General features: G+C 39.2%; 2 protein-coding genes and 1 pseudogene across 2 annotated transcripts; all 3 read left to right on the top strand.

Annotated features, from left to right (window-relative positions):
* The first annotated feature begins 35,153 nt into the window (after positions 1-35,153).
* On the top strand, positions 35,154-38,053 carry LOC122042884 (annotated as a pseudogene).
* An 11,306-nt stretch (positions 38,054-49,359) lies between these two features.
* Positions 49,360-55,727, top strand: LOC122051436 (ankyrin repeat-containing protein ITN1-like). Its single transcript, XM_042612584.1, has 4 exons — positions 49,360-49,561; positions 49,647-50,264; positions 52,898-53,307; positions 54,695-55,727. The coding sequence occupies exons 1-4, from the start codon at positions 49,540-49,542 to the stop codon at positions 55,526-55,528; spliced, it is 1,884 nt and encodes a 627-aa protein (XP_042468518.1). The 5' UTR covers positions 49,360-49,539; the 3' UTR covers positions 55,529-55,727.
* A 1,139-nt stretch (positions 55,728-56,866) lies between these two features.
* On the top strand, positions 56,867-60,584 carry LOC122051428 (L-ascorbate peroxidase, cytosolic-like). Its single transcript, XM_042612572.1, has 9 exons — positions 56,867-57,061; positions 57,155-57,329; positions 57,416-57,481; positions 58,459-58,507; positions 58,867-58,949; positions 59,053-59,132; positions 60,024-60,126; positions 60,221-60,279; positions 60,357-60,584. Exons 1-9 carry the CDS (start codon positions 56,943-56,945, stop codon positions 60,370-60,372), a joined length of 750 nt encoding a protein of 249 aa, XP_042468506.1. The 5' UTR covers positions 56,867-56,942; the 3' UTR covers positions 60,373-60,584.
* The last annotated feature ends 11,505 nt before the right edge of the window (positions 60,585-72,089 follow it).

Genomic DNA, 72,089 nt, shown 5'->3' with positions numbered 1-72,089 from the left:
TAAAAGTCTCGAGGAGGGTATAGTTTTAGTTTGCAGGCAATTCACTCCCCTCTTGCCGGCCTCGCTGCACCAACAAAAACTTGCCCTAAACTTCTATCATTGTACCAATAATGACTTGAAAATTCTAAACCTTTAGGAAACTAAAAAGTTAGGTTATGAGGTTTAACATTCAATTTGAAACTACCTTGAAAATGGCTCCAAGTGTCAATTTCACTAAGATTGGGTTAACTACCTATCCAATTAGAGTCGACACTCTCTAAACCCATCTTGGGTGTGGAGAACACACTCTTTAGAGCCCAAAATTGATTGGTGTTCCTTGGGTGTGCTAGGTATTCACTAGGGATAACTTCCCTTGATACCTTCCTAGGCTTCTTAGAAACCTTGGCCATGCTAGACTCCCCTAGGTCAACTCTAGGGATAACCTCCCTTGTGATTTTCTTAGTGACTTTCTTAGGCTTCTTAGAAGCATTAGTCATGTTGGTCTTCTCAAGGTTAACTCTAGGAATGGCCTCTCTTGTAAGCTTGGTTTGACCCCTAGACCTAGGATTGGTTCCATAACTATATGGAACTCTATGGTATGACACTACATCCTTCTTGGCTTTAGATTTGTATCTCAAACCTCTATGGCCATTGGATGACCCTTATCTTACTAAACCTAGATTATGCTCATTTGCCCCTTAAGGATATTTTCCACCATTTTTAAGGTCTTTTCTAATTTATCAAGCCTTGACTTCAAGGCTTGGTTTTTCATCCTTAAATCCTTAGATTTTGATTATTTTTTTTTTCATTAGTTTCTTGAGCATTTCTATTTCTAGACTTATATCTAAAATCCATAGAATTTTTGCCTAGATTGTTATCTACCATCCTAACCTTAGGTGAGGTGGTCTTAGCATGATATGCTACATATTTTTCTTTAACCCTATCATACTTCTTATTTTCATGATAAATAGTATTAAAATGATATAAATTAGAACTAGCATGATTTTTATCATTACCGAAAGGAATTGGTTCAATAAATGATACATTAGATTTTCTCTTAGGAGCTCTCTCTTGACTTGAGCTTCCTCCTTTACTCTTGGCCGAATTCTTCTCCTTCGGAGATTAGCTCTGATAATATCCATTTTGATTGCAAGAAAAGCACACAATGTGATCCTTACTTTTTCGTATCACAGGACCAACTTTCTTAGGCTTCTCCTTGCCCTTTGGTGCCAGTTGGCCTTTTTTTCTTGGTCAATTTGGGATACTTACTCTTATAGTAAGCTTTTTCCCTACACTCAAAACAAATGATATGATATTTATTATTAACAATTGAAATTTTTATACCTTTACTTGTAGGGGTGACACTTTCTCCATTTGATCAGGATGAAGAGATTTCTTCTTGATCCTGCATTGATATTCCACGCTCCCCTTCAATCCTTGAGGTGGAGGCCTCATCATCTTCATCCTCATGCACATGAAATAAGGAATATATTCCTTTGCCTTTGTCTTCGTGCTCTCTAGAGGATGACCCTTCTTCTTCTTCTTTCGATGTTGAGCATCTCTCAACTTTGGACTCCTCCTCTTCTTGATCTAATGAGTTACCCTCTTTGGATTCTTCCTGATTTTGTATAGTGGAGGGATCTTTATGGATTCTTGCTAATTTGCTCCAAAGCTCCTTGAGATCTTTGAATTATCTTATCTTACTCAAGATGTTACTAGGAAATAGATTAACCAAAAGCTTGGTCACTTTATCATTAGCCTCACATCTTTGGATTTGCTTCTTACTCCATTTATTTTGCTTGATAAGCTTGCCTTTGTTATTTGTTGGAGCTTCAAAGCTTTTTATTAGAGCAAACCATTGCTCTATGTCAATCATAAAAAAATTTTCAATCTTTGATTTTCAAAGATCGAAACTTGTTGATGTGAATGGTGGAGACATCCTGTTGGTGCGGAAGCATCCGACAATCGAACTCGTGTTTTGATAATGGCAAAGAATTCAAAGTTAAGGTGTTTTGTTGTCTAACAAGTCTACTTGAGGATGTCAGGAAAGTCCTAGTTACGATTAGGCAAAGGGAAAAACCCTAGGGGGTGGTAACTCTAGGTCATAGGGGGTGGTAACCCTATGCGGAAAGTCTTGGCAGGTCGATGTCTTCAGGCAAAAGTCCTAGGGGGTGGTAACCCTAGGTGGAAAGTCATGGTGTCGCGAACCAGGTGAAAGTTTGGACTAGCCGGGAAGCGGATGTCCAGCAGAAAGTCCAGAAGTATCGAGTGCTGAGCAAAAGTCCAGTCGATCTGGAGGATCGCACTGGCAATAGGTAAATCTCCTGAGTGGAGTAGGTGAGGATGCGTTCCCCGTAGAGGGAACAGTAGGCGTCGGGTCGACCTAGGGTTTCCGGTTGGAAACCCGAAGTCAGACTCGGACAGTCCGGAGACTGTCTATACTTCATTTATCATATTTATTGTGCTAACTTTATGTTACAGGATAGTGTTTGGGACTAACGTATCTTGCAGGTACAAAGGAGCAACCTAAAGCCTCGGATGAACAGTGTCCGAGGCGCCTCCATGGAGCTTGGAGGCGCCTCGGGTGCACAAGCTGAGCTGGCTGCGAAGCACCATTGGAGGCGCCTTGAAGAAGGCAGAAGGCGCCTTGGAAGGCACCTTGAGTGAGGTTTAAGGCGCCTTAAGCAGATGAACTTCGACCAGTTCAAGCTTGATCCACGCGGAGGATTCGATAGCATGGAGGCGCCTTGAACAGCCTTCAAGGCGCCTTGAACAGCCTTCAAGGCGCCTTGAACACCCTTTATAAGGGGGTTTCGACCAGCACTTCAGAATAACGAATACCAAGTGATCTCTCATCAACGTGCTGTTCCAAAAGACGTTCCGAAGTGCTGCTACAAGTGCCCGACGACCCGAAGCTTCAGATTTAGCATTTCTTGTTGTCAGTATAATACTTATAGCTTTTTGTACTCATAATTCTAATCTTTTAACGAGCTTATAGTTGTTGCCCACGGAAAGCGATCAAGGATCGCGGGCCTTCGAGTAGGAGTCGCCTTAGGCTCCGAACGAAGTAAAATCTCTCGTGTCTCTCTCTGTGTGTTTGTTCTTTATTCCGCTGCTTGTTTTAACTCGATAGTTTTACGATTCTGAAAAATGAAATAGCCGCAAGCGCTATTCACCCCCCCCCCCCCCCTCTAGCACTTCTCGATCCAACAATTGGTATCAGAGCGGGGTTGTTTTGAACTGGTGCAACCACCATTCAAAACATTTTTTTTCGTGGTATTTTGTTTCGGAGTCATTAGAAATTAGCTAATTAGCTAATGTTCTAATTTTTTTTTATCAGTGTTTCTCAAAGTTGGTCAATACTACTTGAGATCGTTATTTTTTTTCTTTCCGCACTACTAATCCAAGACACAGTCTTGGAATAGATCTTTTTGTTTTTGCTTATCTAGGTCTAAAATGACTCAACAAGAAGGATATAGCACTGTTCGTCCCCCACTATTTTCCGGAGAAGACTTCGGATACTGGAAGGGGCGAATGGAGATATATCTGAAGATCCAGTTCGACACCTGGATGATAGTCAAGACAGGACTTCAACTACCAACTCATACAAACGGTAAGCCTACATCCTATGAGAACTGGGAACCAGCCTTCATCAAAAAGGTGGAAGCCGACGCCAAAGCTACCTGCACCATCCAGTGCGGTCTTACCAAGGAGGAGCTCAACAGAGTCGGTCCCTTTTTAACCGCAAAGGAACTCTGGGAAAAGCTGATCGAACTCCACGAGGGCACAACGGACACAAAAGTAAGTAAAAGAGATTTATTATTTAATAAATTATATAATTTAAAAATGCAGGAAGGTGAGACGGCGAGCCAGCTTCACGCACGCATCCAGGACATTCTTAACTCTCTCCATGCAATTGGACAGAGAGTCGAAAATCGGGACGTCATAAGGTACGCATTAAATTCGTTTCCAAGGAGTACATTGTGGGCATCAATGGTAGATGCCTACAAGGTCTCCAAAGACTTATCTTCTTTAAAGTTGGACGAGTTATTTTCTGAATTTGAACTTCATGAACAAACTCATGCACAGCCTTCCGAGAAGGGTATTGCTTTGGTTGCAGGTACGAGTCGAACATGGGAATCAAGAGTACGGCGAAAAACTGAATCGGAATCAGAAGACGAATCCGACTCAGACGATTCAGAGGATGAACTGACCAGCGAACTCGTGAACCTTGTGAAGAAGCTCTACAGGAAGAAGAAGGGCTTGAACAAGAAAGATCTGAAGAAGGCAGTTCAGTCTAGGGAGGCCCAACCGAACTCAAAGGTAAAATTCGAAGTCACGTGTTACGGGTGCAACCAGAAGGGGCATATCAAAGCCAACTGTCCCAACCAAAAGAAGGTCAAAAAGCAAAGAAGAAAGAAGGCCCTGAAAGCAACCTGGGACGAATTTTCTTCAGAGGACGACAACGATGAACTTGATCAAACAAGTCTACTCGCACTGATGGCCCGAGACCAGATCATCGAGAGCGAGTCAAAAGCCGAGTCTGAGCAAAGCCACGGATCCGAATCCGTTTCAGAAGGGCCAGACTCCAATGTAAGTATTCCAAGGCTTAATAATTTAGTTAATTACTTACTTCGCAAACTAGCTAAATCAAATCTTAGGATTAAATCACTTCTAATAGAAGTGGTCATCCTTAAAGAAGTGACAAACACTAATTCTTTACCTGATCAAGTTCAAACTGAAAATTCTACTCAAGTTCAAAAACTTGAGGAAGAAAACTCTAGCTTGAAAAATCAGGTAAAAGACTTAAAAAATATGTTAGAACGATTTTCTCTGGGATCCAAGAATTTGGACCTAATTCTTGGAACACAAAGAGCCGTCTACAACAGAACTGGACTGGGATTTAAAAGTAAAAAGAAATATAGATCTTATTTATCCTTAATAAACAAACAAGGTAGTAAATTAGTTCAAGCATGGCTCCCCAAGTCTAAATTAATCAATCAAGTTGGACTTGGCCAATACAGGGTTCCGAAGGATCAAATACACTATCTCGATGGACCAGATCGAGGCTATAATCCAGGGAAAGCTAAAAGGAAATCGATATTAAAAATTCGAAATTAAATTTTAAATTCAAAATCAAAATTAAAAAATTCGAAATTAAATTCAAAATCAAAATTAAAAAATTCAAAATTAAATTCAAAATTCAAAACCGATATTAAAAATTTAATTTTAAATTCAAAATCAAAATTAAAAAATTCAAAATTCAAAATCAAAATTAAATTCAAAATTCAAAATTAAAATAAAAAAATTCAAAATTAAATTCAAAATTCAAAATCGATATTAAAAATTCAAAATTAAATTTTAAATTCAAAATCAAAATTAAAAAATTCGAAATTAAATTCAAAATTCAAAATCAAAATTAAATTCAAAATTCAAAATCGAAATTAAAAACTCCAAATCCAAAATTCAAAAATAGATGGTGGATCCAAACTAACTGGCACCTCCAACTGAACTACCCGACAGGGTAACTGGACCTAATTTACCTGAAATGGGTAAAACAAGAATAGATTACCCGGCAGGGTAATTAAGGCTAGTTTAAAAAGGGCTAGTTTTAACTTGAACCACAGTACTGGTGAAGTTTTTGGATGATAGTATGTTAGGGAAGCTTGGGCATCGCATGTCTAGGAAGATATGGCTTCGACCTGGTGCATTTGGCCAAGTAGAACTGACCGAAGCTACCCTTAAATAGATCCTAACTAGTTAGACCAAGGTTTAGTATTAAGTTCAATGGGTAGGACTATTTGGAAAACCTCGAAGACATGGTTACTTTAATGAGCTCCGAGTGACTCACCATATCCCAGAAGTTTATCCAAAGAATGCTTACTTGTTGAACCCAAAGCTAAACCTGAATCTAACACAAAGTTAAACCAGACCCTTAAATTCAACAATAATTCATCTCACAACAATTATAGGATTCCCTGATTGACAATCTAGATCAAGTGAGATGACTAAGAAATTAAAATTAAATTAATTACCTTTATTTCAAAATTATTTTAAAAAAAACTTAAAATTCAAAATTATCTTAAAAACTTAAATTTCAAAATTATTTTAAAAACTTAAATTTCAAAATTATTTTAAAAACTTAAATTTTAAAATTATTTTAAAAACTTAAATTTCAAAATTATTTTAAAACTTAAAATTTAAAATTATTTTAAAACTTAAAATTCAAAATTATTTTAAAAACTTAAATTTCAAAATTATTTTAAAAACTTAAATTTCAAAATTATTTTAAAAACTTAAATTTCAAAATTATTTTAAAAAACTTAAATTTCAAAAAAAATTTAAAACTTAAATTTCAAAATTATTTTAAAAACTTAAATTTCAAAATTATTTTAAAAACTTAAATTTCAAAATTATTTTAAAAAACTTAAATTTCAAAATTTTTTTAAAACTTAAATTTCAAAATTATTTTAAAAACTTAAATTTCAAAATTATTTTAAAAACTTAAATTTCAAAATTATTTTAAAAAACTTAAATTTCAAAATTTTTTAAAAACTTAAATTTAAAAATTATTTTAAAAACTTAAATTTCAAAATTATTTTAAAAAATTAAATTTCAAAATTATTTTAAAACTTAAAATTCAAAATTATTTTAAAACTTAAATTTCAAAATTATTTTAAAAATTTTAATTGCAAAATTATTTTAAAAACTGAAATTACAAAATTATTTTAAAAACTTAAATTGCAAAATTATTTTAAAACTTAAATTTTAAAATTATTTTAAAACTTAAATTTCAAAATCATTCCAAAACGTTCAAAATAGGCTTAAGTATTTGCTGAACTACTTCGAGGAGTCTACTTCAAATAAGCTATCTTTAAATCCATTAAAAACCAATTCAAACTACTTCATGTGTAGGAGTTGGATCAATGGATGTTGGATAGCGGATACTCTAGACATATGACTGGAGATAAGTTGAAGTTTACTAAACTCAAGTACAAAAAGTTAGGATCAGTTGCATTCGGCAACGACGGTAAACTTAAAGTAATCGGAAAAGGTAATATTGAACTTAGTTCCGATTTCATTATTCGAAATGTCTTATTGGTTGAAAATTTTAACTTTAATTTATTAAGTATAAGTCAATTATGTGACAGTGGATATCTAGTCAATTTTGACAAATCTGTATGTCTGGTTAAAAACATAGAAACCCCTGAAATTAGACTTAAGGGACTTAGGAAGAATAACATCTACATAATTGACTTGTCAATATCCTCAATAAAGTGTCTCTTGACACAACAAGAGGAAACCCAACTGTGGCACAGAAGGCTGGGTCACACTCACACTAGACTCATTTCAAAAATGAGTCACAATGGTCTAGTTAGAGGTTTGCTCAAACTAAAATTCATTGAAAACTCAATCAGTGATGCATGTCAAAAAGGGAAACAAACCAAGTCAATCCACAAATCAACCAATCTAGAAAGAACCAACACCATACTCGAGCTCCTTCATATTGACCTATTTGACTCACATGGAGCCAAGTCACTAAGCAAGAACCAATATTGCTTAGTAATAATTGATGACTACTCTAGGTACACATGGGTAAAATTCCTAAAAACAAAAGATGAAACCTATGAAATATTTAGTAACTTTTGCAAATTAACGGAAAATGAAAAAGATACTAAAATTAAAAGAATAAGAAGTGATCACGGGGGAGAATTTGCAAATCATAGGTTTACCGAATTTTGTAAAATAAATGGATACCAACATGAATTTTCATGTCCTAGAACCCCTCAACAAAATGGACTAGTAGAACGTAAAAATAGAACATTACAAGAAGCAGCTAGGACTATGTTAAATGAATATCACTTAAATCATCAATTTTGGGCTGAAGCGATAAATACTGCAAATTACATTCAAAACAGAATTTTAATTAATAAATTTCACAATAAAACACCATATGAACTCTACTATAATAAAATTCCCAATCTAAACTATCTAAAAGTATTTGGGTGTAAAGTTCACATTTTAAATGCCAAAGATTACTTAGGAAAATTTACACCCAAATCTAACCAAGGAATATTCTTAGAATACTCCTCTAACAATAGAGCCTTTAGAGTATATAATCAAAATACCTCGAAAGTTGAAGAAACAACTAATATAATATTTGATGAAGAAAACAACTTACCTAATATAAATGAAAATATTGACATTAATCCAAGAGCTATAGACGATGATGAAATCCAACCTAATCTTAATGAGTCAGAAGAACCAGTTTCTGACTCACAGATAAGACCAACTAGAGTAAGCACCTCTCACCCACCTGACCAAATTTTGGGTCACCCAACCTAGGAGTCAGAACTAGATCATCCTATAGAAACCTTAGTCAGATTGCTCTAATTTCTAAAATTGAACCTAAAACTATAGAAGAAGCCCTGCCTGATCCAGACTGGATCATTGCAATCCAGGAAGAATTAGCCCAATTTGAGAGAAACCAAGTCTGGGACCTTGTACCTAAACCCATAGATAAATCAATAATAGACACCAAATGGGTTTTTAGGAACAAGTTGGATGATCACGGTGATATAATAAGAAACAAAGCAAGGTTAGTAGCCAAAGGGTTTAGTCAAGTCGAAGGCTTAGACTATGATGAAACCTATGCTCCAGTAGCCAGACTCGAGTCCATTAGGATGTTATTAGCCTATGCAGCAAATAAAGGATTCAAATTGTACCAAATGGACGTTAAGTCAGCCTTTTTAAATGATTTTATCGAAGAGGTCTACGTAAGCCAACCTCCAGGGTTTGAAGACATAGACTACCCTAATCACGTATTTAAATTAAAAAAGGCACTATATGGACTAAAACAAGCCCCTAGAGCATGGTATGAAAGATTATCTAATTACTTAATATCCAAAGAATTTAACCAAGGACAAATCGATCCTACTTTGTTCGTGAAAACTATAGGAAAAGACATCTTTATAGCCCAAATCTATATTGACGACATAATCTTTGGCTCAACTAATTCAAAATTCTTAAAAGAATTTGTCAAATTAATGGAAAGTGAATTTGAAATGAGTATGGTTGGAGAACTTAATTTCTTCTTAGGCTTACAAATTAAACAAACTAAAGATGGAATCTACATTTATCAAACTAAATATGCTAAAGAGTTAATTAAAAAATTCTGTATGGAAAATTCAAAAATTATAAATACTCCAATGGCAACCAACATAAACATTGACTCTGACCCTAAAGGAAAACCAGTCGACCCAAAATACTATAGAAGTGCCATAGGTAGCTTACTCTACCTAACTACAAGTCGACCCGACATATTGTTTGCAGTAGGTATGTGCGCAAGATACCAATCCTGTGTAAAAGAGTCACACCTATCATACGTTAAAAGAATACTTAGGTATATTAAAGGAACTCTAAATGTAGGACTTTGGTATCCAAGAACTTGCACCTTTGACCTTTACGACTATTCTGACTCAGACTATGCCGGGTGCAAGCTAGACAGAAAAAGTACAAGTGGCAGCTGCCAGATTCTAGGTCAGTGCCTAGTAAGTTGGTCAAGCAGAAAGCAACATTGTGTTGCTCTATCCACCACAGAAGCTGAATACATAGCTCTAGGAGAATGTGCATCTCAACTACTGTGGATGATGCATACGTTAAAAGACTATCAACTAGAGTATAAAAATACACAAATCTTTATTGACGCGTTTGAGCGGCAATATTTCCCAGCGACCTTCTGTCTAGCTCGACGCCAGGAATTTCTGAATCTCAAGCAGGGCGACCGGTCAGTGATGGAGTACAATGCCGAATTCTGTAGGTTGGCAGAGTTTTGTCCTCACTTAGTGGCACAAGATTATGATCGTATGCAGCAGTTCACTCAGGGTCTTGCAGCATACATTCGGATTCGGATGTCAGGATTTCCAGGTAGTTCCTATCGGGAGGTTCTAGATCGAGCACTATTTATTGAGATGACTCAGCAGCAAGTGAATCAGGAGAAAAGTAAGGACAAGCAGCTGTCGCAGAAGAGAGGGAATAAGGGTCAAGACTTGCAAGTTACTTCCGAAGGATCTTCTCGGCCACAGGAATCAGGGCGCACCACGGATGGGTCTACTAGTTCCCCTAAGAGAAATCGGAAGAATGATAATAGTGAAACCAGGTGTTACCAGTGCGGCTCGAAAAGTCACCTCAAACCCGATTGTCCGTTGGATCACTCTATATGTTTCTATTGTAAGCTTTCGGGCCATGAGAGTTGGGAATGTACCCTGAAGGCTCGGTTGGAGACTACTAAAGTTACCTGTCAGGGAGATCGACCCACCCAGCCATGGCAGCAGAGAGGATCTCAAACGAATCAGGGTGCTCCACATCAGCAGAGACCTCAGCCTTCTCAGGGACAGATATATTATGTGCAGGGTCAGGAACCAGCGACTACACAGTATTCTGCCGCAGTATCTTCTCATCAGACATTTCCTGTACAGCAGGTTTTTCATCCACCTCAGCCCTACTCAGCGTTCCAGGAGCAGCTTCAGTCTCAGTATCAGCAGCCGATTCCTGCACCTTCGAATCCAGCACAGACCACCCCAGGCATGCCTCAGCTGAGCTCAGAGGAGGGTCGCGCTTATGCTATTACACGAGAGGAGGCACAGGGAGCTGAGAGATCGGTCTTCCGAGGTATTATTCTACTTTATACGTTTATTATAGGACTATTAATAGATGCTAGTGGAACCCATTTGTTTATCTCTCAAGTATCTTTTCGGAGGGTGTTACCTATACGCTAGACACGTGACATAGCGGTATCTTTACCGTCTGTAGAGGTTCTTGTTGTACATCAAGAAGTCGGTGGTTGCTATGTGGATTTCGATGGTCCGATTTTTGGGTTATAAATTTGGGGACCAAATTTTTATTAGAGGGGGAGAATGTGAGATACGGCAAAATAAAATAACCTATAATGATTACTGGGAATTTTTGGACATTTTTCTGGATTTATTTGGATGTCGTATGATAATGTTTAAGGGGATAAATTGTTAAGCTTAAGGTGGTAAAGAAAATTATCATTAAAAGAGGGTTAGTTAAGGAGTTGTGAGAACTTAACCTAACCCAAACCCTCCCCTTATAAGCTACAGTCCTAAGCCCTAAATCGCCGCCTACCCTTATTTCTTCGTGCCTACTGCCTCCGCCGATCTCTCCTCACTTGTCCTCTATTCTCGCCGACGGGCTCAGCACCGACGTACGCTCGCAACCGATTGCCGGTGCCGGGGTGCGAGACGAGTCGCCGGTCCTCCCCACGCCTGGTCGGAGGTTTCGTTGGTGACATCCTCCTTCGCAATGCCTCGGTCGGGTGAGCTGTTCTGACCTCGGTGAACGCCGAAGCTTGAATCGCCGTACTAGAGATTGAAGTGGGACGTTGATCTGCATCGCAAGAAACTATCTCGTCTTTCCGGGGCTAGAGTTGAGTGGATCTGATCGGGTTTCCTCCGTCGATCGTGGAGGTATTCGGCAGCAAGGTAGGTGGAGGTATAGGTTATCTTGATTTGGGTTCTTTAGTTAAGGAAATTCGTGGTTTGGTGCTGGAATGCGAGATTTTATTGATTGAGTTTCGGTTCTGGCAGTGGTTCATTGTGAGGAGCTCGGCCAAGCTTCTCCAGCAGCAATCCAACACTGGCGGACATCCCCAGCAGATGATTTTCGGCCGTGAGTCATTGGGTAAGCCATTTTCAGCTTTGGATGTAGACCTACAGTTCTGGTTGTTAGGTTTAGGTTGGGATTATGTGTTGATTGGGTGTGATTGTGTTGTTGGTAGCCCTGTTGGTAGCCCTGTGAGAGCTCGAATCTGTGAATTTGTAGCATTGGACAGCATCGGTGTGCTAGCGCCGGCGATCTCACCTTCCGGCGGAGAGTCAACAGTGGGGAGCTCACCGTGAGGTAATGTTTTAGGTTTTCTGATATCTAGTTTAATTGAACAGATATTTTGTACATTAGTGTATTGGGGACAAATGCATGATTTGGGGGAATCCTAATTTTATGATCTGAAGGCATACGGTTAGGGCTGTGGATTGGGTATTAGTAGATCAGAATGGTTTCGTTGGGATAGTGAATGAAACTTGGATTTAATTCACCTGTCATATACACTAGTATGGTTATTCAGTTTCATATGTACTTAGTTAAATTGATACATTGACACAGGACTCTGATCGAGGAAGGTGTCGTGACGAGGGGGACGTCGGATTCAGCCTACATTTAGAGGCGGGTATTTCTTGCTTTATCTCTTTAGTATTTTGATCCTAGTGCATGAGCTTTATGTTCAGATAGTTGCTGTATCTATCTTGACTCCACTCCTATTCTTCCTGCGTTTGATACTTCCACTCGATCTTTGAGCTACTCGTTTTTGTATCTATACAGTCTCTCGTTGCTATTCATGATATTTAGCAGATACTATAGTACTAGGTATTGGATACCAGATACCAGACATTAGATAGTAGGTATTGGATATATGGACACCTGATACCATGTTTACCTGCTTTGATTACTGTTTATTTATGCTTAGTATTGAGCATGCGGATTCATGTAGCATACCTGATTTCCCGTTATATATATATGATGACTGTTGCATTATTCGCATCATGTCATTGCATGCATAGCCGACGACTTTGGCTCCCTTGTGGTTGAGACGGTCGTTGGCACTCGACCACTTATGGGTAGTGGTAGCTTGGAGCGTGCCGCATGTCCTGTCTTGCCCCACTCGCACACTCATGGGTAGTGATTCGGAGTCGCGCAGGACCCCGTCATGACGTAGCTATTCACTACTATGCAACTGTCCTCGGCCACTCGAGTAGTGGTAGGGAGTGTGTACAATTTGTCATTGTCCCGGCCTCTCGTCCATAGAGAGGTGGGGGGGAGTGACCATCCGTGCATACGCTACTTTTTGATATATGATTATGCTTTATGCTTACTTATGCGCTCATATCACATACATTATATATGCTTGGACACCGATTACTATTGCGATACCTTATATGTGATTCGGTAGTTATGAAGCAGATCTTGTAGCTTTACTTTATCTCGGACCTTACATCGTTAGCCTAGGATATGGTTTCGGTATGGATATGTATATACTTTGTTTACCCCGTAGTATCTGCTATTTATCTTTCCGAGACTGTATCCTTTTGTATTCCTCGTTCTTTATGATACTCATGCACTATCCTATTACCCGCTGAGTTTTATACTCACCACCCGCATTGGTAATTTCACCAGGTAGCTGATAGCGATGCTAGTACGCTTGGAGGAGGATCCCGACTGCCGGTCCCATGTCACTTCCGAGGATGGTTTTACGGTTTTGGTTTTCATTTTATTGTGAGTTAAACCTTTGAATTTAGCATTGTAATAATTGAGCTGTGGACTTGTTATTTGTATTTGGTTGTTTTGCCGATGAGTCAAGCCGGGCCGGCCCGCGGTGATTTTTTGTTATTTTATCTTTGTTATTCTTGTTTTCCGCTGTGTTTGACTTTACAGCCGTGTGGGCTGTATATTATCTGCGTGGTTGTGATATATTTGTATATATATTATCTGTGGTGTTGTATACCAGTTCTATTTGTCACTACAGGGGAGGTGCTGTCCGATTTTCGTCGGACAACCTTACCCTCGGGGCGTGACACTATCAACTAGAGTATAAAAATACACAAATCTTTATTGATAATATCAGCTCAATTAATCTCACCAAGAATCCTATTCACCACTCCAGGACTAAACACATAGAGGTAAAACACCACTTTGTAAGGGACCATGTAGCTAAAGGTGAAATTGCACTCAACCACGTTGAGTCCAAATCAAACCTAACTGACATCTTTACAAAACCCTTACCTGAACTTGAGTTCAGTGCACTTAGAAGGCAAATAGGAATGTGTTGGGTAGAGTAGGGGTCTTATTTTGTTGTCTTATTCTTTTAATTCTAGGAAAAATTTTCAAAATTTCCAATTTCCTAGATTTTTCAAACTTCTGGATTTACTTATCATTTTTCAAATTCTAGGAAAAGTAATTTTTAAAATTCCCAATTTTCTAGATTGTTCAAAATATTGAAATAGCCTAGGCTTTCCCCCTAGAAATCATGTTCCCCTAGAATTAAGCCAGAGCATCTCACAAGCACCTAGGTATAACTTGATTGTGATTGAAAAATATAGAACGGCGTGAGATGCATAGGGTATAGCCTGGACTCAAGAATGCTTATATCTGTGCATCAATATGAGTCTGGGCATTAAATACGCAATATACATTAATCAAGTTAAGTCCTCCAGCTCTAGTCAAATCTAGCTGGACCAAAGTAACTTAACTTGACTAACCAAGTGAAAGCTATTGTCCTGTAGACAATCAGCAAGTAACTTAAGGTTAGACAGTTGGCAGAGGCTACTCAATTTTCTAGTTAAAAATATTTTGTTCTTTAGGGCTCTGATACCTAGTAAATCAATCTAATGAACATGACTCATGCTTGGACTTAAGGACCAACTGAACTTGAATGAATAACCTTGTCCTAACACTTGACATTAACTTTTAAACCCTGTTGAACTTAAGCTAACCTATTGATTTGAGTAATTTCCTGTACATTTTTTTTTCAAAGACGAACAAACAATTTCCTGTACATTATTAAAGTGTCTATTATTGCCCATTTTTTGATATATGGCAAAGGGGGAGAGTAGCAAACTGTAAAATTCAAATTAATAGTTAAAGGGGAGCAAAAGTTAAGGGGGAGCATATAGGTTACGTTATCAAATTTGGTCATTTTGTAAGAAGCAAATTGTAAAATTCAAATTAATAGCTAAGGGGGAGCAAAAGTTAAGGGGGAGCATATAGGTCACTTTAGCGAATTTGCTTTGGTCAGTTTTGTTCATCTATACTTAGCAGATTTGCCTGTGCTAAAAATGTTTATCTATTCGTTTGTTTACTTAACTTTGAATTTGAGTTGCCATAATCAAAAAGGAGGAGATTGTTGGTGCGGGAAGCATCCGACGATCGAACTCGTGTTTTGATAATGGCAAAGAATTCAAAGTTAAGGTGTTTTGTTGTCTAACAAGTCTACTTGAGAATGTTAGGAAAGTCCTAGCTGTGGTTAGACAAAGGGAAAAACCCTAGGGGGTGATAACTCTAGGTCATAGGGGGTGGTAACCCTATGCGGAAAGTCTTGGCAGGTTGATGTCTTCAGGCAAAAGTCCTAGGGGGTGGTAACCCTAGGTGGAAAGTCCTGGTGTCGCGAACCAGGTGAAAGTCTGGACTAGCCGGGAAGTGGATGTCCAGCAGAAAGTCCAGAAGTATCGAGTGCTGAGCAAAAGTCCAGTCGATCTGGAGGATCGCACTGGCAACAAGTAAATCTCCTGAGTGGAGTAGGTGAGGACGCGTTCCCCGTAGAGGGAACAGTAGGCGTCGGGTCTACCTAGGGTTTCCGGTTGGAAACCCGAAGTCAGACTCGGACAGTTCGGAGACTGTCTATACTTCATTTATCATATTTATTGTGCTAACTTTGTGTTGCAGGATAGTGTTTGGGACTAACGTATCTTGCAAGTGCAAAGGAGCAACCTAAAGCCTCGGATGAACAGTGTCCGAGGCGCCTCCATGGAGCTTGGAGGCGCCTCGGGTGCACAAGCTGAGCTGGCTGCGAAGCACCATTGGAGGCTCCTTGAAGAAGGCAGAAGGCGCCTTGGAAGGCGCCTTGAGTGAGGTTTAAGGCGCCTTAAGCAAATGAACTTCGACCAGTTCAAGCTTGATCCACGCGGAGGATTCGGCAGCATGGAGGCGCCTTGAACACCCTTTATAAGGGGGTTTCGACCAGCACTTCAAAATAATGAATACCAAGTGATCTCTCATCAACGTGCTGCTCCAAAAGACGTTCCGAAGTGCTGCTACAAGTGCCCGACGACCCGAAGCTTCAGATTTAGCATTTCTTGTTGTCGGTATAATACTTATAGCTTTTTGTACTCATAATTCTAAACTTTTAATGAGCCTATAGTTGTTGCCCATGGAAAGCGATCAAGGATCACGGGCCTTCGAGTAGGAGTCGCCTTAGGCTTCGAACGAAGTAAAATCTCTCGTGTCTCTCTCTGTGTGTTTGTTCTTTATTCCGCTGCTTGTTTTAACTCGATAGTTTTATGATTCCGAAAAATGAAATAGCCGTGAGCGCTATTCACCCCGCCTCTAGCGCTTCTCGATCCAACACATCCTTGTGTCATATCTGAGTCCATCTTGAACTTGGGCTTTTGAAATTTTTGACTTGATGAAATTGTTGCTTCAACTTCTTCTTCCTCTAACTTGTTGCCCTTCCGGCGAAGAGTAACTTGGCTCTGATACCACTTGTTGGGACACTTTGGAGCTAGAGGGGGGTGAATAGCTTCTCGCATTTCGTCGATGATGATATTGCAGTAGATAAAACTTGATACAAAAGCACCCCAAGGCTAACAAGAGAATTTACTTAGTATCTACCTCAAGAAGAAGTCACTAATCCAAGGATCTTATTCTCACTCACACATCCACTAAAAATACACTCCTTTTCGGAAACACTTTTGGAGGTGGAGAAATCTCGTACAAGACTCTAAATACAACAAGAGGAAGAAAGAAGCAAATACAAAGAAAATATTACAAGATTTACACAAACAAAACTGTAACTAGCTTCTTTTTCTTGTTTGGGAATGCCTCTTGACCTTGGAAGTGCAGTAACACTTGTCTCCAAGAAGCTTCAAGAACTGGCGAATTCGGTGAAGAGAGTGGAGAAGCAAAGTTGTAAGCGATGTGTCAGAACAGTGTACCCAAAAACCTTTTATCGGGCACAACAACTAATTTTCCAATCGTAATTGATTACTCCAATCGATTGTGCATGCATGATCGACTAGCCTAATCGATTAGGCATGCTTCTATTCACACGATTATTGCTTGTAAGCGATTAAGCTTCCTTGCTTAATTGCTTACCAAACTCTCTGTGCATTCGTGAAATCCGGGCTTAATAGATTGTCGTAATCGATTAAGCATTCATAATTAATTGACATAATCAATTATGAACCTCTCTGTACACTTTGCAAAACCTACTTAATCAATTACCTTAATCAATTCAGCTTTGGTAATCGACTAACCTAGTCAATTACCAAGCCCTAACTTCTAAATCTAAGTCTAGGGATCCTTTACCCAGCTTCTGGTCAACTGTAACCTGTTGGGACTTCTCATTGCCTAGCATCGGTCAACCTTGACCTGCTGGGACTTTTTTATCAAGTGTTCGATCATACCGTTGACCTACTTGGACTTCCAATCACCAGTGTCCAGTCAACCTTAACTCACCTAGATTTCTACTGCTTGATTTCACTCACCAGGACTTCCTCACTGCCTAGTTTCACTCACTAGGGCTTTTCACTTAGCTTCATTCACCAAGATTTTCCTTTTGCCTTGCTTCAATCACTAGGGCTTTCCACTTGGCCTCAGTAACCAGGATTTTCCTTCTGTCTAGCTTTACTCATTAGAGCTTTCCACACCAGGTGTCCAGTCAACACTGACCCACTTGGATTTTCTTCTTCTACCAACCTTTCCACACCAAGTTGTTGGTTGCTACTCGGAATATCGTACTGGTTCCCCTGTACAAAATTTTTGTACAAGTCCTAAACCTTTCCTAACAACCTATTGTGTTCCTTAGAAATTAAACTTGGAATCGCAAACAGAACTTAACATTATTGATTCCAATTTAACTTATTTATTCTTAGAGGTTTAGACTTGGATTGCAAACGATGCTTAAAATTATTAATCCAAATCCACCTATGTTACAAAGTTGATTAAATATTTATTTCAAAAATCGGCTTCTAGGTTAAACATGGCAAGGCACTAGGCCTTCTTGGGTATGAGATCATCCACCACTTCCTAGACAAAGTCTTTCAACGAAATTCAATATTTAATCTCTTTATAGTAACCCTAGGTTTAACCACTAAGAACAATCAAATCACAAGATTGAAAAAAAAGAAACACAAAATTGAAACATAAATTTGATTGCCTAGAATCATTAACCTCTTGTGTTTGGTATTTCAAAATCCATACGAAGAAAACTAGTATGATGCGGAATAAAATTACTAGTTATACTTTTCTTTGTAAGCAACAACCTCTTAATCTTCTATTGTATTCCTCTCCTTCTCTTGGACATCGTGTGGGCGACGATCTACAAAGAAGAAATCCACCAAAGCCTTCCTTGCTTCCAAGTTTCGGCCACCACCACAATGCTCCAAGGGATGCTAGAAAGCAATGTCTCCTTTCTCTACTTCTTCACCTCCAAGCAACCAGCCACTAAGAGCTCCACAAGAGATGATGTCGCCGGCCACAAAGAAGAAGAGAAAGAGAAGAGGAAGGGTCGGCCACCAAGGATGGAAGAGAGGAACAATAGAATAGGTTATGTCTCATGAAGGCACCCCCTCCCTCTCTTTTATAATCCTTGGTGAATCCAAAAAAGGAAAGTTTTATAACAAAAAATAAAACTTCCTTTTATTCCTCTCTATGGCCGGCCACACCATGTTTAAACAAACAAGGAAAGATTTTAAACAAAAATTAAAATCTCTCTTTTAAAATTCTTTTGTGGTTGGCTATAAAAAGAATATTTTATAAATTAAAATCTCTCTTTTAAATCCTTTTATGGATATCTATAAAAGATAAGATCTTTAAAAAAACTCCTTTTATATCATGGTTACAAAAAAGGAAAATTTTATCAAAAAATTAAAATCTTTCTTTCACATTATAGATAACTATAAATAAGGAAAGATTTCTAATCTTTCTTTTAATCCTTTGTAGAAAATCTATAAAAGGAAAGATTTTAAAATTTAAAACTCTCTTTTAAAACCATGTGGATAAAATCATAAAGGGAAAGATTTTATTAAAAATTTATTTTTAATAAAGTTCCTCTTCCCTTTCACACTTGGTCGGCCCCTTGCTTGGGCACCAAGCAAGGCTTGGCCAGCCCTAGCCTTAGTTCCAAGCTTGGCTTGGCCGGCCCCTTGCTTGGGCTCCAAGCAAGGATAGGGGCCGGCCCCTAGCATGGGCTAAGAGGCTAGGCTTTGGGTGGATATAAGGCTTTATATAAGAGGCTACAATAGGGACCGAGATAAGGAATTGGTTATGGTCTCCCGATGAACTTGAGCTTCCCGTGTTCGCTCCAAACACTCAACTCAAGTTCATCAATAATAACTCATACCACTAAAGAGCTATCATTGAACTACCGCACCAATCCCAAATTATATTTTGGGCTCCTTCTTATTATGAGTGTGTTAGTCTCCTTGTGTTTAAGATATCGAATGTCTATTAATTAAATGAGTTACTGACACTCACATAATTAACGTCTAGCTCCAAGAGTAGTACCACTCAACCTTATTGTCATGTCGGACTAAGTCCACCTGTAGGGTTTACATGACAATCCTTATGAGCTCCTCTTGGGGACATCATCAACCTAGATTGCTAGGACACAGTTTCCTTCTATAATCAACAACACACACTATAAATAATATTATTTCCCAACTCATCGGGCATATTGATTTATCAAAATAAATCTCACCCATTGATACATTAAAGAAATAAATACTAAATATATGTGCTTGTTATTATATCGGGATTAAGAGCACACACTTCCATAATAACAGAGGTCTTGTTCTTTTATGCAGTCAGTATAAAAAGAAACTACCTCAAATGGTCCTGCTCAATACACTCAGAGTGTACTAGTGTAATTTTATAGTCAAGATAAACTAATATCAAATTACACTACGACTGTTTCAATGGTTTGTTCTTATCCATCTTAGTCGTGAGCTACTATTTATAACTTATAAGGAACTGATAACATGATCTTCTGTGTGTGACACCATACACCATGTTATCTACAATATAAATTAATTGAACAACTACACTTAGCATATAAATGTAGACATTTGACCAATGTGATTCTTTATTTCAAAATAAATGTTTACAAAAAGCTAGGCTTTTAGTATACACTCTAATACTTTTTTACCAAGTGTCCGATCATACCTTTGACCTACTTGGACTTTCAATCACCAGTGTCCGATCAACCTTAACACACCTAGATTTCTATTGCTTGATTTCATTCACCATGACTTCCTCACTGCCTAGCTTCACTCACTAGGGCTTTTCACTTAGTTTCATTCACCAGGATTTTCCTTCTGCCTTGCTTCAGTCACTAGTGCTTTCCACCTGGCTTCAGTAACCAGGATTTTCCTTCTGCCTAGCTTTACTCACTAGGGCTTTCCACACCAGGTGTACGGTCAACACTGACCCACCTGGATTTTCTTCTTCTACCAACCTTCTCGTTGGACTTGCCCTTGCGTAATTTCCAGTTAGGACTTCCCAATCAAGTATCTAGTCAACCTTGACCTACTTGACTCTTCTTCTTATCAAACTGGTCAATCCTAGACCATTGGGAGATTATACCAACAATCTTCCTAATCGAACAATTCTAATTGCAATCTCAATATATTGTCAAACATCAAGACTCAACCTTCAACCAACTCAAACATAGTCAAACTGGTCAACCTTGACCTAGAAAATTACACCAACACTTTATCTCCTTGAGGACACCTCCAACGAGTCCAAGGCTCCTTCAAGCCTGCTCCGAGGTGCCTCCAGACAGCTCTAAGACACCTCAGACATTATTCATCCGAAGTTGATTTTTGCTCCTTTAGTCCTACAAAATACGTTAGTCCAAAAACAAAGTGTACCCAAAAAAATAAGGTTACCATAATATAGAAAATCATTATTAATTAGATCCTATTTGTCTATACCAGAATCTAGTCATGGTCTGCATACCCAATTAGATTTCGGTCGACTGTTAGGTCCCGGGGACTCAATCGGACTTTCTACCAGATATTGGGTCACTTCTTGACGTATCTGAACTTCCCATCAGCTATCAGGTCCAACAGACCTAGCTAAATTTTAGCTTAATGTCAGGTCCTCCCGACCAGTTAAGTTTTGTACACGTGGTAACAAAGTTAGGTCACACCACTGTTAGAATGTATACTAAAAGCCTAGCTTTTGGTATAAACATTTATCTAGAAATAAGAATCACATTGGTCAAATGTCTACATTTATGATAAATGTAGCTGTTCAATTAATTTATATTGTAGATAACATGGTGTGTGGTGTCACACACAGAGGATCATGTTATCAGTACCTTATAAATTATAAACAGTAACTCATGACCAATATGAAAAGGAACAAACCATTGGAAGGTCGTAGTGTAATTAGGTATTAGTTTATCTTAAGAGTGTATTGAGTAGGACCATTAGAGGTCATTTCTTTTATACTGACTTTATAAAGGAACAAAGACCTCAGTTATTATGGAAGTGTGTGCTCTTAATCCTAATATAATAACAAGCACATATATTTGATATTTATTTCTTTAATTTATCAATGGGTGAGATTTAGTTCGATAAATCAATAAACCCGATAAGTTGGGAAATGATATCACTTATAATGTGTGTTGTTGATTATAGAAGGAAATTGTGTCCTAGTAATCTAGGTTGAGAATGTCCCCAAGAGGAGCTCATAAGGATTGTCATGTTAAACCCTGCAGGTGGACTTAGTCCGACATGACGATAAAGTTGAGTGGTACTACTCTTGGACTAAGATATTAATTAAATGAGTTGTCAGTAACTCACTTAATTAGTGGGCATTCGACATCTTAAACACAGGGAGACTAACACACTCATAATAAGGAGCCCAAAAATATAATTTGGGATTGGTGTGATAGTTCAATAATAGTTTTCTAGTGGAATGAATTATTATTGATAAAATTAAGTTGTGTGTTTGGGGCGAACACGGGATGCTTAATTTTATCGGGAGACCAAAACCAATTTCTCCTCTCGGTCCCTATCGTAGCCTCTTAATTATAAAGTACTATACCCACCTTCTTACCCATCATATAGGGGCCGACCAAGCTAGGGCCGGACATGGGTAGGTTCATGGTTGAATTCATGTGGCCGGCCCTAGCTTGAACTCAAGCTTAGGTCGCCGGCCCTATTAAAATAAAAAGGAATTTTAATTTTAAAAAAATTGTTTTTATGTGGATAACATGATTTAAAAGAGAGTTTAAAAATTTAAATCTTTCCTTTTATAAGATTCTATAAAAGATTAAGAGAAGAGCTAAATCTCTTCCTTATTTGTAGATTAAAAGGTTGATTTTAATTTTGATAAAAACTTTCCTTTTAATCATATTCATGATTTAAAAGAAAGTTTAAAAATTAAAAATTCTCTTTTATTAGTTTCTACAAAAGATTAAGAAAAGATTTAATATCTTTCCTTATTTGTAGATTGAAAGGAGATTTTAATTTTTAGAGATAACTTTCCATTTTGGAAATTATCCACATGTTTAAAAAAAAGATTTCCTTTTTATTAACCAATCATGAAGGGATAAAAATTATTGGAGAAATTTTTATAAATTTCTGGAAACAAATTAGGAAGTTTTAATTTTTGTTTTAATTAAAACTCTCTTGTTTTGGGGAAAGAGGTGGCCGACCATTGTAATTGAAAAAAGAAAATTGTTTTAATTAAAATAATTTTTCTTTTTCATGGTAAAGGAATTAAGGAAATTTTTATTTAAATTTCCTTATTTGCCAAGGCCAAGGATTATAAAAGAAGGGGTAGAGGTGCCTTCATGGTGAACAACTCTATTCTTTTTCTTCCTCTCTTTTCTTCCTAGGTGTGGCCGGCCCCTAGAGGTTCCCCTTCCCCTTCTCTCTTCTCCTTCTTGTGGCCGAGACTTCATCACCTCTTGGAGACATAGAAGTGGTCGGGTCTAGCTTGGAGAAAAAGAGAGAAAGGAGGCTTGTTTCTAGCATCCCTTGGAGCTTGGTTGGTGGAAAAGTTCTTCATCCTTTGGAAGTTTTTTCTTGGCCGAAACTTGAAGGAAGAAAGAAGAAGGTGCCTTGGTGGTTCTCATTCCGGAAGATCATTGCCCACACAATGTCCGAGGTTAGAAGAGGAATACGGTAGAAGATCAAGAGGTCATTAAAAGTTCACAAAGAAAGATATAACTAGTAATTATTTTCTACATCATACTAGTTTTATTTCTTTGTAAAAATACCAAATACAAGAGGCATGTGATTCTAGGTTTCGAATTAGTTTTCGATGTTGTGTTCTTTTGTTTTCTTTTTGAACTTGTGCTTCGATTGTTCTTTTTGGTTAACCTAGAGTTATTTAAGGAAATTAAATATTAGCTTTCTTTAAAAGGCTTTGTCTAGTCGGTGGTGGTTGTTCCCATATCCAAGAAGGTCATGTGCCTCGCCACGTCAGTACTGGAAGTCAATTTTGGAAATAGATATTTAATTATCTTCGTAACCTAGGTGATTTGGATCAAACGTGTTAAGTTCCGCAGAAGATCCAAGTCTAAACGTAAAAGAACAAATAAGTTAAACTTAGGATCAAAAGTGTAAAGTTCTACAGGCGATCTAAGTGTAATTTAAAAGAACACATGGTAGCTAGGAAAAGGTTCAGACCTTTATACAAAATTTTTATACAGTGGAACCGTTAGGCTTTCCGAGTAGCAACCAACAATCACATCTAACTTTAATCTATTTATCATTTATCAAAACTTACATTTGACCATTAGTGCTAACTGCACCAACAGCTTGTGCAGTCTGAAGTGGAGCATAAAGGGTTGCACACTCGGCTTCTCTATTTGGTTAAACAACACAAAAGGATGGAGATCAGATAATTGAATTGAAAAGCCAGCCAACTCAGTCGGCCTCGTCGAGAGGCCAAGTTGTGTAGACTTTGAAAGAGACAAACAAGGTAAAGGTTAAGGAGGCAATAACTCAATTGGCAAGGGAGAAGGCTGAGACCAAGATGTAGATGTGATGCAAAAGGGATAAGACGCATTCAGACAGGGCTCATGAGCTAAAGTGTGAGCTAATTCAGGCCCAAGTTGCTACACGAGCTTCGAAGGAGATGGCCAAATAGGCCCAAGCTTCACAGGAGTCGGATAAACAAGCCGAAGAGGAGCTACTCTAAGCCCAATACAAGATGACCTTACAGGAGGTGAAACTGACCACTTTGGAGGGCCAGTAGTTGCAACTTCAATTTGATCTCTGCGCCAAAACCTTGGCTAAGGAAAGATTAGAGCTGCAGTTGGATAAGGAAAAGGGGCAAGGAGTAAAGCTTGCCTCTGAGTTGGAGATTGCCAAGATCATGTCGATTGACTACCAAGCTTATGAAGAAAACTGCTAATAAGATCAAAAGAAGGTTTTTTTGGCATCTGAAGATTTCCATGGCCTGCTCAGGCGGAGGACAAACAACGTGCTCAAGCACAAACTTGAAGGCATCATCTGCCAATTTATTCGGTCAAAGCTTATTCCGAGGGGGAGCGATCTATTGTTCTTAAACTTGAAGAAAGTCTTGGACTATCTGCCCGACTTAGAGAAGGATGACTGACAGTGCTTCCCATCTCCAATGCTGACTCCACTGCTAGTTGGTTTTTTTTTAACAGTTATCTTTGTATTGCTTCTGTTTTAAAATTTAGAAGTAAAATTATGTATTTTTCCAGTCATATCATGTTTCATGTGTTGAATGTGTACCTTCATTGTGTTTCTGAGTGATGCGCGGGTGAGGTAGTGACTAAGGTGATGATCTTTCCAAAAGAGTTCAAGTAAGGAACGACCGATCCCTTGATTAATCAACCTAATTGCCTTCCTTTAACATGTTTACACCAAGGGTGTTAAGTAGTGGATGATACAACCGAAGGTCATTGAAAAAGAAGCGCTCAGCCCGTTATGGGATGAAGTCTCTAACTTGAGATTAAGCGTCTCCACTTGTGGTAGGGCTAAGTCATTAGGCCAAGGATAAGAATCCAAGTATATCATAAGACTGGGTTGTTAGTGCGGGGCTTGGAGTTCTGGGTATGTCATAAGGCTAAGTCGCTAGCGCGGAGCTAGGAGTTAGGGCTTGTCATAGGATTGAGTCGCTAGCATGAGGTTAGTAAATAGTAATTTTTGGGTCTCCTGTAAGGCAAATTCCATGCTAGTTTTAACTAATTCCACGCGATTGAATTTAGCTAATTCCATGCTAATTCCACGCTAGTTCCACGCAATTGAATTTAGCTAATTCCACGGTAGTTCCACACAATTGAATTTAACTAATTCCATGCTAATTGATGATTTTTTTTAATTCCACGCAATTGAATTTAATTCCACGCTAATTGAAGATAATTTAGGTTTTTAATTTCGTTGCTAATTAAATTTCCGTTGATGATTTTTTTTAGTGGTGGACGTCTAAAATTCCACACAATATTATTTTTTTTTGTTTCCTTCATTTTTTGCAATTTATATAAGAACGACACTGCGATTAGACAGTGTCAGAATTAAATAACCATTCTTGATCTTTCTACCCAAGTTTAAAATCTAGGGTAATGCTAAATGGTCAGAATCTGACCAGCTAGAATTCATGCATGCATGCATGTACAAGGGTATTTTAGTAATATCATATGCATATATTAATTACATGCATGTATTATGATTGGACGATAGAGAATTCTAGCTGGACAGATTTTGGCCAACAAGATTTACTCTAAAATCTATTGGAGACCACCAAAACATCCTCATTAATGCATGCACCATTTTTTTCCCTAGATATAATTAAGGTAGCGTTAGGCCTACACTTAGATATAATGAACTATTTTATTATATTCTTCCCCGTATTTAATGTATTTACTACCGGACATCTCTTTAATTAATTAGTTTTTAATTAGGCCATATTCACTACAAAAAATAAAGGATTTAGGGACAAAATTGGGAACGAATTTAAAAAAAAAAAATCGTTGCAAAAATTTTTGCGACAAAATTTGGGACGAAAATTTTTTCGTCCCAAAATGGTTGATGCCAACTTTTGGAACGAATTATGGATTGTTACAAATTTGGGGACGAATTTGGCGACGAAAAAACTTTTCGTCCCCAAATTCGTTGCAAAAAAGTATAGAAATTTGCAACGAAAACTGTTTTTGTTGCAAACCTAGGAACAAATTTAGGGCCGAATTTACATAATTTTTCTGCCAAAATTGTCTTGATTTTTGCAACAAATTTGGGGACGAATTCGGTGACAAATTATAGTTTGTTGCCAAGTTTGTCCCTAATATTGCAACGAATTTGGGGACAAATTCAGTGACAAAATTATTTTTGTTGCCATCTTTGTTCCTAATTTTGCAACGAATAATAAATTTGTTGTAAAACTGGCAACGATAAATTTTCATCCCAGAATTCGTCCCAAATTCTGGGACGAAATTTGGGACGAAATTTGTGGATTCGTCCCAAAATTCGTCCCAAATTCTGGGACGAATCCACAATTCATCCCAGATTTTGGGACGAATTTTGGGACGAATTTTGTGGATTCGTCCCAAAATTCATCCCAAAATCTGGGACGAATTCTGGGACGAAAATAATTTTGTCCCAAATTACGATAGAATTGGGACAAATAATTTTCGTTGCCAAATTCGTCCCTATTTCAAATAATTTTTTCCAGCTTCAATTTCTTTCTACAATACAATCCAAATACATACAAACCAAATTCAAATAACAAATAATATGCATTCAACACATCCTAATTTAACATTCAACACATAGAAATTTAACATTCAACACATCGATCAACTCATAATTCAAGAAGTATAAAGTTTGCAACAAAGTTTACAATATCCATCTTGTTCAAGCTATTAGAAAATATGATACAAAGTTCAACAACCCAATGTTTTATAGTCCATCATCCATCCAACAACACTAAGAATACATATAGTCATCTTCATGTGACACAAAATCTTTGATCCCCATCAAATCTCCTTTGCCTACATAACAACAAACAAATAAACTAGATCATGTCTAACTAGAAAGATTGTAAATATTATACGATATGGTCATGTAAAAAGAATAATTGGAAACAAAACATAAATGTGAAATTCCTTAAACATTCTAATAAAAGCCCTAATTCTAATAAAAGTCATATTTACCAACGATATGAATCATCCATGTCATAACAACGGTAAATAAAATTATAAGAATTATTTTGAAGCTAAGTACATGTATCGTAACTACGATACAACCTAATATAATTGACACATCATATAGAGAGAAAGAGAGAGAGATATTGTGAAGTATGGTATTAGGGTTTAAATTTTCTCACTTAGTTAACTTTATTTTTCATTTTAATTTGCTGAATTTATAGTTTTGTCTTTGGTTGATATTTAATGTAAACTAAAGGATGTTTAAAATAATTGTTCATTTCATTGTGTTAACTAGTTGACAATTTCATATGAATAACTTTAGCACATTTTTAACAACTCTTTACAAAATATTAAGGTAGGAGGATGCATCGTTATCTAGTAAAGAATTTTAGAATAGTGTAATGTAATTCTAGATGAAATATAAAACTTTTATGTATCTATATAGTTTTGAAACTATACATAGATCAAATTCAGAACTTTTATGCATCATTATCATTGAAGACAAAACAAGAAAGAGCAACTTATCAAAAAGAATGAACAGGATTAAACAACTATTTAAAGCTAATTTTAACATAATTATTTAAAGTTAACTTTATATAATTAAACACCTATAACATAATTATTTAAAGCTAACTTTATATATAGATCAGTCAATGCATATTAAAGAACTTAGGAATACCGAAAAGAGGTGAACAAATACAGTTGTCTTCAACTACACTGAGATCAGACCAACTTGAGACCTGCACAAACAACATTATCAAATCAGGAAAAAAATAAAGTCAAAGTATTAGAGACTTCATTCATATTGCCTAATTATGCTTTAATTTTGTTACTGGTACACAACTAAGAATCATATAGATTAGTCTACGTCAAAGATACATAACTTGAGTAGATGCAAAATTTAAAAATTGCCTCAGTCCAGTGATAAACTCAGGAGTTAACCCCTGACGATTAGGTAAATTTTTGTTATACATCCAACTTCGCTCATTCTGCATTTTACCTGAATTCAACTGTTTAGTTAAACACTATTAAAAGTTACTATAGATAAATCTTATCATTGAGGACAAAACAAAAAACAACAGCTAATCAAAAAGACGGAACGCAATTAATCAACTATAATAAAATTATTTAAAGCTAACTTTATATATAAAGTAAATGCATAATAAAGAACTTAAGAATACCGAAAAGAAGTCAACAAATATGTCTTCAACTACACTGAGATCACGCCAAAATGAGACCTGCACAAAAGAACATTATCAATTCAGACAGTAATATTTGAATATTAACTTAAACAACTGATAAAATGGTGCACGCGCGGGATAGTCCGGCGGCAGGTTCATCTCGTTGGCGGTGGCGAGCCAGCCCGCTTCCGGATCGACGCTTCGGGGCAGGGTGGCGGGATCGTGGAAGCCGGCCCAGTCGTAGCGGCCGTCGCCCGGCGCCGGCAGCAACCCGTCGTGGCCGGGCCGCACCGGCGCCTTGCCGGCTCCGAGAGCGTTTTGCTTACCAAACGAAAACCTTCCACCGCCGATCGTCGTAGATCACGCCGTCGTCGGTCGGAGATGTGGCCAAAACCTGGAAATCGTAGATGGGAAGAAGGGGGAACGGGGGAGAGAGAGGAAAGAAAAGAGAGAAGGGAAAAAGAATCGGGTTGGGAATTAGATCTAGGGTTTTTAGGAACAAATATTTTTTGTTCTCAATTTCGTCCCTAAAATTGGGACGAATTTCTGGATTCGTCCCAAAACTTAAATTAATTTAAAATAAATTAAATCAAAGACCGAAAGCTTATATCTTGACCTAGAGACATCGGAATTTGATGAAACAAGTTTCTATGCGTTCGTATCGTTGTCCTGATCATAACTATGTCACAAAACATATTTTTTAAATAATATTTTAAATGATTCAAATTTTTAATACCAAATTAGGTCAAATTAGAATTAAAAAATTCCAAAAATAAAAATATTTGGTAAAAATTATTTTTTATGGATATATTTACGATTAGGACAATGATACGAACGCATAGAAATTTATTTCATCAAATTCTGATGTCTCTAGGTCCGTATATAAGGCGTCCCATTTTGTTTTTTTTTTAAAGATATTTAAAGTTTGGGACGAATCCAGGATTCGTCCCAAAACTTAAAATAATTTTAAAAAAATTAAATCAAAGACCGAAAGCTTATATCTTGACCTAGAGACATCGAAATTTGATGAAACAAGTTTCTATGCGTTCGTATCGTTGCCCTGATCGTAAATATGTCACAAAACATATTTTTTAAATAATATTTTAAGTGATTCAAAATTTTAATACCAAATTAGGTCAAATTGGAATTAAAAAATTCCAAAAATAAAAATATTTGGTAAAAAATATTTTTATGGATATATTTACGATCAGGACAATGATACGAACGCATAGAAATTTGTTTTATCAAATTCTGATGTCTCTAGGTAGATATTTTTTAATACATATATAGGTTGCTATTAGCTAAAAAGGTGTTGTACGGTGAACGGTTGTAAATTAGTGTCTGAAAGCTTATATCTTGACCTATAGACATTGGAATTTAATGAAACAAGTTTCTATGCGTTCGTATAGTTGCCCTGATCGTAAATATGTCACCAAACATATTTTTTAAATAATATTTTAAGTGATTCAAATTTTTAATACCAAATTAGGTCAAATTAAAATTAAAAAATTCTAAAAATAAAAATATTTGGTAAAAATTATTTTTATGGATATATTTACGATCAGGACAATGATACAAACGCATAGAAATTTATTTCATCAAATTCCGATGTCTCTAGGTCCGTATATAAGGCGCCCCATTTTGTTTTTTTTTTTAAAGATATTTAAATTTTTGGGACGAATCTCTGGATTCGTCCCAAATTTTGGGACGAATCTCTGGACGAATTCCTGTATTCGTCCCAAATTTTGGGACGTATCCAGGATTCGTCCCAAAACTTAAAATAATTTAAAAAAAAATAAATCAAAGACCAAAAGCTTATATCTTGACCTAGAGACATCGGAATTTGATGAAACAAGTTTCTATGCATTCGTATCGTTGCCCTGATCGTAAATATGTCACAAAACATATTTTTTAAATAATATTTTAAGTGATTCAAATTTTTAATACCAAATTAGGTCAAATTGGAATTAAAAAATTCTAAAAATAAAAATATTTGGTAAAAAATATTTTTATGGATATATTTACGATCAGGACAATGATACGAACGCATAGAAATTTGTTTCATCAAATTCTGATGTCTCTAGGTAGATATTTTTTAATACATAAATAGGTTGCTATTAGCTAAAAATGTGTTGTGCAGTGAACGGTTGTAAATTAGTGTCTGAAAGCTTATATCTTGACCTATAGACATCGGAATTTGATGAAACAAGTTTCTATGCGTTCGTATCGTTGCCTTGATCGTAAATATGTCACTAAACATATTTTTTAAATAATATTTTAAGTTATTCAAATTTTTAATACCAAATTAGGTCAAATTGGAATTAAAAAATTCCAATTATTTTTTATGGATATATTTACGATAAGGACAATGATATGAACGCATAGAAATTTATTTCATCAAATTCCGATGTCTCTAGGTCCGTATATAAGGCGTCCCATTTTGTTTTTTTTTAAAGATATTTAAATTTTTGGGACGAATCTCTGGATTCGTCCCAAATTTTGGGACGAATCCAGGATTCGTCCCAAAACTTAAAATAATTTTAAAAAAATTAAATCAAAGACCGAAAGCTTATATCTTGACCTAGAGACATCGGAATTTGATGAAACAAGTTTCTATGCGTTCGTATCTTTGCCCTGATCGTAAATATGTCACAAAACATATTTTTTAAATAATATTTTAAGTGATTCAAATTTTTAATACCAAATTAGGTCAAATTGGAATTAAAAAATTCCAAAAATAAAAATATTTGGTAAAAAATATTTTTATGGATATATTTACGATCAGGACAATGATACGAAGACATATAAATTTGTTTCATCAAATTCTGATGTCTCTAGGTAGATATTTTTTAATACATATATAGGTTGCTATTAGCTAAAAAGGTGTTGTGAAGTGAACGGTTGTAAATTAGTGTCTGAGAGCTTATATCTTGACCTAGAGACATCGGAATTTGATGAAACAAGTTTCTATACGTTCGTATCGTTGCCCTGATCGTAAATATGTCACAAAACATATTTTTTAAATAATATTTTAAGTGATTCAAATTTTTAATACCAAATTAGGTTAAATTAGAATTAAAAAATTCCAAAAATAAAAATATTTGGTAAAAATTATTTTTATGGATATATTTACGATCAGGACAATGATACGAACGCATAGAAATTTATTTCATCAAATTCTGATGTCTCTAGGTCCGTATATAAGGCGCCCCATTTTGTTTTTTTTTTAAAAAGATATTTAAATTTTTGGGACGAATCCAGAGATTCGTCCCAAACTTTGGGACGAATTCCTGGATTCGTCCCAAATTTAGGGACGAATCCAGGATTCATCCCAAAACTTAAAATAATTTTAAAAAAATTAAATCAAAGACCAAAAGCTTATATCTTGACCTAGAGACATCGGAATTTGATGAAACAAGTTTCTATGCGTTCGTATCGTTGCCCTGATCGTAAATATGTCACAAAACATATTTTTTAAATAATATTTTAAGTGATTCAAATTTTTAATACCAAATTAGGTCAAATTAGAATTAAAAAATTCCAAAAATAAAAATATTTGGTAAAAATTATTTTTATGGATATATTTACGATCAGGACAATGATACGAATGCATAGAAATTTATTTCATCAAATTCCGATGTCTCTAGGTCCGTATATAAGGCGTCCCATTTTGTTTTTTTTTAAAGATATTTAAATTTTTGGGACGAATCTCTGGATTCGTCCTAAATTTTGGAACGAATTACTGGATTCGTCCCAAAACTTAAAATAATTTAAAAAAAATTAAATCAAAGACCGAAAGCTTATATCTTGACCTAGAGACATCGGAATTTGATGAAACAAGTTTTTATGCGTTTGTATCTTTGCCCTGATCGTAAATATGTCACAAAACATATTTTTTAAATAATATTTTAAGTTATTCAAATTTTTAATACCAAATTAGGTCAAATTCGAATTAAAAAATTCCAAAAATAAAAATATTTGGTAAAAAATATTTTTATGGATATATTTACGATCAGGACAATGATACGAACACATAGAAATTTGTTTCATCAAATTCTGATGTCTCTAGGTAGATATTTTTTAATACATATATAGGTTGCTATTAGCTAAAAAGGTGTTGTGCAGTGAACGGTTGTAAATTAGTGTCTGAGAGCTTATATCTTAACCAAGAGACATCAGAATTTGATGAAACAAGTTTCTATGCGTTCGTATCGTTGCCCTGATCGTAAATATGTCACAAAACATATTTTTTAAATAATATTTTAAGTGATTCAAATTTTTAATACCAAATTAGGTCAAATTAGAATTAAAAAATTCCAAAAATAAAAATATTTGGTAAAAATTATTTTTATAGATATATTTATGATCAGGACAATGATACGAACGCATAGAAATTTATTTTATCAAATTCCGATGTCTCTAGGTTCGTATATAAGGCGTCCCATTTTGTTTTTTTTTTTAAAAGATATTTAAATTTTTGGGACGAATCTCTGGATTCGTCCCAAATTTTGGGACAAATCCAGAGATTCGTCCCAAACTTTGGGACGAATTCCTGGATTCGTCCCAAATTTAGGGACGAATCCAGGATTCGTCCCAAAACTTAAAATAATTTAAAAAAAATTAAATCAAAGACCAAAAGCTTATATCTTGACCTAGAGACATCGGAATTTGATGAAACAAGTTTCTATGCGTTCGTATCGTTGCCCTGATCGTAAATATGTCACAAAACATATTTTTTAAATAATATTTTAAGTGATTCAAATTTTTAATACCAAATTAGGTCAAATTAGAATTAAAAAATTCCAAAAATAAAAATATTTGGTAAAAATTATTTTTATGGATATATTTACGATCAGGACAATGATACGAACGCATAGAAATTTATTTCATCAAATTTCGATGTCTCTAAATCATATAAGACGTCCCATTTTTTTTTTTAAAGATATTTAAATTTTTGGGACGAATCTGGATTCGTCCCAATTTTGGGATCGAAGATTCGTCCCAAAAACTAAAATAATTTTAAAAAATTAAATCAAAGACCGAAAGATATTGACCTAGAGACATCAGAATTTGATGAAACAAGTTTCTATGCGTTATATCGTTGCTCTGATCGTAAATATGTCACAAAACATATTTTTTAAATAATATTTTAAGTGATTCAAATTTTTAATACCAAATTAGGTCAAATTGGAATTAAAAAATTCCAAAAATAAAAATATTTGGTAAAAAATATTTTTATGGATATATTTACGATCAGGACAATGATACGAACACATAGAAATTTGTTTCATCAAATTCTGATGTCTCTAGGTAGATATTTTTTAATACATATATAGGTTGCTATTAGCTAAAAAGGTCTTGTGCAGTGAACGGTTGTAAATTAGTGTCTGAAAGCTTATATCTTGACCTAGAGATATCGGAATTTGATGAAACAAGTTTCTATGCGTTCGTATCGTTGCCCTGATCGTAAATATGTCACAAAACATATTTTTTAACTAATATTTTAAGTGATTCAAATTTTTAATACCAAATTAGGTCAAATTGGAATTAAAAAATTCCAAAAATAAAAATATTTGGTAAAATATATTTTTATGGATATATTTACGATAAGGACAATGATACGAACGCATAGAAATTTATTTCATCAAATTTCAATGTCTCTAGGTCTGTATATAAGGCGTCCCATTTTGTTTTTTTTTTAAAGATATTTAAATTTTTGGGACGAATCTCTGGATTCGTCCCAAATTTTGGGACGTATCCAGGATTCGTCCCAAAACTTAAAATAATTTTTAAAAAATTAAATCAAAGACCGAAAGCTTATATCTTGACTTAGAGACATCGGAATTTGATGAAACAAATTTCTATGCATTCGTATCATTGTCCTGATCGTAAATATATCCATAAAAATATTTTTTACCAAATATATTTATTTTTGGAATTTTTTAATTCCAATTTGACCTAATTTGGTATTAAAAATTTGAATCACTTAAAATATTATTTAAAAAATATGGATGGTGACATATTTATGATCAAGTTAATGATACGAATGCATAGAAACTTGTTTCATCAAATTTCGATGTCTCTAGGTCAAGATATAAGCCTTCGATATTTGATTGTCTTTTTTTTAAAATAATACCATTTTTGGAACAAATCCTGGATTCGTCCCAGATTTTGGGACGAATTCTGAATTCGTCCCAGATTTTGGGACGAATGCAGTATTTGTCCCAAAATATGGGACGAATTCTGAATTCGTTCCAGATTTGACGACGAATTTAGCAACGAAATTTTTTCTTGTTGCAAATTTGAAACAAATTTTTTTTGTTGCAATTTTCGTTGGTTATTTGGGTCGAAATTTGTTTTCGACCCTAAATTTGTCGCAATTTTGGGACGAATAATTTTCGTTCCAAATATTTGTCCCCAAATTTATGTTTTTTTGTAGTGATTAATAGGAAATGGATTCTAAATGACCATTCTACCAAACTTGTAAATTATAATGGAGACCACCAAAACATCCTGATTAATGCATGCACCATTTTTTTTCCCTTAATATTAATGTGAACAATAATTAAGGTAGCGTATGGCCTCCATTTAGACATAATGAACCTTTTTATTCTTCCCCATATTTAATGTATTTACTACCAGACATCTCTTTAATTAATTAGTTTTTAATTAGGCCATATTAATAGGAAATTAATTAGTTGTTATGTCAAATATAAAGATGTAAGTTGACATGCAAAAAAAAAAACACACTAAAAATTAAGAAAAATAGTTTATATTATTTTGAAATAACAAAGTATTGCATTTAATTATTTAATTTAGTGATAAATTAATCTTGAATATATAGTATCACACCAAAAAAAAAAAAAACACACACACACACCTCGTACTTAAAATCCTGACAATGAAAGGAATTTAATTGCGATGCCGTGCATAATGGGGAGTCTAGTCTTAATTAATTTAGCCCAAATATTCTCTATAAATATTGACTACATTAACTCTGTTATGTTATTCTGCAAGCTCCGGTCAATCGATTAAGCTCGATCCACTTTCGCACTGCAGCTTGATCAACATGGACAAGGAGGCGGCATGCGCTCACGCGTTGCAGATTTGTACCAGCACCATCTTCCCCTTCACCATCAAGACCGCCATCGAGCTTCGCCTCCTCGACGTCATCGCCGAAGCCGAGTCCCCCGCCGCCGCCTTGTACCCTGCACAAATCGTCGCCCAGCTGCCCGCCGCCGCCGATACAACCTGGAGGCTGCAGATATGGTCGATCGCTTGCTCCGCCTGCTCGCCTCCTACGGCGTCGTCACCTGCACCACTGAAGCGACCGGCTCGAGGAAGTATAGCGCCGCGCCCGTCACCAAGTACTTGGTCAAGAATGGGGACGACGGCGCGTCTTCGATGGTTAACTTGGCTCTGCTCAGCCAGGACAGGGTTGGGGTGGCTATATGGTAATAATTAATATCAAAGTATATATATAGTTATAATTTACACAGTTGGATCATAGTTAGGGTATTAAAAATGAATTCAATCCAACCATTCGACCAGAGTCGATATGAAAAAAATCAGATTCGGATTTAAAGTTTTCAAATTTGGGATGAGTTCAAATTGAAAGGTTGGGATTTTGGGTTGTATTAAGGTCAAGTTCTGATTTACGGATTTTGTGTTCAGGTTTAGGAATTTTAGATTTGAATTCGAGTTTTGGGATTTTTATAAAATAAAATTTTCCGAATCTGATTAGATTCATCCGAATTAAAACTCTTAATTATAATAACAACAACAACCAAGTCTTATCTTACTAGATCGAGTTGGCTATATGAATTATTTTACGTCATTGAACTATATCTCATATTATATCATTATCTATACTTAAATAAATTTTATTTTATTATTGTTGATAAAGTTTTATTTGGTCTTCCTCATTCAATGTACATATTTGTTATAGTTTCACATTGTCTAACTAGAACATTTATCAATCGTCTAAGTATATGTATGTATCATCTTAAATATGTCTTGGAGTTTTTCCTCAATAGATGTAATTTTGACTTTCTTTTTAATGCACTCATTTCTTATTCTGTTCATTCTCATATGTCGATAGATCCACTGTAACATTCTCATCTCTGCTACTCTCATCTTTTGCACATGTGCTAAGTCATAGTTAAACATGTAGCATCACATAACATAGAAGGTCTAATCATCATTTTATAGGATTTTCCTTTAAGTTTAGAGGTATTTTACGATTACATAAAACATCTGACACTCTCTCCCATTTTAACCATCCTGTTTGTATTCTATATAGGACATCTTTCTCAATCCCACCATCAGTTTGGAAAAATGATCCTAAATACTTAAAACCCTCAGTTTCAGACAACTCATCATCTCCTATCTTAACAATTGTCTTATTATGTCTAATATTGTTAAACTAAAATTTTATATATTTTGTCTTTACTCTACTAAGCCTAAAATCTTTCGTTTCTAATGTTTCTCGTCAATATTCTAATTTAACATTTACTCCTTCACGTATCTCATCTACTCAAACAATATCATCTACAAATAATATATACATGGTATTGTATCTTGAATCTGTCTAGTGAATTTGTGTATAATTGTGAAAAAAAGATATGAGCTTAGAATTAATCTTTAATATAATTATATTTTAATTGAAAATACTTCAATTAATCTGTATGAAATTTTAATATCAACGTTATATTCTCGTACATATTCTTAATTTAATATAATATAAGATAATATCCTTTTTTTATAATTCTTTATATAATTTTTCTAGTGATTTTTATCATAATTGTTTTTTAAGCCAATAAATACATATGTACAACGGTTGGTGGCTTACCGCAGCTTCCATCATAAGATCATAGTAAAATGATATTAAATATATCAGGGATCAAATGAAGGATTCAGTGCTGCACGGTGGCTTACCGGTGCAGAACGCGTTCGGAATGTTAATGTTCGACTACTTGGGCTCCGATGCTCGATTGAACAAGGCGTTCAATGACGCCATGTGCGGCTATTCCGTCGTCTTCATGGAGCAATTGCTCCAGGTCTACCACGGCTTCGACGATGTCAATGTGCTCGTCGACGTCGGGGGAAACGCCGGCGCTACCCTCTGCATGATCACCTCCGAGCATCCTCATATTAGGGGCATCAACTTCGACGTCCCCCATGTCATCTCTCAAGCACCACCAATCCCAGGTCAGGCTTAATGTAGTTATTAGAAAAAACCCAAATCAGTTTAAAACTAATTAATTAAGCCCATATATTTTCCTTTGTTTAAATTTCGCGGCAGGAGTGCAACATGTGAGCGGAGATATGTTTGAAGTTGTTCCGAGTGGGGATGCCATCTTTATGAAGGTCTTGAATTATATTATGATATTTTATTTATTTATTTTTCACGAGAGATCTAGAACAAGTTTATTGAGAGCATGTTAATTAATTTGCATGTAGTGGATACTTCACGATTGGAGCGACGAGAACTGCGTGAAGATCCTGAAGAATTGTCGGGAGGCATTGGCACAGAACGGGAAGGTGATCGTGGCTGAGTGCCTGCTTCCGGAGCTACCAACACAGACTGTAGAGGCTCAAGCGGTGTTCCAAATGGACTTGGCCATGATGGCGTGCTGCCTCGGTGGAAAGGAGCGATCAGAGAAAGAGTTCAAGGCCCTGGCAATGGAGGCTGGATTCAGAGGATTCGAGGTACCTCGCAGAATTGCTGGCGGCTGGGCGGACATGGAATTCACCAAGTAAACATTACAATAACCAAATGCATCTGAGATCATCCCATCAATAAGGCATATGGAGAGTAAAAAGCCCATGCTAACCCAGGACTGTCGATACTGCTGGGCCATATATACTGGGCCATATATACGTACAAATACATGACACCTATACTTTAAATAAAATGTGTAATAGAGATCTCTTTGGAAAGTAACAGTCTTAGATTTATCTCTATAATTAACTCTGCAGTGCATGATTTAAATCATACCAACTTAAATAATTTAACTAACATGTCAACACATATATCTATACATATATGAAAACATATCTAATGATCCGGCGGTTAGAACAGTGGACCCCCATTCTGAGAGGTCCATGCCACGCTGAAGTCAAAAGGCCAGGTGGCCGACCGGATAGGGATCCCGACCAGTGAATAGCTGATGGCAATAGGCGCCCCAACTAAAGTTGGGGTTTCGACGCTCAATGGAACAGTAGTAAAGAGCCGAGCGGAAGGCCTAAGAGAAGGTGAGGTACTGCTAACAGTTCTTACATAGCACCCTACCGAAATTCTCCCCAGCATATCGCTGCAAACGGCAGTCCGGACATGAAGAGAGTGCCGTCCGGACTGCGCAGGAGATGGGGTCCGTCCGGCCGGAGCGTGAACTCCCCGTCCAACCGGACGGACAGACGTCCCGACCTATGGTGGGTAAAAAAGGACGAACATCTTCTGACAGCTGTCAAGTCCTAGGGCTAGACCATACTCCTAGTCTGACGGCTAGGTGTTCTCTTGTCCCATCGAAGACATGCTTGGACTGTAGCAGTATGGTGTCAGGTAAGCTCTCTGATAGGTACATACCGAGGTATGGGCTGCGGACACGTATGCGCCTCGGTGGACGTGCATAAGCTCTTTCACCGCTCTATATAAAGAGCCTCATATTTCGCCAGAGGTACGTGTGGAACACCTTTGAAGCTACTTTTTCCACCACTTGCTTACCTGACTTGAGCGTCGGAGGGTCGCCGCCGGGAACCCCTTCCCGGCCCGACTTCTATGCAGGTTCGCCAGAGCTTCGTGCCACCAGTCGAAGATCCACGTCAGTAACGAGGAGAGCGCCACGTGCCCAGCGTCCGTTGATTCAGCGACTCGGACAGGATCAATTTGGCGCCGTCTGTGGGAACGCTCCTGCATCCGAACGGAAACAATGGACAAGGCTGGACGACAACACGCGGTGACGCTTTCGAATGAGGAACTCGACGCTCTGATCGAGATAAGGGCCGCCAAGCTCATGGAGCAAAAACAGAAAGCAACAGCCGGCCACCGTTGCATTTCATTGAGCCCTATTCCGCACCCCTGAAGTCGCAGTAGCTCATAGAGATTGGGGATCTTCTTCGGACGAAATGCCTAGACGGGATGACAGAAAAGGAAAAGCCCCTCGCACGGACGCATCGCCCGAGCAGATTAATCGCCAATTTTCAGAGGCTATTCTGCGAAACCCCCTACCCAAGCACTATGTGCCTCCGACAATCGGCGAGTACAATGGGACGACCGACCCGGATGATCATCTGGGTAAGTTCGATAACATAGCTACTCTCCATCAATACACAGATGGAGTAAAGTGCCGAGTTTTTCTTACCACTCTCTCGGGATCGGCTCAACGGTGGTTTCGGAGGCTGCCGGACAGATCCATCACAAGCTTCAAGGACTTCCGAACGGCCTTCCTCCATCATTTTGCAAAGCAGTCGGCGCTATCAAAAAACCAGCGTTAGTCTGTTCGCTATCAAACAAGAAGCCCGTGAATCGCTTTGAGCTTACATCCAGCGGTTCAACAAAGTGGCCATGGATATTCCAACGGCCACCTCGGAGACCATGATGAATGCCTTCACACAAGGCCTAGTGGATGGGGATTTTTTCCGATCGCTCATCCGAAAGCCGCCCCGAGATTATGATCACATGTTACACCGGGCTAATGAATACATCAACGTGGAAGAAGCACAAGCGGCAAGGAAAAAAAAAACTCCAACCGAGCGGGCTCCTCCTGCCGAGCGGAAACAACACGCTGCTCATCAGCCGCCCAGAGGACCGAGGGCCGAAGCAATCCGATCCCCCCATGCCAGATCCCACGTACAAGAGGTAGCTGCCGCTCGGCCCAAGCCAAAGAAGAAATGGACCCCGATGTTCTGCTCTTTCCACCGGACGGATACGCACAACACAAGGGATTGTCGAAGTCTTCCCTTCGTGGCTCATCCCGTGCCCCGGAATGCCGGACAACGGTCTCCCTCCGTCGATAGGAGACAGAGAACTCATGAAGCCGACCGGACTCGAACCGATAGGCGACAGCAACAGACGCCCGATCGGCACCGCTCTCCAAGGCAGGAGAATCGCCGAAAGTCACGAGAACGGTCTCGACCGTCCGCTCGGGAAGAAGAGAATAGAAGCAATACTTCCCGAGGCGAGATCAACATTATTGCCGGCGGGCCGACCGGAGGAGACTCTAATCGAGCCAGAAAGGCGAGTGTCCGGCAGCTCCAAATTCATGCAGTCGGTTGCAGCCAAGAGCGGGCGAGCGGGCCGGAAATCAGTTTCGGGCCCGGGGACTTGGAAGGAGTTGAAGTGCCCCACGACGACGCTCTGCTCATCAAAGCGGTAATAGCCAATTACACTATTCACCGCGTATTTGTTGACACAGGAAGCTCAGTCAACATCATATTCAAGAGGGCGTGCGATCAACTACAAATCGACCGAGCCGAATTGCTGCCCATGACAACCCCGCTCTACGGGTTTACGGGCAATGGAGTCCTGCCGGTCGGGCAAATCCGGCTAGCTATCTCGCTGGGAGAGGAGCCGCTCAGAAGGACGCGGACTACAAACTTCGTGGTGGTCGACTCTCCCTCATCATACAACGTCATTTTGGGACGACCGGCGCTCAGCGAGTTCCGGGCGGCCGTCTCCACCTTCCACCAGAAGATCAAATTCCCCGTCGAAGACAAAGTGGGGGAGGTACGGGGAGACCAACTAGCAGCTCGGCGGTGCTACATTGAAATGGTCCGAGCAGAAGCAAGCTCCGCTAGGAAATCACCGCGAATTGAGGTGAATGCTATAACTGAAAAGTCTTCCTCTTTAGTTTATGAAGAAAAAGAGGAAGTGTAGATACACCCCACCCGATCGGAGGCTACAACATTCATTGCGTCCGATCTGGAGGTGAAGCAGAAAGAGGAGTTGATCCAATGCCTCAGAAGAAACCATGATGTCTTCGTCTGGTCGACACATGAGCTGCCCGGAATTTCACCAAGTATTGCGCAACATGAGCTCCACGTCCGACCGGACGCTCGGCCAGTCAAGCAGAGAAAAAGAGATTTCAGCGCCGAGCAGAATGCCATCATCCGGGCGGAGGTGGAGAAGCTTCTGGAAGCCGGCCATATACGCGAGGTGCAGTTCCCGAGCTGGCTGGCGAACGTAGTATTAGTCTCCAAGCCGGGCAACAAGTGGAGAGTATGCATAGATTTTCGGGATCTCAACAAAGTTTGCCCCAAAGACTTTTATCCTCTGCCCCGAATAGATCAGCTGGTGGACTCTACGGCCGGCTGCGAATTAATTTGTATGCTCGACGCTTACCAAGACTATCATCAAGTGCCGCTCGCCCGTGAAGATCAAGAAAAAGTCAGCTTCGTGATGACCGACGGCACATATTGCTATAATGTGATCCCGTTCGGATTGAAGAATGCGGGAGCCACCTATCAGCGCTTGATGAATAAAGTATTCAGAGAGCATATCGGGCAAAATCTGGAAGTGTATGTGGACGACATTCTCATCAAGACCATCCGAGCGGCCGATCTCTTCAAAGACATGGAGGAAACCTCCCGAACGCTGCGCAAATATGGAGTCAAGCTAAATCCCCAGAAGTGCCTGTTCGGAGCAAAGGGAGGACGTTTTTTGGGATACATAGTGACCGAGCGGGGAATCGAAGCAAATCCCAGTAAGGTGAAAGCTCTACAAGACATGCCGCCTCCAAAAAATACAAGGGAAGTGCAACGTTTGACCGGTCGGATAACTACTCTGTCCCGATTCATCTCCAAAACTGCCGACCGGAGCCTCCCTTGTTTCAAAATCTTGCGCAAAGCGACCAAATTTCACTGGGACGAAGAATGCGACCGGGCGTTCGAAGATTTAAAGGCATATCTGAATTCTCTTCCGGTATTAGCCAAGCCAACTGCAGGTGAGCCACTTTGTATTTACTTGTCTTCAACCGAGCAAGCCATCGGCTCGGCATTAGTAAGGCCGAGCGGAGAAGAGCCAGTGTATTTTCTGAGCCATATTTTAAAAGATGCTGAATCTCGCTACACCGGGCTCGAGAAACTTGCTTTCGCTTTGGTCCTCTCCGCTCGACGCCTCCGTCCTTATTTCTTGGCTCACACTATCATCGTCCGGACGAATAGCCCATTGGGAAGGGTGCTGTTGAATCCCGAAGCGTCTGGGCGGCTCATCAAATGGACGACGGAGTTAAGTGAATTTGACATCCAATACCAGCCCCGCTCGGCGATCAAAGCGCAAGCCTTGGTCGATTTTGTGACTGAGGTGCAAAGGCCGGAGCCGGAAGCTATGTGGAGAATATATGTGGATGGGTCGTCCACTCGGCTCGGAAGCGGGATTGGAATATTGTTGCTCTCCCCTCAAGAAGAAAAGATGCACTTATCCGTCCGGCTAGATTATAAAGCTACCAACAATGAAGCAGAGTATGAGGCCCTCATAGCCGGCTTGCAGGCAGCACGGCATGTGGGAGCCGGTCGGGTAACACTTCATTCGGATTCCCAGTTGGCCGCTCAGCAGCTCTCTGGTACCTTCGAAATCAATAGTGCTCGGCTCAAGCTCTACGCTGAAGCCTTTGAAAGGCTTAAAGCTGATTTTAGAGAAGTTACTGTCCAGAAGATACCCAGATCAGAAAATCAAGCGGCCGATGAGTTAGCCAAACTCGCGAGCTTAATAACGCCGGTCGCTATTCAGCAGTCAATTGAAAAAGTACTGTTGGTGGTGCACGTCGACCGGATGGAAGGTCTCACGTTTCCAAGCGACTGGCGGACACCCATCATAGAGTTCCTCCGCTCGGGTACCACACCATCCAATGAGAATGAAGCCCAGCTGCTAAGGAGGAGAGCCGGTCGGTTTACACTCATCGGCGATCAACTTTACAAGAAGGTTTTCTCACGCCCGCTGTTGAAATGCGTGAGATCGGAGGACTCGGCTTACATCCTCCAAGAAGTACATCAAGGATCGTGCGGAGGGCATCCGGGCGGACGATCGCTGGCTAAGAAGATCCTGCTGGCCGGGTACTTCTGGCTAACCTTACAAGCAGACGCCGCTCGGACTGTGTCGACGTGCCTTTCGTGCCAAAAGTACCATAACTTCTACCACCGACCGGCAGAGGAAATGAAGGCATCCACAGTCTCATGTCCGTTCGATCAATGGGGAATGGATATTGTTGGTCCATTTCCAATGGCGGCCGGACAGCGGAAATTTCTGCTGGTGGCGGTCGATTATTTTTCTAAATGGGTGGAGGCCGAGCCGCTAGCCAGGATTACCGAACAGATGGTCAAAAAATTCATCTGGCAACACATCATCTGTCGGTTCGGCATTCCTCGCCGACTGGTTTCCGACAATGGGCGGCAATTCACAGGGAAGTTGCTCGAGGATTGGTGCAAAAGCTATGACATCGAGCAACACTTCACGTCCGTGGCCTATCCCTAAAGCAACGGTCAAGCCGAAGTAGCCAATCGAAAAATTCTTCGTATTCTGCACGCTCGGCTCGACCATTTGGGAGGAAGTTGGGTAGATGAAGTGTCGGGCGTCCTATGGGCCATCCGAACGACTCCAAAGGAAGGGACGGGCGTCACGCCGTTCCACCTGGTGTATGGCGGCGAGGCGGTCATTCCGGTGGAAGTGGGAGTTGAGTCCGCTCGGATCCAAAATTATGATGGGGACAACGCCAAGCGGAGGAACTTGGAGCTGGATTTGGTCGAGGAAGAAAGAGCCAAGGCATCCTTTCGGCTGATGGCGTACCGGCAGCGGATGAAGCAAAACTACAACCGCCGCGTAATTCTCAGATCATTCCAGGTCGACGACCTTGTGTGGAAGAAAGTCAAGCCGGTCGGCGACGTCGGCAAACTGGAGGCACCATGGGCGGGCCCCTTCAAGGTTATTGAAAAGCTCCGCTCGGGCGCTTATTATTTGGAGGATGAAGACGGGCGTCAACTGGACCGGCCATGGAGCGCGAATCATCTCCAGCCTTATCGAGCTGGGTGAAAGGTGCACTAATGTAACTTATTTCTGCATATATTTTGGTCGCCCGTGCCCTTGTAATGCAGGAAGCAAAATTAATTCAAGGGATGACCAATGGGTTTGCCGAGCGGCTGTATTGAAGTTAGCCTTAAAGAAGGCCGTCGAGCTCCGACGTTAAATATCGAGAGACGAGCCGGCGTCTATAAACGTCCGAGCGGAAGACCGTCGAGCTCCGACGTTAAATATCGAGAGACGAGCCGGCGTCTATAAACGTCCGAGCGGAAGACCGTCGAGCTCCGACGTTAAATATCGAGAGACGAGCCGGCGTCTATAAACGTCCGAGCGGAAGACGTCGAGCTCCGACGTTAAATATCGAGAGACGAGCCGGCGTCTATAAGCGTCCGAGCGGAAGACCGTCGAGCTCCGACGTTAAATATCGAGAGACGAGCCGGCGTCTATAAACGTCCGAGCGGAAGACCGTCGAGCTCCGACGTTAAATATCGAGAGACGAGCCGGCGTCTATAAACGTCCGAGCGGAAGACCGTCGAGCTCCGACGTTAAATATCGAGAGACGAGCCGGCGTCTATAAACGTCCGAGCAGATAGCCATCCACGTGATACACTTCGGCGGTGAAAGCCGACCGGCGACAGAGTCTGTTTTTTAAGGCTAGCATACGGCTGATTGGCTCGCTTATAAAAAATAGATGAAAACCCCCTTTGAGGTAAAGTGCAAAGCAGAAGATGTTTTATAGGAATCAAAGATGGGAGCGCGAGAATAACGCTCGCGCGCCGAGCGGCTGTGCAGTCGCATGGCGAAAGGCGTTTTTTGAAAATAATCGGCTTGAGCTCATGTTAAAGTATGAAGCCGAGCGGAGGAGTTTTAAAGAACACTAAGCATGACGAAAGAAAAATTCCTTGCCAAAATAAAAGTTGCGGGAACAGAAAGATGTTCTATTTAATTCCAACACTGGGCAAACAAAAGATGTCACAGCAGACATAAGTTTTGCCGAACGGTGAGGGTACAAAAAAGATTGATGAAAAAAACACTCCTCACGCGTCGAAATCAAAAAGAGCGTCAGGGATGACGCCCATCACAGCAGCTAGGTCCTCTGGAGGGATGGTCAGCTCGGCGGGAAGGTGGCCTTTAGTCTTCAAGTGATCCACTGCCGCCTTGATCGCCTCTTCGAAGGTGAGGGAAATTTTGTCGGTGAATTTCTCTCCGAATTCGTCCGAGCGGACAAACGCCTTCCTCACTTCGTCAGAGCGAGCCGACTCCCCGTCCTGATACTCTTTGAGCGCGGCTTGAGAAGCGTCGTTGGCGGCTTGGAGATCCTTCAAATCTCCCTCGAATTTGAGCAGATCGGCCGAGCGTCCCTCCTTCTCAGTGGCCAGAAGGGCATCCATATCCTTGATATGTTGCTCCAGCCCTCTGATTTCCACCTTCATTCAGTCCATGTCGCCGATGGCCTGACGCTTCCTAGTGGTCGCCGTCTGAATCTCTTTATCCCGTTTTTTGACCACAGCTTCAAGCCGAGCGACCTCGCTCGCCAGATCGGAAGCTCGTTTTCGCTCGGCTTCTAAGAGCTTTTTGCTCTTCTCCAGAGCAGCCGTGGATTGTCCTTGGTTCGCCTCCGAGAGCTTGAGTTTTTTCATTTCTTCCTCTAGCTCGACCAGTCGATTGCTAACCACAATCTGCTCTACCCAACTCTGCGAACGAAGGCAGTTAAGCTGAAAGCTGAAAGATAAAACAAAAAAATCAGTAAAGCAGAAAAGCATACCCCGGTCGCCTGTTGCAGGTTACTGTCCCCTAGCTGACTGGGAGACATGAGCGCGACGCATACGCGTGCGTCCTCCCAAACTTTGGCGAGTGGACCGGTGAGGGTGATCTGCTGTTCAGGAGCCGATGGCCGATCGGCGGCCAGTAGGTATTCCTCCGAGGGAAATCTGAGGACCGTTTTAATAACCCTCGGGTCGCTCGAATCATCTTGAGATGCAGCAGCCTGGCCAGAAGACTCGCCTATCAGACCCGGACGGTCTCCCAGTCGCCTAAGGCGACGTACAGTCCGAGTGGTGGAAGGTTGCGCCTCAGCGATGGTCGGCAGCAAGTCAAGCTGAGTTGGAGTGTGCTCCGAAGAAACCGCCTCAAAAACCACAGGAGCATCAGCGCTCCGCTCGGAAAGCTGTTCCCCTTGTAAAGGCTGCTGAGCGGCTTGCTCTAGCCGACGGTGCTTTCGAGTCACCAAAGGTGTCTCGTCAGCTGATCGAGCTTCCTCCTCGCCCTGGGCAGATGTGATATTGATCGCGGCCTCGTCAGCGGAGACGCGGGCGACCGATGTCTCGGGAGCAACTTGAGTTTCCTCGCTCCCCTCAGTTGCAGCGCCGATCGGAACCAAACCCCGCTCGGCGACCTCCTTGTTCTTCACCGCCTCAATCTGAGCGGCCTTCAATTTGAGCTTCTCGGTTGCCTTAGCACACCACATAACTTCAGCTACATAAACGAAGAATAAATCAGTTAGCACAAAAGAAAAAGGGGGATAAGAATCGCTTACTCATGCTACAAGGCAGATCGGCTTGGACGGGAGACAAGCCAAATATGTACATTACTCCAGGAAGGAGCAACTTGTCGATGTCGTAACGTTGGCCGACCAGCTGGTTGGCCGCATGAAGATAAGCTGGATGGCTCTTGAATTTGCCAAGACCTGGTTGATTTGGCACCGCCGTCTGCCACTTCGTTCTGAAGGCCGGCCGCTCGGGTAAACGCATGAAAAAGAAATGCTCCTTCCAATGCTTGTTGGAGCTTGGCATGTTGGTAAACAGGACGAAACCCGACCTAAATTGAAATATGAAGGTCCCCCACTCGGATTGTTTCGGGTAGAAGAAATAGTGAAAGATTTGGGGGTCCAAGGGGATATCATTCAACTTAAAAAGGACTATTACCCCGCTCAGCAACCTAATTGAGTTCGGAACCAATTGGCCGAGCGGAAGGCGAAAGTGGTTGCATATTTTGGTGTGGAGGAAAGCGCAGCCCGGCCAAAAATTGATCACGAAAGAAGCAAATGGTGCCGAGTGGCGGATCATTGGGCCGATCGGAGGGAGTGGCTATAACTATTTCGTGGTCGGCCGGAATTTTGTACGTTCGAATGAGACGCAGTGCGTCTTCCTTATCGAATCGACTCTCCATAGTCGTGTACCAGAGACCAGGAGCGCTGACGGCAGGCGTAGAAGTACTCGCCATGGTCAGAACAGAAGCGATAATCGATAAAGAAACTAAAAGAAAATGCCGATAGAATGCAAAAGGAAGCAATACAGGAGGCGGGTAGCTGGAGAAGAAGGCTTACGGGTACGAGGAAGATTGAGGAAAGGGAGAAGATGGCGAGCGCACCAAGCAGACGGGGAATAAAGATCGCCGGAGCAGAAAGAGCCACGTGAGAAAGAAGGTCGACGAAACAATAAGGCGGCGAAGAGATGAGCTCGCGATATTTATAATGTTGGCGTCGAACGGCCGTAGCCGTCCGATCCAGGTCGTGAAAAACGAGGCTATCATCCAGCCGTTCATTTCAAACGGCGGATGTCCCATCGGAAGTGACGTCACCGCCATACTCTGACAAACGCACGATCGCCACGCGTCAGCAGGATACTGGTCGCATTTAATGAGCATCCCTTACCCTGCGCAGCACACTTGATGGGCAGTAGGGGAGAGCATTGGTCATGGAGTCCAGGAGAATACAAGGCACGGACAAGATACAGCCGAGCGGATGAGCACTCTTCAGCCTGGCCGATCGGACTAATGTAACGGTCGTTACTCAATCAGATCGGCAGTCCAGTCAGTCGGACTTCGCCTCCTTTGACTAGACTTGAGGGGGAGGCAAGTGATCCGGCGGTTAGAACAGTGGACCCCCATTCTGAGGGGTCCATGCCACGCTGAAGTCAAAAGGCCAGGTGGCTGACCGGATAGGGATCCCGACCAGTGAATAGCTGATGGCAATAGGCGCCCCCAACTAAAGTTGGGGTTCCGACGCTTAATGGAACAGTAGTAAAGAGCCGAGCGGAAGGCCTAAGAGAAGGTGAGGTACTGCTAACAGTTCTTACATAGCACCCTACCGAAATTCTCCCCAACATATCGCTGCAAACGGCAGTCCGGACATGAAGAGAGTGCCGTCCGGACTGCGCAGGAGATGGGGTCCGTCCGGCCGGAGCGTGAACTCCCCGTCCAGCCGGACGGACAGACGTCCCGACCTATGGGGGGTAAAGAAGGACGAACATCTTCTGACAGCTGTCAAGTCCTAGGGCTAGACCATACTCCTAGTCTGACGGCTAGGTGTTCTCTTGTCCCATCGAAGACATGCTTGGACTGTAGCAGTATGGTGTCAGGTAAGCTCTCTGACAGGTACATACCGAGGTATGAGCTGCGGACACGTATGCGTCTCGGTGGACGTGCATAAGCTCTTTCACCGCTCCATATAAAGAGCCTCATATTTCGCCGGAGGTACGTGTGGAACACCTTTGAAGCTACTTTTTCCACCACTTGCTTACCTGACTTGAGCGTCGGAGGGTCGCCGCCGGGAACCCCTTCCCGGCCCGACTTCTATGCAGGTTCGTCGGAGCTTCGTGCCACCAGTCGAAGATCCACGTCAGTAACGAGGAGAGCGCCACATGCCCAGTGTCCGTTGATTCAGCGACTCGAATAGGATCATCTAACTTAATCATTTGACTAACATATCAAAAAGACACGATCAAATCCAAACCTAAGACAAGTCTTTAGCCCCAACATATTTCATGGAATGAGATGCTTATTAGACAAGCATGATAACAAATTAACAATAACAACACAATCGTGCAAAATCAAACTATTAAAAACAAATAGAAACAATCTACAAAATAATCAATTGAAAGAAACTCATACTTCATAAAATAAAAACCCAAAAATGGTGACCCATGGGCTGGCTTAGTCCAAAGCCCACCTTGCATTAATATCTCATTTTTTGAGCAAGCACGCAATTACCATTTATAATCGAAAAGTGATGTGTCACATCAATGACCTAATTATTGCCCGCATTGATCCCTTCTCCAGCCCAACGCGAACTAAATCGCGCTTCAAAACACACTACCCACATCACTTGCAATTCCACTCACATAGGCTCAACGAGAACATTACTTGTTGACCCCACCTATTGCCGAGCCATAATTGGAATTGTAAAATTTGAAACAATAGCACGGTTGAAGAGGATCCTTGTTGTTTGCCTCGCGTCCTCTCCACTGTGTGCGGCGTCTGTCTTCTTGTGTTCCTCTGATCCTCTCTCAAGTTCGCCGGCAATCCTATTCGATGCGTTCACTTCTTAACGCAGACCGCTGAGACTCCACCGGAAGAAGCAGAAGAGGAAGAAGAAGAAGTGGAGGATGGTCCCGCAACACGAAGAAGGTGCCGCCTTTTGTGCTTATTGTGTCTTGATTCTCTTGGCCCTTCTGATTTCGGTCGGTGTTTTACTCAATATTTGGCTAATCAGGAGAGAAGGAGATCGAGTTGGAATCTTCCAGCGTCAATTCCAGCTCTCTGACGACGGCACCCCCGCCTGTTCCAGCCTTGGTGCTGTCCAGCTCCGGGAAGCGAATCGACCATGCTGCATCGGCGACGGGGTCTCCGACGGGATTCCCGGTGTTGGTCCTATCGAGTTCCGGTAAGCGGATGGACCAGGCTTCCTCGTCGGCGGCGTCCCCCACGACGGCTCCAGCGCTGGTACTGTCGAACTCGGGGAAGCGAGTGGACCCAGTGGGGAAGAAGAAGTATGTGAAGCAGGTGACAGGCCGACACAACGACACGGAGATCCACCTCGCTGCCCATCGTGGAGACCTTGCCGCGGTCAGGCAGATTCTCCGCGAGATTGATGTCCAGATAACGGGGGAGGAGGGCGCGGCTGAGTTCGACGCCGAAGTGGCTGAAATACGCGCCGCGATGGTGAACGAAGTGAACGAAGTAGAGGAGACTGCGCTTTTCATCGCTGCCGAGAAGGGTTTTCTTGATATTGTTGTTGAGCTGTTGAAGTATTCGGATCGTGAGAGCCTCTCCAGGAAGAACAGAGTGGGCTTTGATGCTCTCCATGTGGCTGTAAGAGAAGGGAAACAAGGTATAACGACCTTCAATATCTTTTGGAATTGAAAGTAAAGCTATTGTGGTTGACAATGAACACTTAGGTTGAGCATTAGTTCTAATTTTCACTGTACCAGTCCAAATTGAATGACTTTTAGAGGTGAGCTTTTGAGCATTAAAACTGCTGATATTGTTGACTAAATTTTTAATTAATATACTTCTATGTCTATAACTTTAGGCTATTTTCTGCTTTTGAGTTCTCATGATGATGTTGAAGCTATAGATGCTTGCTTTGAGAATATGGAGAAGAGCTGACTCCTTAGAGTGTTATTATGGTCAAGAAAATGCTGAGGTTTTTAGTAGGAAAAACAGTAATATTGTATTTTATCGACTAGTCCTTTTTAATCAGCTAAGATATTTACAGTGGTTAAGGCAACCAAACTATTACTGTGAGTCTGTGACTTCAATCTTTAGTGCTTATTCATTTTGTTGTTTTCTTAGTTTTGCTTAGCAAGCACCAGGCCACCATCTCAATTGATTTAAATCAAAAAGATGTTTTTTTTCTCAATCTTCTACTTACTGATCTTTACCTTACAATTGGTACTTCTTGTATCTAGATAATGCAGGCCTTTCTTGGTAGCTGTTCCTCTGCTTTGATAGAGCAAAAATAAAGTCCTAATTTATTTATTTTTGTACGGCAAGTTATTGAAAGACACAACCAACTTTATGAATAACCAGAAGGTGCTACCTAAACAACAACAACAACAATCAATCTTTATCCCACTAGGTGTGGTTTGCTATATGAATCTTTCTAAGTCATTGGGCTCTATTCCTTACTATATCATCATCTATGTTTAAATAAATTTTATCTTGTTTTATTGTTGCTAATCAAGTCTTTTTTTTTGTCTTCCTCGTTTGATGTGTATATTTGTCATAGTTTCACATCGTCTAACTGGAGCATTTATTGGTCGTCTAAGTACAAGTCCGTACTATCTGTGTCTCTCGGAGTTTTTCCTCAATAGATGTCTATCCATTTTCGTATGTCCATACATTCACCTTAACATCCTCATCTTCGCAACTCTTATCTTCTGCTCATGTACTTGAGTGACTAACATTCAGCTCCATATAATATAGTAGGTTTAACCGTCATTTTGTAAAATTTTCCTTTAAATTTTAGATGTATTTTACGATCCAAAAGGTTCTCCCTACTTTGCTTAAAAGTGTTTGTGACCTTAAAGATCTTGTATTTGTGTCAGTTTGACATCACTACACTCCTAGGGGTTCCTTGGGTCTGCATATGTTTTTTTAAAAAAGGATTTTGAGCTCTTTAGGGCCATCAAACACTTTTAAGCAAAAGTTCTCGATGGTCCAAGTTGGCATTGTTGCACTCTTGATAGTCTCTTGAGTTATTAAACACTTTTGGCAAAAGTTCTTGATAGCCCTCGGGCAAAAGTACTTGATGGCTTTAAAGGTCTTAGATTCTTGCTAAATGAGCATTATTACAAGAGTCTTCCCTCGAGTTTTAGATATTATGATGGTCCCCTAAGTCCATCCATATTCTTTTTTCCGGATTTAGAGTTCTTTAGGGCTATCAAGTACTTTCATTAAAAGTGTTTGATTACTCTTGGAAAAAAAAGTGTTTAGTGGCCCTAAAGGCATCATATTTGTGCCAAATAAGCACTGTACATGGCTAATATTCCCCTAAAACCATCAAATATTTTAATCTACTTTTGTACAAAAATGTTTAATGACTCTAAAGATTCTCAATTTGTTCTAAATTGGCACCATTGCACTCCTAGTGGTCTTCTTAATCCATTAATGTTCATTTTTCTAGATTTGGAGCCTTTTAGGGCCTTTAAGCACTTTTGGCAAAAGTGTTCTATGGTTGTTAGCCAAAAGTGTTTGTTAGGCGTAAAGATCTCAAATTTGTGCCAAATGAGCACCGTCACACCATGATTTTGGTTATCAAATTTTTTGAGATATAGTTAGTTGCTTTTAAGCATTGTTTTGATAAGCCTCTATTAACGTCACTTGTGCAACTGCGTAAGTTAATTTAGTGAGAGCTTAAACGCCATCCACATAGGCCACATAGGGATCATCTAGCTAAATGAATTTATAGCTTGTTAGAGTCATATTGGGCTAGACTAAACTGGTTTTGGCAAATAAATAAACACCAAACAATTTTATATATTACGTAGGCCAACATGCAAAACTTATATTGTATGGATTGTGAAGGTTGATTAACATGTATTACTTAGAATTAATAAACAAAATATTATTATGAACTTTTATTCATGTTAGAAGATTGGTACATGTTAAAAGTTTGGCATTTTATTTGTTAATTAGATTAATAAACAAAATATTTATATGAAATCATGAATTGCTTAGAATGATTTATATAATTATTAAACGATGAAGGTAATTTTAGTTTTTATTGATCTCTGAAGTTTGATGAATTTGATGTATAATTTAAGAGACACAAAGTCGTACTTTTTTTGATAGGATGTTGTTTATTATTGTCAAAAATTATCACGTTTTTTTAGCTATGCAGTATCTTGACTTGATGCTGTCTGCATATTCTTTTTAAATCTTGCTATCCAACATTTCCTTCAACAATTTTATGTCTCACTCTTTTACATGGTTGAGATATTACTAACTATATGTCTACAGAAATTGTCAAGGTACTTCTAGATCATGATCCAAACCTCATCAAGACATTTGGTCAGTCAAATGTGACTCCCCTTATAACTGCAGCAATAAGAGGTCACACTGAAATTGTGAACATGTTGCTAGAACAAGATGAAAGCTTGATTGAATTGTCAAAATCTAATGGAAAAAATGCTTTGCATTTTGCTGCCCGGCAAGGGCATGTTGAAATTGTAAAAGCACTGCTCCAGAAGGATCCACAGCTTGCTAGAAGGACTGATAAAAAGGGGCAAACTGCTCTGCACATGGCAGTCAAAGGAACAAATTGTGAGGTTGTTGATGCCCTTGTGGATGCTGATGCAGCCATAGTGATGCTACCTGACAGAGCCGGTAACACAGCTTTACATGTGGCGACAAGAAAAAAACGGCCAGAGGTATTTCTTACCAGTGTGTTATGCTTTTTTTTCCTTTCAAAAAAGTCAGTGTGTTATGCTCTCATGTTTAATCCATAGTTGGATTTCCTTCTGGTGTTTCTATGGAATTGGTCTCAATTAGCCTCTGAATATTTTGGTTTGAATTTTGAAGTGCTTAAGTGTGTTTATTTCATCTTAATTGATTGATCTTTATGTTTCTTCAAGCAATGAAGGTCGTCCAACTGAAGGTTCTCATGGGTGCTTGATGAAAATTTTGCCTTCAAAGTTAGTTTATCCATAGCCGTTGAGTAAGCTAGCTTTTCCTCTTGTGGTGAAATTAAGCTGAGCAATTGGTCCATATTAATAATAGAAAAGCTATGTTAGTTGGCACTTCATAACATTTTTTTGTAAAAGTGTTTGTATATTCCATAAAGGAAAGTAATCTCTTACTGGTATTTTACTCCAGCTGGTTAACAATTTCTTGATCCATCATAGTTGTGGGTTTGCTTAGGTTTTGGGCATGTAGTATAAACTAAGGAAATGTTATATGGATCTTCCTGGTTAAGTTCTTGGGATTTCAAAGAAATTGGCCCCGTCCAATCTTTTTACCTATTCTCATTTCTTCTCTTATTGTCCAACTTACATGTAGAAATTTGATGTGATTGTTCTGCAATATCGGCTTTTACTGTAATAGTTCTGGTAATAATTCAGTGTTTGTTTGAGTATGTTCTCCTCCAATTAATTCCCTCTGATCAAGTATAACATTGTGTATACAATTATGAATATCAGTTTGGGGGTGCAAGGTAGTTCTGCCTCTTTTCTCCCTGTTGTTCTTTCATTTAATTCTTGTAGTTCCACGTTCTTTAGTCTCCATTAAAATAACTGGATATAGTAAAACAAACTATTTCTTGGGTTTCATTATTTGTCTAAGACATTATTTGAAGGTTCTAATTTATTTTATACATTCACCCATTACTTCTGGGAGTATCAAATTAGAAGCTTAAACAATTTAAATTCTACCCATAACAAAAGAAATGTGATTTTAAGAATTTAGATTATCTTGAACTTTCAAATTTTTTATTATTTCATATCTTCGAATTTTACAGCTACATAAAAGAAGTTCAATTGCATAACTAAATCAATAATCAGCAAATTTAAAAGTATTAGAAATTTACATTCTGTCTTATATTCAGCATAATGCCTCCTGCATAATAGAGATTTTTTTTTTTCATGTGAATACTAATTACCGATGCCACCATTGAAAAATCAGAATGCCTAACTAGCACCTGAATAAAATGTTGTCATGTCATCAATTGATTAATATTTCACCGTCACATGCAGTGAGTTTCTGTCAATGTGATATCTATTTATCTGACATGCTTATTAGTATCTTTCTTAATTCCTGCAGATAGTTAAGGCTCTCCTAAATCTCCCAGATACAAATGTAAATGCTCTAACAAGGGATCATAAAACTTCTCTTGATATTGCTGAAGGCCTGCCGCTATCAGAAGAATCAGCTGAGATAAAGGAGTGGTTGGCTCGTTATGATGCAGTCAGGGCAAATGAACTTAATCAGCCACGTGATGAGCTCAGGAAGACTGTAACTGAGATTAAAAAGGATGTCCATATACAGTTGGAGCAAACCCGAAAAACCAACAAAAATGTGCATGGCATTGCCAAGGAACTCAGGAAGCTTCACAGAGAAGGCATCAATAATGCAACCAATTCCGTCACTGTGGTTGCTGTGCTCTTTGCAACTGTTGCATTTGCTTCAATTTTCACCGTGCCTGGTGGAACTGATGATACATCTGGGATAGCAACAGTGGTGCGATCTGCCAGCTTCAGAGTTTTCTTCATTTTCAATGCTCTTGCCCTGTTCACTTCACTTGCAGTGGTGGTGGTTCAGATAACAATTGTCAGGGGAGAAACAAAGGCAGAGAGGCGTGTCGTGGAGATTATTAACAAGCTTATGTGGCTGGCTTCTGTCTGCACTACAGTAGCTTTTATAGCCTCTTCATACATTGTCTTGGGTCGGCGTGCCAAGTGGGCAGCTATTTTGGTTTCGTTAATTGGTGGACTAATAATGACGGGTGTTCTTGGTACCATGACTTTCTATGTGGTGAAGTCAAAGCGCACTCGCACCATAAGAAAGAGGACAAAATCATCCAGGAGCGGTTCAAACTCATGGCAGAACAACTCGGAGTTATCAGATGCTGAGATTGATAGAATTTATGCCATCTAAAAGGCGGTTTCTGTTTGTGTTATGTTCCATCTGCTAATACCTTATGATACTGCTCATAGACCCAAGCTTGCTTCTTAGCATAGTATGAGAGAATGATCGCGTCTGCTGCCAAATACCTCCATTGTATTATATTATACTGTGTCGTTGCAAAGAACACAATGATTTAACTTTCAAGTCTTGAATTGGCTTTTATAGACAACTTACTATAGTTGAAGTCCAGCTATGGATATCCTCCTAATCTTGTCCTCCCGCGGCAGCCAGTTCATGTTTCTCCGGCAATGGCTATCAATGTCATACCCACCCTCACATTAGCCTACTTCATACGTTCCACCACAGCAAGTTATATATAAAAGTTAAATGGTAACTAAATACGGAACAAAATGTCACGAACTGTAACTATCGCACATCGCATATAGATTTTTGGATATGTAATAATTAACTTTAAATTAGTTAATATGCTGTTTAAAATAGTCATTAAACACCGTTAAACTGTTAACAGGGCATGGATGTCGTATAGGGACAGTGTTAAATTAGTGTCGTATAAATTAGTGTCGTATAGGGACCGTTAAACTGTTTAAATTAGTGCTGCCGCTGCTTTTGCAGCTGTGCCGAACATAATATAGTTTTGAGCTTTATTAACACATAAAAGTAAAGTTGTAATTAAATTTATTGCATCTCAAGAACAGGAACATCGCTTTATAATAATATTTATTTTATTATATTATTTTCGTGTCAATCTGTTCAACTGATTGAAATAATTGAACTGTAATCCATTAGTCTGGCCAATTCCATGTCCGATCTAATTTGAAAATATCCCATCAAACTGTTAGATTTGAGAAGCATCAATTAAATTTGAAGATAAATACTTTTTTTAATTCATCGAATAAATTTGACATACAATTTATAGATTTTTAAATATCAAATTTTAAAATATTCTAAATTTAAACTCTGATCGATTGAATTTTAATCAGTACACGTGGATGCAATTGTGTGGTGCAATGAGACGTTGATGACTTTCCACACGTCGTAATGAAATTCGCTCTGGATCGATCGAGATAATCCCGCGGGCAGCAAATTGTCGGACGGGTCCTTTTCCTGCCATTACCCTAAAAATATTGAAAGAACCAACATGTCGATAAGGGGTACAAGAGTCTTTTCGTGTACACACCAGCCGCCCCCGATCAACGTGCATTACCGATCATTCCTCAACAACTCCCTCGCGAGTCATCGTCGCCGTCCATTTTTGTTGATTCTGCACCGTACATTCATTCAATCCGGCGGTAAGCAGCAAGCTACTGGAACTTTCCCTTCCTAGCAAAACCCTGCTATTTAGCACCGGCGGAGTGGAGCAGCCTGCCGACCACTTGCCTTAGTTTGTTGTCGATCTGCCATCGTCGTCGCCTACGTTACTGAAATGGGGAAGTCGTATCCTACTGTGAGCGAGGAGTACCTGAAGACTGTAGAAAAGGCGAAGAGGAAGCTCCGCGGCCTCATCGCCGAGAAGAACTGCGCTCCGCTGATGCTCCGCCTTGCGTATGTGGTCACTTCCACTCGATTTAGTTAGGTTTTCTAAGTTTTCTAGCATATCGGTGTCTGAGCTTAAAAATATTGGTTTGGGGGTTACAGGTGGCACTCGGCAGGGACGTATGACGTCGTGTCGAAGACCGGAGGGCCGTTTGGGACTATGCGATTCAAGGAGGAGCTTTCGCATGGCGCCAACAACGGCCTTGACATCGCTGTGAGGCTCTTGGAACCAATCAAAGAGCAGTTTCCCATCTTGACCTACGCTGACCTCTACCAGGTTCGTTGCGGCTCCACTTGTTGTCATATTTGTTATTGGATCTTTTTCTTGCTCCGTGATTCTCATTTCTGCTTTACTATTGACAGCTTGCTGGAGTTGTTGCTGTTGAAGTTACTGGAGGACCCGAGATCCCTTTCCATCCTGGAAGGGAGGTATATGAATTAATCTCGATCTCAAAAATGCATCTTTTTTGGGACCAATTATGCTAGTTGGTGCCTTCAACATTTATCCAGTTGTAATAATACGACTTTATGAAGATATTTATACTCTTTTGGGATCAATTACCCAACCTAGGAAATTGGTAATTGCCCAAATCTGGCCCTCACTTTCTGAAATCTAAAATGCCCAGATCGGGTTAGCTTTTCTTCGGAAACAACTTAATTTCTTGAATCAAGCTGATTTGGTAAAACAACTTGTGTGACTAAAAACAATAAAAAATAGGAGGTAATCACTCATTTAATTTTATAATTTACTTTGAAAATTTGGAAACAATTAATTAATGTGGTGAAACAACTTGATTGACTGAAATAATTTTATTTTTTCTGAAAATAAAAAAAACAAATACTTTCTAGTTTTATAGATATTTCTCTTTTTTATAAGATGGGAAAACAATTTAATTTTTCTATTTTTGTCTATTATTATTGGAACCATATAGGCTGATAAAAATGTGATTAAATTTGGCTTTTTTTAAAATAAAATATTTATGTGTAAAATTAAGTGTGAGAAGAATATTTACCTACAAAATTATTATAAATTGCTTTTACTTAATATTCATCAATATCTTCTTCTCACCAATAGTAACTTTTTCTAACATGAATTTTCTACATTATGCAATTAACTTATCACTAAATGTTATGTTATATATATTCAGTTTTAGATTTAGTTCTACTTAAATTCTTTAATTTTTAAAGTTTTTTTTCACAATTATTTAATTAGTGCAAGCATTAAAATTCAGGAAAGGAACTTGATCCCAATAATATTTACATTTGTTCAAGCCAAGGACATTGTTTCTTGGCTATGAATCAGATCAGTTATATTATAGGAACAATGCTCTTGAGATACTATTGACTGTTTTACAGCCATGCATTACAGATTTATACATATTACATTTATGTTTATCCTGCTCCAGGACAAGGCAGAGCCACCAGTAGAAGGTCGTCTTCCTGATGCTACAAAGGGTATGTTCTGTTGCTTTTATGCATGCATACCCCTGGACAGAACAGTTTTTCTACTAGTTCAATTTTTTGCATTGTTGTTACTAGGGCTCTAGTTTGAGTAGTAACTTTTGAAGACAGCTATGCTCAGAAAAACTTGTTATCCCTATACACTAGACAATGTAATTAATTGTACCTATTCAGATATGATGACAAGGTTCTCTAATTTGTCTTGTTTAACTCTCAAGTTGCTACATGTATTACCTTCCGTAAACTGTCAATGGACAAGTTCATTTTGTTCCTCAGATAGCATCTTTTTTCTTGATAAGAAGCTTTTATCAACCCACGTATTACTTTCATATATCTTTGTTATCATCTTCCAGGTTCTGATCATCTCCGGGATGTCTTTGGGCATATGGGTCTCAGTGATCAGGATATTGTTGCTCTCTCTGGTGGTCACACGCTGGTGAATTTCATATTTCTATCCACACGTCCTCATACTGTGTTTGCAATCATCATTGTGGTTCATTCGTTCATTTAATTTGTGGCTTTTACTTTCCTTGGGACAGGGAAGATGCCACAAGGAGCGATCTGGTTTTGAAGGTGCTTGGACATCAAACCCTCTTATTTTTGACAACTCTTACTTCAAGTAAGTTTTTCCTTCAATAGTAGATTTCACAATTTTCAATGACTATAATCTTTGTGCTAGTGAAAGTCTGACAGATGATTTGTCTATATTTGTAATTTTACATCAAGGTCAATTGGGTTGATTCTATTTGTATCTTTTTATGTTAGTATTAGCCAATCATAGTTAAGAAGAACCTCCAGATTATCATGATTAAGATCTCTTAGGTTAAAAGGAAAAAAGAAAACTTTATAGGTCATCATGACACCTATGGATTGGGGTGTTGGACTGTAGGAATTGATGTACCAGAGATGAGAATATAAGATGGACGCATAGATTTTTTTTTTAAAAAAAGATAAATAAAAAATATTAGTATTTGAGAGCAACTTTGCCCAGTTCTAATAGATAATAAAATTACAAATAAAAAGACAGAAAATTGATCGAGGTTGTATTAACATATACTAAGATGATCAATAGATATTATAGTTAGGAGTGTCTCAATCTATTGAGATAGCTTTACATGGTGCTCAATGGAAGGATAAGCGTCCTCGGGGCCATGGTGCCGCGGTAGGACATCCAGGTTGTCACCAGGCATTTGCGGTTTGAACTCCAACTGTGGCGTATTTGTAGAAATTTTTTCTCCAAATGGGGACGTAATAAAAGAATGTTGGGTTTTTGGGTTGGCTGCCGCGTGTGCTTCCTGATTTATCCTAGTGGCCGGTGGGAAACTTCCGTGGGACCGGACCGGTCAAATAATCAATGAGGCTATTTGAGATTATTATTATTTTTTTCAATGGAAGGATAAGCTTAATAACAAACACAATTTTGGATATTGGTAATAATCTCTTCTACTTGCCTGTCAGCTTGTTTAATTTGGAATTATGGGAACTATTGACTGATTGGATTTTCTGGCAGGGAACTTCTGAGTGGTGAGAAAGAAGGCCTTATCCAGCTACCCTCTGACAAGACCCTTCTAACTGATCCTGTGTTCCGGCCTCTTGTGGAAAAATATGCTGCTGTATGCAATTTCAGTCTCATTTGCCAATTCCGTAGGACCTACTCTACCGCAAACAGTTGCTAACTCCGCTCCGCTTGTAAATGATTCGTTTCAGGATGAGGATGCTTTCTTTGCTGATTACGCTGAAGCACACCTGAAGCTGTCAGAGCTAGGGTATGTTAAGAGTAGTTGTGAAGTACAGAAGTGTTTTGTTTGAACTATCTTAATGTTTCTGTTGATCTCATTTCCAGATTTGCAGAGGCTTGAAGGGATGAACCTGTCGGATCTAGCAAGTCATCTTATTGATATATATCCCCCTGGTAGTATCTCCACGAGTTTGTCAGAAATAAGATTCTATGGTTGTTTCATTTGCAAGTCAGCATTTGGTTAATCAGTCGTCCATTTTGTTAAAAACTTAAAATGTACTAAGTCGTCTGTGTATGCAACTTCTAATGATGTTGGTTATCATTCGTCTGGAACTTTTTGACTCTGGTGCTGGTGTTGCTCCAGCTCACGTTGGTTATTGCTGTTGGAAAGGTTGTGCTAGGGATATGATCTTGTCTTGAAGTTGGAGAGATGGTGTATTGGGTAGAGGATGGGAAGTTGATTGAGCGAAGATTTTAGATGGGAGAAAGGGTTGTTTTTTTGATGGTCTATAAGGGAAGGGAAGGGAAGGGAGGGGGTTGTGAATTGTTAGTTTTTCAAAACTTTCAATTTAAGTTAAATATTTCAATTTAAGTTAAATAAATATTTAATTAAATTAGAATGAATGAGGAATATAATTTATTTGATTTGTAATTTGAAGATTCGTACATGTGTTGAATAGAAAAGAAAGTATAAAGTTTTGAATTGAAAGTCTAGAAGTGTTATTATAAAATGAAGGTTAGGGTTTTATTTGTAATTTATTGATCGTTTGATGATATGACATTTTGAGTGCATGGATCTTTGATCATTTGATGATGTGACATATTTTGGGCGTCTGGATTTGGTTCGGGTGTCTTTAATTGGTCTGTCTTATTTGTTTTGTAACGGTAAAGGAATAAGCATTTATTTACTTTCGGACGCTTGAACTTTCTCTGAGCGTTAGGATTATTGTTGACGTGGACTCGAAGATGATCCACTTCGGCACCAAGGTGGTTTGAATGCTTGAACCCTCTCCGAGCGTTCGGACATGATTCGGGTGCTTGGGTAAGTCAACATTTTGTTGACTTATCTAATTTTATATTTTGATCACTTGGGTAATTTTTCTGTCATTCAGAGTTGAGCTCATTCGAATTCAACTCCAGCTTTCTCTCAAGCAGTTTTTTGCTCTAATTTTTCGTCCTTCGGAAGCATCATGTACATCCTGCTCGTTCCAACGACATACTCTTCTTTAGCTTCTCGTTCCTTGGATACACGGAGCCGATTGACTCGATTTCCGTGTCATCCTTCTCGCACGCTACTTCTTTCGCTCGACTTCTTACGTTATTAAGTCTCTGTATATTCAAACGTAAGCATTAAATACGCATAGTCTAACTTAAGTTCGTTGATCGCAATAAAATTTTAGGATATTTATAATCTCCTCTTTTTTAACATGGATCAACATAAGTTAAGGTTAAATTAAAATAGTAAAATAAATAAATATGCAACATTAAGTGCAATGCAATTAATATACAAAATTAAGTGCGATACAATTAATAAATAAATATACAAAATTAAATGCAATGTAAATTAATAAATGGGAAAAAATTATTCTTCTCTCTAAATTTAATCTTATCATTGTACTTTGATCATATTAAAAATAAGGATAAATATTAACAATAAATTTAAAATAATATAGATTCGCTACATTAACGACCTTAATAGTGCCTAAATCGTAGATTGTCAGTTCTTAAGAATCGACCTCTGTCCATTACATCAGAAATATCATGCGCCCACCGTATGTACTAAGCTCTGGGGTTTGAAATAAAATGCTAAAGGTTATATACACAATGAGTAATCTTAGAAAAGTTATGAGAATTAGTTCTCCAAAATCTAAAATTTTATAATTTAAAAATTATTTAAAAAAAACATAGAAATTTTTTTTTATCAATGTTAAACATAATAATATAGAATAATGATAAAATTTTCACGAATAACCATAATTAATATAAGTAATAATAAATTATTTTATACAAAGAGTATAATTTTTTAAAAAAATGTTTAAAAATAGATTTTAAGATTGAAAAATTTTGTAACTTTTTTTAGTATGTATAATAGAAACTATATCGGTAGAAAAAATAGATTTTCGAAGATTGATTTTTGAAAATTTTTAATATTAAAAACTAATATTTTGGTAAAAATTTGTAGAGAATTCATTTAATAGTAATTTTTTTAAAAAAATTCTTTTGATAAGTAATAATTTTTTTTAACGAAAAAATTAAAATATAATTAATTTTAAATAGAAAGGCTACGAAACAATTTATTTAAAAAGTTAGACAATTTTAAACATGTAAAAAAAATATTAAAACAAATTAAAATTAGAAAATACATAAAGATTTAATCTAAGCATAATTTAGGAACTCAATATAAATTCTTACTTATTGGATTAACAAGGATTTTTTTTGGAATATATTTTCTTGTTATTTTTATAATTTGACATTTATGTTATTTAAAATACCAATTAAGCCTACAATGATTTCTAAATTTTGAATTTTAAATTTTGAAAAGAAATTAAATTTAAGTATTATTCTTTCTCAGTAATCCTATTTTATCCTTTAATTTTTTATTTTCAATTTTAATTTATTGAAATCTTCTAATCAATATGCTTTTGCTAAGGTTACTCTTAATTTTAAGTTTTTCTTTTTTATTTTGTCATTTTCTGTTTCTAATTGATAAGAGCTTTAAGAAAACTTTTTAACAAATCTATATAATTTATCAGGAGATAGAGAACGTATCTCACTTACCTTGATTTCGATGGTAGATGCTCCCCCTTCATCGTTGCTTTCTTCTTATATTTCTTCGTTTTCTTGGTGACTTGCCATAAGTGCGAGTTCAGCGTAGACTTCAATTTCTGATTCGGATGACAACGATTCGTCCCATGTTGCCTTTAGGTTCTTGTGCTTCATTAGGGTTGATCTTTTGATTTTGTCCTTTTTCTTCAATTTTGAGCAGTTATCCTTAATGTGCCCTTTTTCTTGATAGTTATAGTACCACACCTTTCGTTTGCTTCGTGAAAGTTTCTTAGCTTGCGACTTATTAAACTTGTTAGATTTAAGGAATTTATTAAACTTTCTTACCATAAATGCAGCTTTGTCTTCGTCGAGTGATGTGTCTGAATCTGGTTCACCTTTCTGATTAGATTTTGTGCTAGATTTTGAGCTGTCTTTTCTTTCTTATTTCTTAAGCCTGCACATCTCGATTCGTGAAGTTCAAAAATAGAAAATAGACTTTTTAATATACTCACCTCGAGGTCGTTAGAGATGTAAAATGAGTCAACTATGGATGTTCACTCGTGTGTTCTCGGAAATGCATTTAAAGCATACCTTAATGAATCTTGGTTTGTTACCATTTCACCAAGATTTGTGAGTCCAGTGATCATCTCCTTGATCTTTGAGTGTAGATGAGCGATTGTTTCACCTTCTTCCATTCGGAGGTTGTTGAGTTGATTCCCGAGTAGATCCCATCTTACGAGTTTGGCATCTGAGGTCTCTTCGTGTAGCTTCAAGAACTTCTCCCAAAAGCACTTTGGCTGACTCGTAGGTTCCAATCCGGTTGACTTCTTGTGGTGGTAAAATACTTAGCAGATGGAATTCTAATTTGTAGTTTGCCACGAAGTCAACTTGCTCCAAAGGTGTTCTTTTTCGTCGCTATGCTGATCTTTGGGTGCTACAAATCCATATTTGATAGTTAACAAAATTTTAAAACCCGCCTTAAAAAATACCTCCATTCTTTTCTTCCATGTGATGAAATCTCCCTCGAATTTTGGCGGGTGAATGCTAGTTCCGACCATCTTTTTTTTTTGCTTTAGTTGGCGGTTAGTCTTTCTGAAGTTCCCTTGCTTTGATACCAATTGTTGGTCCCTTAGCGGTCGGCAATAGAGGGTGAATTGCTTGAAATTAAAAAGTATACTTTTCAAAACTTTTAACTTAAGTTAGACAAACACTTAATTAAATTAAAATGAAATAAAAAGGAAGTATGAAACAATAGGGTTTACTTGGTTTGCAATGAATATTGCTACTCCAAAACAATAAGAGCTCACTACTATCTCCTTCTACGAGCGAATCCTTGGAGGCGGAGAAGCTTCGTACACACATTGAAGAACAGAAAAGAAAGTATAGAGTTTGGAATTGAAAGTACAGAAGTGTTGTTATAAAATAAAAAAGACCAGGGCGCTATTTATAGCTCACTAGTCGAAATGACCGTTTGATGACGCGACGTATTCCGGGCAACCCAAGTTGGTCTTCTCAATAAACTTTACAACGGTAAAGGGATAAGCATTTATCTACTTCCAGGCGCTCGAACCCGCTCTAGGAGCTCAGACTGCTACTGACGTGGACTCAAAGATGATCCACAACAACAGGGGCCTCTTCGGCACCAAGGTGGTCTGGGCGCTCAGACCCTATCCGGGAGCCCTGAGTCCCAACGCCTGGACATGGTCCAGGCTCCTGGGTAAGTCAACATTTTGTTGACTTGTCCGGTTCTCCACTTCGATCACTTGGGTGATTTTTCAGTTATCCAAAGTTGAACTCACCTGAACCTAACTCCAGCCTTCTCTCCTCTAACAGTCTTCCGTTTCGACTTCTCATCCCTTGGATGCGCCACACACATCTTGCTCGCTCCACCGACACAATTCCCATGCCATCCTTCTAATCCGTCATGTCTTCTGCTCGACTTCTTACGTTCCTAAGTCCCTGTACACTCAGATGCAAGATATCAAATACACATAGCCTAACTTTACTTCGTTAATCACATCAAAACCCCAGGTACTTACAGGGGTTGTGAATGAGAATGAAAATTCTTCTTGCATATACTCAAGAGAGCAGACAAACATCAATGTCAAAAACCAGGGAAGGGGTTCCCTAGTGAAGGTCCTCTGACGCTCAAGTCAGTATGATGTCCGAGCGGGAAATTGAATAATAGCTAAGTAGTAGAGCATGTCAAGGAGTATCAAAGTGTAAGTGTCTCCAAAAGCATCTTTAAGCATACCTTACAATCGGAGAGAACTCCCTTTATATACTACCTCTCATAACCTTTGTAATCATGAGGTGGCAGAGAATGTCGGGTATCAGAAGTTGTCGAGTAAGGGAATATGTATTCTGGGAAGCGTATAGTCATCGTTGAAGAAATCTTCTGTTACTCGTGTGCATCATTTTTGTAACTAACGTTATTAATGAGGCTGCTGAAGGAATATGTTGTCATAACATGTCAACTAATAGAAAATGTAGAGTCACCTTTGAGGAAGGTGTTCGTGCAATTTGTACTAATGATTTAACTCAGATTTTGATGAGTGACAAAGTTAAGTTAGGTGCTATTGTGATCTAATGCATTTACTCAGTGTGCAGGTTTCGAGATGTTTGATTCCCGATTGACAGTCGGGATGTTCGATTCCCGATTAGTGAAGCCTGGACGTGTGATTCCGGCGAGTCGGGATGTGCGATTCCTAATTGGAGAAGACCGGATGTGCAATTTTGGTAAGTCGGGATGTGCAATTCCTGATTAGAGAAGACTGGATGTGTGATTCCGATAAGTCAGGATGTGCGATTCCCGATGGGTGAAGACCGAATGTTCGATTCTGGTAAGTCGAGATGTGCGATTCTCGATGGATGAAGATGGATGTGCAATTCCAGTAGGTCGGGATGTTCAATTCTCGAAGTTTGGATGTGTGATTCCGGAGGTAACTCTATACCTGGTAAGTAAAGGTAAGTCACTGGAGGAGAGTGATCAAGTGAGGGCACGTCCTTGTTCGAAGGGGCAGTAGGTGTCAGTCCGATTTAGGTCTATTTCAGAAACATAAATCGAGACCTTGACTAGATCCTGGTCTCAGGGAAATAGGATCTAATTAGTACTCTTTATTATTACTATGCTAACATTTGTCTTGTAGGTTTATTGGACTAACATGTTTTGCAGGATAAGAAAAGCACAAAAGGTCTCGGGTACTGTTCACCCGAGGTGCCTTTCAGGAGATGGAAGGCGCCTTCAAGCATTTGAAGGCGCCTTCAATGCTATGGAAGGTGTCTTCCATAGGATAAAGTTTGACCTTCTCGGCAATAAGTTTCAGCAAGTTTTGAGATCAGATTTGTCCTATTGGAGGCGCCTTTAAGGCCAATAAAAGAGGTGCTCGCCCATACTTTGAAAAACAACTTCGATATGAGCTACTGCGCATCTAATTGAGCTTCCATCTGCATCGTCTCTCTGCGGCTGCTCCAGAAAGTCTACCTGCCACCAATCTATGCTTCCGAGACATCCTATCATCTTCGACAGGCCGACTGCAACACACTGAGTACTCCAACTTGTTCGTAACATTTTATTAAGTGTTGTATTTCTAATTATTACTGTTTTAAAAGGGAAGTATAGGCTGTTACACTATCCCTGTTTTTGTACTTGATCACCTCTTCCGACGGTTCCGGAAGAGGCATTTAGTGGATTACCCATTGATAAGTCCGTGGGACCTGAGTATTCGAGTAGGAGTCGTCTTAGGCTTCAAATCAAGTAAAGTGCCTGTGTTTTTCTGGTATTTTCTATTTTCGATTGTTTTACTTATTCTCTGTTGCGTATACTTTATTTTTAAAACAAAAAAGAACTAGTTTTCAAAAATCACATGATTCAGTCCCCTCTCACGTGCGACTTGATCCAATAAGTGGTATCAGAGACGGTTTTGCTTTGAATTGGTGCAACCACCAATCAAGCTCAGGGGAATTGCCTTACTTTCTTTTCGAATTTCAACTTTTTGTACCTTATTTGAATTGGTAAATTTTGCCTTTTCAAATAACTTTTCTCGTTCAATTTTTACTCGAATATTGGTGCAATACCACTCTAGTCGTCAATATTTTTTTTCAAGTACTACTAATCCAAGACCAAATTTTAGTATCTTTCTTTAGTTTTCTTTTTTAGGAATTAAATGGCTCAACTTGAGGGATTCAACACCACTCATCCTCCTCTTTTCAACGGAAATGCCTTTCCGTACTAGAAGAAAAGAATAGAGGTTTATCTAAAGACGAACATTGAGCAATGATTCATTATCCGACGAGGGTACCGTGCACCTGTAGACGAAGTAACAAAAGCACTGCTCGATCCTGAAAGATGGAGTCTGGAAGACAAAAAGAAAGTTCAAACCAATTCGAAAGATTTGAACATGATCCAATCTAGTCTCACAAAAGAAGAGCACAATCGAGTCGGCCTGTACGAGAACGCAAAGGAGCTTTGGGACAAGCTCATCGAGCTACACGAAGGAACTCCTATTCAAAGGTAACAAAATGTGACCTACTCCTAAATTCTTTATTTAATATTAAAATGCAGGACGGAAAAATCGCTAGCCAACTACACACAAGAATTAAGGATATCCTTAATGGACTACACATGATAGGACACCAAATTGAGAATCGCGACATTATCATATACGCTCTAAACTTATTCCCTCGAAACTCATTATGGGCATTGATCATAGATACCTATAAGGTTTCAAGGAACCTCTCCAAGTTAAAATTAGATGAATTATTTTGCGAGCTTGAATTACATGAACAGACTAATAGTCCAAAGGTCGAGAAAGGAAGTGCTTTTCTTGTAGGTACTTCAAAGGAAAATAAACCCGAAGCAAAAATTGAATTTGAGTCAGAATCAAATGAAGAAGAGCAATTGGTGAACATGGTAAGGAAAATGTTCACCAAGTGCAAGAAAAGTTTTACCAAACGTGACACGAAGAAGACGCCCAAATAAGCATCCAACAATCCAAAGGAAAACATCACATGCAATGTATTAGGGTTGAAATATGCTAGAGAGGGGGGGGGGGTGAATAGTTCGTCACGCTTGTTGATGTGCTTCTTCTATGATGTGCAGCGGAATAAACAACAAGAAACACACTCTATAATACTAACACAAGGATTTACTTGGTATCCACCTCAAGAAGAGGTGACTAATCCAAGGATCCACACACGCGAGCACTTCTTTACTATGAAAACACTCATTTACGGTAACTACCGAAGGCGGAGAAGCCTTACAACACTCACACAGCAAATACAACACACGCAAGAAGAAAAATACAATGAATATAAATGAAAACTCTCTCTTCTTGTTGTTGCCTCTTGAACTTTGGAAGTGCACCAACACTAGTCCCCAAGAGCTTCCAAGAATTGGCCGTGAGCAGTGGAGAAGATCGCGTGAAGAGGAATCGAAGAACTGCGGAGGAAAGCGCTTGCCAACAGCTATAACCTGTGCAACGGTCGGATCCCAATCTATTGAATGACTCTCAATCAATTGAGGAGGCTTTGAATCGATCGGTCGATCGATTCAGAGTGCCTTTGTGCTATCTGAAAATCGCCTTAATCGATCGACCAATCGATTCAGCTCAATTGTGCGATTTCCAGTTCCCCAATCGATTGACCGATCGATTGGAGGTGCTCAATTGATCGGTTGATCGATTGGGAGAGGTTCTGTGTGTGCGATTTAAGCTCCCAATCGATCGGCTGATCGATTGGACTTTGGTTCAATCGATCGGTTGATCGATTGACCCACCTTTGACTTGTCTAAACTCAAGTCCAAGGTCTCCAATTCTAACATCCGGTTAACCGTGTGTCACGCCCCAGATGAGTCCCTGTCCGAAGAAATTTCGGCAACATCTCCCCTGTATGGCGGACAATCTGAAACTTCTACATAACACATACCTCAGCCACAAGCGGCTGGAATTATTACAATAAATAAAAACAATCACCACGCAGTTTATATAGATATTCAACCTCTGGTTGTCACAACCACGCAGTTAATAATAGTAATCACAAACAATAGTACTCTAACTCGAAATCCACCCTACTCAACTACACTCGTAAAGCTCAAATCCGACGAACTCACCTCTTCTGCCGTCCAGGCAGGCATCTAGTAGAATAAAATCTAAATCATACCAAAAGTCCATCAAACGGAAGGATTTCATACAATATCCATATGTAAAATCCAAAACAAGAGTAAAACAAAGTCTGATAGAGAAAATCTAAAATAAAATAACAACTCAAAGACCAGCAGATGGACTAGCACTACGTGCTGTGGGGACCAGCGACTGGAACTGCTCCTGACAGCCTCAACCTGAAAATATATCAACAATGGAAACGGGGTGAGTCCAACACTCAGCAAGTACAACTGATATGCATAATAAAACAAATAACAGACAACACTAATCATGCGTACAGTTTCCTGAATACGAGAAGGATAAATGCAACTGAAACGAAATCAGGAGATAACTGTACTAACCGGAATCAAAGTACAAAGGTAACAGGGTCGTCAGACCGGGGAAGTCATAATCCTGTATGCATGTCAATCATATGCATCCATATAAATGCAGCAATCATAAACAATAAATGCAATAAATGCATATGGTGACCGTGCACTCTGACATCACTGCTCCTGATGAGCGACCGAGTGGACAGGATGCTGTCGGAGTACTCCTGTCCTCTGACCCGAAATCATAAATGGGGGAGCTCAATGCTCTCATCTCCCGGTACACAATGACGGGGAGGATATCTCTACCGGCTACCACGCTGAGTCATCTGACCAACGGAGACGAACAGAGTCCACCATCTGCCGGCTACTACGCTGCTACACTAAATACCAGCGGAGCCAAACAGAGCGGAACTGACTGCCGGCTACCACACTGAGTCACCTGACCAACGGAGCCAAACAGCAGAACCGCCACACACCTGCCTAATATACCACTAACCCATGGGTGGCGGTGGTGTGTGCAGTACATGTATCTGGCGATGGGCTCAACCATAGTGGAGCCGACAATCGCACAGCATGCAATCATGATGGATGACACTAAGCATGACAATCTCATGAATAACATAGTAATGACCATATAAATAATACAAAGTGTGTACCACTGGAAGATGTATCAGATAGAAGGTACACAAATCAGATAGGGCATCAAATAAACCCTAGATCCAGAAGATAACATAACATGTGGTTAGGTCACTACCTAAAGCATATATGATCAGGTAAATAATATGCAGTGCAGAATAAATAAACAAGCAACCATGTAACTATCATGTAGTGACCAACCGAAACAAAATGATTACACAATCACTGCTATATGTTAAACATATTATTATGCATATCAAAGACATAAGTCAAAGTACCCGCCTCCAATCGAAATAAGATCAATCTGGTCCAACTCGGACGTCGAGATGCTCGTCTCGAATCAAAGTCCTGTAATAAACTGTATTGTTTAGCTAAATTTAATTATAAGTAAAATAGCTAAACCAAATTATTTTTCTCCAGGAACCCTAATTAAATAGTTAATCACAGTTAACTATACCTAATCCAAAGCTTAGGGTTCCATTCCTAACTTAACCACAAGTCGACCTAACTACACTTGAACCACCAACTCTATAATGAATCAAACTTATCCAAACAAACTCAATTAAATGTATCACAAGCATACTCTTTACCTTATCCTCAGTCACTCTTGTGGACACACGGCCAAGAGATGCAAATGTTGTACAATGCTAATCGAAAGATTTTCCTGCCACAAATCCGTTGTCGACACTGCAAGGAAACTATTAGTCTCTATGTTAAACATCCCCAATCAACACCTACTGGTCTTACCCGAATCAGTGCCCCTCGTTCCCGAAGGTGAGACTAAGGGCTTGGCAGAGCCTAGTGATCAGATGCTGGTGATGCCAGGGCATAGAGTGCTGCTGTTGGGCGCAAAGAGAAACGGCGATGCTCTGTCGGAAGAGAGGAAATAGAACTCGGCAATGTGGCTAGGGCTCGAGGGCAGAGGAAGGGTGGCCGACACTCTCCGTTCGACGGCGGCAGAGGATCGGCAGTAGGGGAAGAGGATCGGCTCGGCGCTTCTCCAGGCGGCGTCGGCTGTGGCTAGGGCACCAGTGGCCGGTGCTAGGAACTCCAGGGCAAGGGCTACGACAGAGGAGAAGAAAGCCGGGGCTAGCTAGTGCACAGATGAGAAGAGATCGGCGCCGAGTGAGAAGAGAGGAAGAAAGGGGAACCGCTCGAGTTCGGGGAAATAGGGCACGCACGGGGAGAGGAAAAGAAACGGAGAGGAAAAGGAAAAATAAAGGAAAAAGAAAAAGGAAATATAAAATAAACATTTCCTCGCTTAAATGGGTCGCCTAAACAGGCTTTTCCCTGGGCCCCGTTTTCATCCCCGTTAACTCATCCATACGAGCTCCGAAAAATTCCCGAAAAATTTTCAAAAATTCCTGAAAATTTCCTTATTAATATTCGTATATTTTCGATATTTTACATTCTCCCTCACTAATAAAAAATTTGGTCCCCAAATTTCATTATCTACCATCAGCAAGTACTACGACAGATATAGAAAGTATGAATGCTGAACGGTATACTAAATCACATACCTCAAGTGAAAAGATGGGGATATCGAGCTCGGATCGTATCCTCAAGCTCCCAAGTAGCCTCCTCGTCTAAATGATGCTGCCATCCGACTTTAACCAGCCGAATGGTCTTGTTCCGCAACTGACGCTCTTTCTGGTCGAGAATCCGTACCGGAATCTCCTCATATGTAATATCAGGCTGAACTGGAACTGGAATATCAGCCAGTACATGCGTCGGGTCAGGTACGTATCTCCTCAGCATAGATACGTGAAATACATCGTGGACGCCTGCTAAGGACGGTGGTAGTGCCAGCCGGTAAGCTACCGCTCCGATCCTCTCCAAGATCTCGAAAGGGCCAATGTACCGCGGAGCTAGCTTACCTCTGATGCCAAATCTCTTCACCCCTTTCGTGGGTGAAACTCGTAGAAATACATGGTCACCAACAGAGAACTCTAGTGGTCTGCGTC

The sequence above is a fragment of the Zingiber officinale genome, chromosome 1B (genome assembly GCF_018446385.1).
Source record: "Zingiber officinale cultivar Zhangliang chromosome 1B, Zo_v1.1, whole genome shotgun sequence".
NCBI lineage: Eukaryota > Viridiplantae > Streptophyta > Magnoliopsida > Zingiberales > Zingiberaceae > Zingiber > Zingiber officinale.
This window is presented reverse-complemented; position numbering and strand designations above follow the sequence as displayed.

Coding starts and splice junctions, on each gene's coding strand:
- LOC122051428 (XM_042612572.1), top strand. CDS start 56,943: ATGGGGAAGTCGTATCCTACTGTGAGCGAGGAGTACCTGAAGACTGTA. Junction 58,508..58,866: donor TCTTCCTGATGCTACAAAGG/GTATGTTCTGTT, acceptor ATCATCTTCCAG/GTTCTGATCATCTCCGGGAT. Junction 60,127..60,220: donor TTGTGGAAAAATATGCTGCT/GTATGCAATTTC, acceptor GATTCGTTTCAG/GATGAGGATGCTTTCTTTGC.
- LOC122051436 (XM_042612584.1), top strand. CDS start 49,540: ATGGTCCCGCAACACGAAGAAG. Junction 50,265..52,897: donor TGTAAGAGAAGGGAAACAAG/GTATAACGACCT, acceptor ATATGTCTACAG/AAATTGTCAAGGTACTTCTA. Junction 53,308..54,694: donor CAAGAAAAAAACGGCCAGAG/GTATTTCTTACC, acceptor TAATTCCTGCAG/ATAGTTAAGGCTCTCCTAAA.